This window comes from Podarcis gaigeae (genome assembly GCF_964106915.1).
Source record: "Podarcis gaigeae genome assembly, chromosome: 1".
Lineage (NCBI taxonomy): Eukaryota > Metazoa > Chordata > Lepidosauria > Squamata > Lacertidae > Podarcis > Podarcis gaigeae.
The window spans coordinates 105,532,534-105,600,908 of NC_139678.1; the positions used below are offsets into that span (position 1 = coordinate 105,532,534).

The 68,375-nt window shown below is 42.6% G+C and overlaps 2 long non-coding RNA genes across 3 annotated transcripts; one reads left to right on the plus strand and one right to left on the minus strand.

Moving 5' to 3' along the window:
* Window positions 1–15,289: 15,289 nt before the first annotated feature.
* LOC310833887 lies at window positions 15,290–60,737 on the minus strand. 2 transcript variants are annotated; one of them, XR_014558986.1, is made up of 4 exons: window positions 60,664–60,737; window positions 37,944–38,020; window positions 21,670–21,845; window positions 15,290–16,255 (listed from the first exon to the last, which is right to left on the minus strand). It is a non-coding gene; the product is annotated as an uncharacterized lncRNA (long non-coding RNA). The 2 variants fall into 2 exon arrangements; XR_014558987.1 differs by lacking the exons at window positions 37,944–38,020; window positions 60,664–60,737 and adding an exon at window positions 26,830–26,911.
* On the plus strand, window positions 23,576–32,354 carry LOC310833799. The gene is made up of 4 exons (XR_014558936.1): window positions 23,576–23,660; window positions 29,306–29,448; window positions 30,325–30,386; window positions 32,191–32,354. It is a non-coding gene; the product is annotated as an uncharacterized lncRNA (long non-coding RNA).
* Window positions 60,738–68,375: the final 7,638 nt, after the last annotated feature.

Consider the following 68,375-nt stretch of genomic DNA (forward strand, 5'->3'; position numbering starts at 1 on the left):
AACAGAATTGCTGCTGCAAATACTGGGAAATTAGAAACAAAATTGAATGCTTTTGAATCATTAATATACAAGAGGAAAACATGGAAAGGTTTGTTATCTCACATTTTTCAATCATTATTGACTTCAGATAATTCAACTGGAAATAATTCAGAAACAGCTCGCCAAGGAATATTTAACCAAAGGGATGGCGCTATCTGCACGTAAAAGAAAACAAGTTTACTCTTTAGGGTTTGTAGGGTTGGTTTTAAAACACCGTTTGAGCTCAGCAGAAATAACAAGAATGGAAAAAACCCAGTACATTAAAAACAGCTAGTCAGCAAGATTTTAAAATGCCTGGAATACTTTAAAAGCCTGGGAGAATAAAAAGGGGTTTCTCCTGATGCCTAGATGAAAACAGCATAGGCATCGGGCAGAGGGCTTTCCATAAATGGGCACCATGTCTAAGAGAGAGCGAGAGAGACTTCTCTCTAGTTGTCACTCTCCGTCAGCTGATGAGAAGCTGCTTATTCAAACCCTAGATCTCAAGCCCTTTAGAAATTTAAACAGAATTGACATTCAGCGAAGCTTTTTTAAACCCTGATGTGATATTTTTGATCCAAATAGGCTGTGCCAGTTAAAATCCTGGCACTTCTGTGCCTGCTGAATTCTATGCCTACTGAAGTTTCAAAAGTATTTTCATAGGCAGCCCCACATCCATTTTTCCCCCCTGAGCTGTTTCCTACAGTAATGATAAATGTTGACAGAGTTTCCAGACTAATGCAGATTGATTTGTTTCATCTATGATGGGATTGTCTTAAAATTAAATTATTTTGGAGGAATGTTCTGTACGGTTGGCTTGGTGATTAAACATGCTTTGCTCCTTAATCTGTTGGTCATCTTGCTTAGATATATGAAGAGTGCTAAGAATGAGCTTGGAACTCATTGACTGCAGCAAAAAAATATTCATAGCAAGTAAATGGAGTGAGCATAAACGCCCAGCCTTGAAAGACTGAATTGCTAAAACATGGAGGGTTGCTAAAACGGCTAAGCTAACTGAATATGTACACTTAAAAGATGGTTAAAAAAAGAGGAAAGGATCAGAGGCAATTCAGGGATACAGTTTCCATTTATTGGCGTTGTAATCATAAAGTATAATTTAGATATTATTAAATGTAGGACATTTCACCTCATTTCTAACATAAAATAAAAGATAGTTTCTGCTTTTGCGTGACCAAGGAATGAAACCTGGGACAGGGTCATGAAAATGAACTGACAGAATTAGCAGCCATGCACTAGCTAAATTCTCAGTGGATTGTAACCAACTGGTATACATCCGGTGACAGAAAGCTCTTGGATTCAGTAGAACCTTCTGTCAGCAGGACAGGGTTCAGGGTGATCTTCCATGATCCCCCCTCCACCCTGCAGCCCTCCATTCCACCTCCCATGCTGTTCTGAAAGGTCACCAAAGAATCTGGAGCAGGTTTGAGAGGGGTGGGGCAGGAGATCCCTTCAGCCCCTGATCTACTGACAGATGGCTCCATTGGATCAGAGAGCCTTCCATCGGCAGAGAGGTCCTGATTGGATACAACCCAGTGATCCCCATGAGTTATATTGAATTAGACAAAATAAGTGGGCTCCAGTTTGAGTCATAGCTGATGAGGGCAAAATTAGTTCCAGGCATTGGAGTTCAGCCATAACCCTACATTCATGAGTCCACTCCTTTGCTTTCTTCCATGTAAGTGAACGGCAGCCATTTTGCTATCATGGGAAAAGGTAAAGAACTATATACTTGGAGAACACCATTGCGAGAGCCTAAGCTTGCAAGATCACTGGGGCAGAATGTACAGAGACTGTTCTCCTCAATAGTCTATTAACATATGAGCTTTCTCTGCCTACACTTGTGGGGAGGGGCATTTTGTGACTCATATAAATTAATGAAACACCCATGATATTTCAAGGTGGGCTGGAGAAATGTCCAGTTCTTGATGGTCCCAATTTAAGTTATTAAATTGCTTAATATCTTTTTGCTTCAACTTCTACTTCCCCTTGGTATTCCATTTCCCAGCTTCTCCCCCTGATCACTCTGGATTTCCAGTCACTATTGGGAAAAGAGAATAATATTGGCAATAGATTGCTCCTCCCTCCCCTGGCAATTCCACTACTAAAATTGTCATAACAAAACTTCTGTCTTTTGAAACACTCTCAAGTGTGACAAAAGAGAATGTTGGAATGGCTGTGTGGACACCATACATTTAAAGCACATGATTTACGTCAAATAATCCTGGGAATTGTTGTTTACCCCTCTCAGAGAGCTGCAATTCCTAGCATCCTTAGCATACTATAGTTCCCAGGATTTTTGCGGGGGAAGCCATATGCTTTAAATGTATGGTGTGTATGCAGTCCTAGAGAAACAGATAGGCAAATGTTTATTACTGGATAGGCTACTTGTGTCCATGACAGACATTGGACTGTGGTCTACAGGTGAGAGAGCATTACTATTGAATCTCTCCTCCCCACCCCCACCAGTGGCAAACACAGTGACCTCTTGCTTAGAGGCTGTGTGTTCAAGTCCCATCCAAAGGGAGCTTTCAGGAAAGGCCTTTATCTTAGTAGTAGAGTACATGCTTTACATGCAAAAAGTCCCATGTTCAATCTTTAGCATCCTTGGGAAGCATCCTTGTCTGATTTCTTGGACAGCTTCCAGCCAGTATTGAGCTCGATGGACCAATGGTCTGGTTCAATATAAGGCACCTTCCCCTGTTCCTTCCTATACCTCGCACCCATTCATCCCACCCAGGAGACCATGGAGTGGCTCCAGTTCTGAAGCTCATCTGCCCGCATCAGCAGCAACAGCAAATGACTTGGATGCTGAACTATTGGGCAAGGAAGACCTCATCACCTGCAGTTTGCCGGTTGCTCTTTTGTGTCTGTATTCAGGTGTACCAGCACAGAATTTGACTGCCAACCCGACAGCACAGTGCCATGCAGCACTACTGTATAAGTTTGAATCTAATGATTCACCTAATTCTAGGTAAAGGAATCCAATTAGTCAGTGGAAATGCCCCATTTCTTTGCGGGTTTCGTACTCAATTGTGCTAAGTCTACCACTGGCACACAGCTAGCCCATTTCCCAAGCTCCTTTATTCCCTTAAACATTATTTTCATTTGATTCCCCTTTTGATCCTAAGGAATTTGCTTACTATTACCTGCCAGAGAATATGTCCTTGTGCAAATTCCTCCTGACAGCAATATGCAAACTCTTATTATGCTAAAGAAGAGGTAGTTCCCTATAGCCATATATGTCTTCTGTGCAAATGTGCTTACTGACCTTCAGGATCATCCACATAATAGTGCACAAATTATTTGGGCAGTAGTTTTCTTTGGAATTGGGAGTTTTCGTTTATCTCTCCCCCCTCTCCTTAGCCATGCTGTAGGGGAAAATTTTCTCTGCAGAGATCTCACTCTCTTCTGCTCATGATTAAAGTCAGATGGAAAAAGGGACCTTGCATAACTAGTATAAACAGAATATTATTGAGAAAAATGCAGTTGGGAATGGGTTTGCAGGCAATGTAGCGACAAAAGCCACAATCCTGCAAGTGCAGCTCTCTTGAATCCCCCAGATGACAGATAATCCACCAAGCTATTCTTTTAGTGGGTCCTAAAATAATGTCTAAATTTGCATCTTGACATATATGTTAGCAGAGGCCAATCTGTGTTTTCTTTTGGCGTTCTCAGTTTTGATTATGCATTGATTATGCATCCTACAGCACAGTGCCCCCCACTGCCACTAAAGGCATGGAGTCTTTCTCCCCTCCTCACTCATTGCTCAGCAGTGGTAGTCAAGCAAACCATCCCACCAGCCTTGCAGTCTCAACGTGAGCTGCCCTTGGTAAGAGTGCTGTCCTTGCTTCACCATCATTGGGTTTGCAAGGAAAAAGGCTTGTTTTTATGCATATTTGCCAATCCTAAAGAAGCGTACTCAGTAGCCACTGATGAGGAGATCATGTCGCAAACTGACTAGGTTTTTGACAATATACTGCTTGTATATTGTCCCAGATTATGCTATGAATTTTCATTTGAGAGTACGCTATTCAGAGCCTGAAATGCAATGCTTGTTGGGTAGCCATAATTTCATATAGACAGTCCTCTCTGTAACACATCATTTTTAGTAACTTACAATCACAGTCTCTGGACCAAACTCCTTGTTTGGGGTGAGTATGTTCATTGAAATCAATTGTATTAACTAACTTAAGTTCATTAATTTCAATGGGTATACCCTTAGTTGGATACAACCCTGTATTTGTGTGTGTGTTGTTGTTGTTGTTTTTTAGTCACTGCCAAATTTACCATCCTGAGGTGATAGTTCAACATAATCACTTTGCTAAATCCATCTGCTATACGGTAATTCTCCGCATCAGACAAAAGTACAGCTAGCCACATCATTTAGAAAAAGGCTAAGCTGTTTTACTTGCTAGCAAAGAACTAAAACCACAAGAACCCAGGAGTTGAAATAAGCCTTAAACCAGACCCAGGGCTTTCCTCACATGTTTTGAAATAAGGATGACAGTATGTGGGGTGTGGGGAGAGAGTGATTCCATGACGTGTGACAAATCTGAGTGATGACAGGAAACATGTAAATCACACGTATTATCAGGCCTCATCTGATTGTCTGTACAACATATACAAGTTGAAGGATTAAGTACTGGATGGGCTTTCAGAGCAGGGAAGGTACTGTGTGGGCCTGGTGTGACAACTCTGATTAAGACACTGACAGAGCGCACAAAAAAACCCCATTTGTTGGTGTGACATGTCAGATGGATGAAGCATCAGTCTTTGTCCGTGAGAGTTCAGCTTCCTTTCAAAAGGCCGTGCAGATCTGCTGTGGGGAGAACAGGGAGACAAGTAACGCATTTGCTTAATACAAGCAACATGTAAAGCACCTAACAATGAAAATCAAAGTGATTTCTATAGCATTGGTAAAGCGCAGCGAACAATATGATTTAATGCAAGCAGCACTCCCTTTTGCCTCTTACTTCTCCAAAGCAGCTTGCATTATACAGTTAATTCTCCTTCTGCCTATGACTAAATTGTTTAGCTGGCTTTACCTTTGTTTGATATTGAAAAAATAAAATGATGGAAAATTGGAGCCAACAATGTGTTCTGATTATTCCTATGCTATAGAATATTCTCTCAATGTGACAAACCATGTTTATCTCACTAGGGATAAAGAGGGAGGAATTCCGTCTGATTTATATTCATTTATGTGAGCCACTGTTAAACAGCCACATTATTATCAAGCCAAAGACAATACTATATTTTTATTTCACTTTTTCCATAATTATCGGATTTCCATTTTCAGAATTTTACCTAACCACAAGATTGATGTTGGAAAATAAAAATGATTGGGAGAATTAGTTAAAACTATTTTATCCATCTTCTCTCTTCCATGTATTTTTTTATCCCTTCGTTCCTGAGTGCCTAATCTTCTGCGTTCTTAAGAAAATTCCCTAATAGCTCTAGACTGAATATTTCTATAGAAATATATTGTGAGTAGTGTTGAGACTGTCTTTTTAAAAAATAGCACAAATGAAAGAGACCATTTGCTCTTGATGGAAAATATTAATCACTTTGTGGAGTCTTGCAGTGGCTTTTCAAGATTTTATTTTAAATTTTTCATAATTGGGAGGAAGAAGGACTGAAAATGAGAAAAGAAAAAGAAAGAAATACTGTGTAATTAATAGTCTGGTTATAATGCTTGCACAGCCAACAATGAAATACCTAGGAATGGACAGTTGCATCACTGCATCATCATCATCATCATCATCATCATTTATTACTTAAACTCCACCCATCTGGCCAGGCCTCCCCAGCCACACTGGGGAGCCACCAAAACCACTAAAAACACGATAAAACATCAAACATTTAAAACGTCCCTAAACAGGGCTGCCTTCAGATGTCTTCTAAAAGTCAAATAGTTGTTAATTTCCTTGACATCTGATGGGAGGGCGTTCCACAGGGTGGGTGCCACCACCAAGAAGGCCCTCTGCCTGGTTCCCTGTAACTTTGCTTCTTGCAGTGAGGGAACTGCCAGAAGGCCTTTGGCACTGGACCTCAGTGTCCGGGCTTGACAATGTGGGTGGTATACTGGGCCGAGGCCGTTTAACTGCATCCATCAAACTCTTGTTGTCAAATAGTCGGATGAAATGACTAGTGGCTCATGACAACAGACATCTGTACCCATTTGTGCTATGTGTACTTGAAAAAGTTGCTTCTTCCTTGCTAGCTAAGCAGCCTGGGACTAAGACATGTTGAGGGCACAACACTGGTTTCCCGAGCAGCGTATCTCATGTATCATCTGGTTGAGATTTCTACATTGAAGGGGGTTAGATGATATGATCCTTGTGAACCCTTCTAACTCAACAATTCTATGAGTTCAGGATTGATTACATAAGCTATCCTCTTTACTTATTTGTTTTGTGGGAGCAGCTTCTTGCTGAATAGGTTGCCTCATGGAGCTTCGCACATGGAAAACTAGATTTTGGCTCTCCACGAGATTACAGCATTTGGCAAGGATCTGGGTCCTGTTTCACAACAACCTCCTCACTTCCTTCTGATTGTTATTTCTAGGTATTCTTGCCATCCATGGGAACACAGTGGTCTGTCAGTCTCCCTTCCTCATCGTGGGGTACAACAACAGCATAATGATGTGTATCTGGTTACCTCATATTAATGATGATTAAACTGGTCACTAATTTAGCCTCCTGGTCATTTTAGCCCCACACCCTTCTAATTTTCAGAGTGGGAAGGACAGGCAAAATATAAAAGTAAGAGTGGAATAAAAGTTAGAGTGGGAGGTTTTGAGAGTCAGTTGAGTTGAGTTGAAGTTGAGGTTTGGGAGTTGAAGAAGGAAGAGGGAGGTTTAGGTAGTGGGTTGGTAGAGCTGTATTGTGAGAGAGTGAGAGGAATTGTTAGGTGTTCAAGGGAGTCAGATAGATAGTTGGAATAATCAGTTTGAAGTTGTTAGGAACTAAGATTAAGAAACTGTCAAGAAAAACTAACTGAAACCATAAGCTTGTTCCTGCATTTAAAAATAAACTTGATTATTGTTTATGTTAACAACTGACTGGACTCCGTGTGTCCCCGTGAGATATGGGGTGGTGGCAGCGGAAAAAGCAATCGCAGAGGTGGCACAGGGTCAATAGACCGTCAAACGTCTGGGGGCCCTGTGTGTGATCGCCACAAGGACCCCTGGACAGGTAAGTCCAGTCAAAGGCAACTATGGGGTTGCGGCGCTCATTTCGCTTTCAGGCCAAGGTAGCCGGCATTTGTCCACAGACAGCTTTTCAGGTCATGTGGCCAGCAGGACTAAACTGCTTCTGGCGCAATGAGATACCGTGATGGAAGCCAGAGTGCACAGAAATGCCATTTACCTTCCCACCACAGCAGTACCTATTTATCTACTTGCACTAGCGTGCTTTCGAACTGCTAGGTTGGCAGAAGATGGGACAGAGCAACGGCAGCTCACCCCGTCATGGGGATTTGAACTGCTGATCTTCCGATAGGCAAGCCCAAGAGGCTCAGTGGTTTATAGTGTATCGTGGGCTAAATTGCATACCCCCAAAATGCATGCAAAATCCTGCCAAATTTTCATGAGAATTTTTCAAAAAAGATGCAAACTTCTGTGAAAATATAGAGAACTTAAGATTAAGAAAATGAGAAACAGAGAAAAACAGAAATTGAAAGATTGGCCAATTTCTGCCTGTGGTTAATGAGAAATCAAATCTGTCTTGCAGCCATGCCAGAGCATGAGAGGCAGGGTGGAGCATATGAGCCTAAGGTTCATGCCCTGAATATTAAACCATAGTTTAGCACTGTGTCCAAACCAGGCCACTGAGTACAACGGAATTAACTTCGTCTTTTAAAAGAGACGTGGACTACACCTTCACTATTGATTGCCTTGGTTTTTGTTCCCATGAGCTTCCAATGCATTCGTTTATCTCTCACTACCAGTATTATAAGCAAAGCAAAACTCCATCTGAATGTGTTGGGTTATGCTGAAACCACTGAGCCTGCTAACCCTGTAACAACAGAAATGCCTGCCTGAGATTTCCTGATCTGAGAGGTCTTGCACCATTTTCTATCTCATCTCTGATGAGCACTGCTGAGTGATTGTGCCTTTCCCCAACCCCTTTGTATATTATTTACATGGATTGCATATGCATATATCCATGATGTATAGGAAACAAAAACAGGAATATCCCAATAGAATATCACTCCTCAAATTATATAGGAGGACAGGGAAGGGGGGGCTTAGCAATTGACCAAAGCAATCCTGTCCTTCCCTTTGTTTCTCTGCCATCGAAAACCATCACTTACGACGTCTCGTTGCTTCTTCATGTTGTACATGAAGTGGCCCGACCAGCTTTCCAGCATACATTAGACTATTGTCTTCTGAAATGCTTCGCCGAAGCCAGCTCTGCACATCACCTGGAATGCTTAAGCCGCGCTGGTCTTTGTTTGACATCCAGTTTGTCTGGCATCTGACATTAGCATTGCTAAGTATCAAATTGCTGAGCGCTTACCAATTTGGCTATTGTGCCACCACATCATTCATCCAAATCCACAGCCAAAAGAAGGAAAATAGGGGGGCAGAGGGGAGAGAGAAGAGCACAAAGCAATTTTGTAGTCAAGAAGATGAAAAACGCTATGGAATCCCAGGAAGAGTGTCAGGAGTCAGTGGTGTTAGAGTGCAGTCATCATTAGTAGAAGGTCCCTGCGTTCATCTTAGATAGCAGGCCTGCAGAAAGCTACCTAGTGCTGCTGCAAGTCTGGGTAAGTAATACTGAGCTAGATAGACCATTGGTCAGAAGAAGCTATGGAAGCCCTTTACAGAGGCTGCAATATCCTATCCACCTACCTATGTAGTCTAGAGTTAGGCTGAAAGGTCAGTTAGTGTCATGCTCCAATGGCATGATTGGCCAACCAGCCCTACCTCACATTAAGACAAGGCATACTTAGAATTAGCCAAATTGACAGACATAATAAGACAAAAACCAAAAAGTGAAGTAAAAAAAGAATGGGAGTGCCTAAATAAATACCTCAAAAGTCAAGGTTTGAGGACAGAAATCTGGCTGAGTCTTGAATAACCTTGTGAAGTGAAAGAATAAGAAAGAGGGATTTATATCTAGATGTTAGGCTAGAGAGGATAAGGGAAACAGGAAATCAGGAAGACACAATGATAAAGGAGGTGCTGCGGGATTGGTGGAAGTCAATGTTTTGGTTTTTTTTTTTAGTGTTTATATTATTAACTTGTAAGATATGGATTTGGTTTTTGTTGCTTTTTTAGTTTTTCAAATGTTGGCTTTTGTGTGTTGTGTATTGTTATTTTTCGATATTTTTCGTGTTGTTGTTGTTGTGTGAAAAATACTAATAAAATTTATTTAATTAAAAAAAAAGACAAGGCATCTTTTTGATAGCAGAACAATGTTGCAGTGTGTCTTCTCCCCGTCGGCCATATATGGGCTACATGTGTGCTTCTGGTTCTGAGATTTCCAACACTGTAGCACAGAACACATACTAGGCTAGCGCACCCATGTGGCATGGCCTCACAGACCCTCCAAGTGTCCCTATTCTCCAGGGACACTCCCAGATTTATAGAAGGTCTCCCGGTTTCTGATTTGATCCCGGGATGTACTGCTTTTCCTTAGGACGTTCCTATTTTCATCCGAGAAATATTGGAGGATACAGAGTTATGCAACCCCAGAGCTAAGGAGATAAGTAACTATACAACCTTTAGAAGACATCTGAAGGCAGCCCTGTACGGGGACTTTTTTAATGTTTAATATGTTTTTATATATGTTGGAAGCTGCCCAGAGTGGCTGGGGCAATCCAGTCAGATGGACGGGGTAGTAGTAGTAGTAGTAGTAGTAGTAATACAGTGGTACCTCGGGTTACATACGCTTCAGGTTACACACACTTCAGGTTACACACTCTGCTAACCCAGAAATAGTGCTTCAGGTTAAGAACTTTGCTTCAGGATGAGAACAGAAATTGTGCTCCGGCAGCGTGGCGGCAGGAGGAGGCCCCATTAGCTAAAGGTGCTTCAGGTTAAGAACAGTTTCAGGTTAAGAATGGACCTCCAGAACGAATTAAGTACTTAACCCGAGGTACCACTGTAATAATAGTAGTAGTAGTAGTAGTATTAGAATAGGATGTCCCTATTTTCATTAGGGATATGTTGGAGATTATGGCCTCATGGACACAACTATGTGGGGGAAGCCAAGTCTCAGATGGTGCACTTTGGGTAGCAGTTGGGAAATGCACTGCTGTGTTCCCAAATGCCTACATGATGGACTGGCACATTCATTTCTTCCCCTATATTGTTGCCAGTTTTAGAATACATTTTCAGAGCCCCTGGACAGCTGTTTCCTTCATGCGGCACTGTCAAGTGGTTGGGGGGGGGTGTTGCAGTGGCACACCTCTGTTTTGGCCTTCTGTTAAATAAATTGGCAATTAACAATACAGCAGATCTTGCTGCCCCTCTCTTGGGAGGCTTTTGTAAACATTTAGGGCGCATTGCTTAAAACGGCAGCACCATTTCAAGAGAACTTAAAGAGCATTCAAACGACATGATGTGGTTTTCGTATGAAGAGAAACCAAGTCAGCTCCTCGATGCCAAATGTGAACAGCAGCCGTGAAACCCCTGCAGCCTCAGTACAGTAGTTGAATCAAGGTTTAGGGAAATATGTTTTAGGATTAATTTTGTTTTATTTTTAACCTGACTCTGAAATGCCAGAGCTTCAAGAATATCGATTTTATACTGTATACCATAAAAAGCTATCATTCAAGGCAGAATAAAGAGTAAAATCCATTCTGCGGAAAACTAATGCATACATAGAATCACTTCAACACATATTTTAAAGTACATTATGCAATACATTAAAAATAATGATTTTGAGACAAATTATGCCATAACAGCCTCAAATCAGTTTGCCTACACAGTTAATATGTTGATTAATGTCCTGTTAGAACCAAGACACTCATTTTTATCTCATTATTCAACTCAGTGTTTTCCCAAAGCTATTGAATAAAAATGTAATTATTGCTCTAAATTATGTTATTATTAACTTTCGCATGGTGTTTCTTGATAAACAGCACCACAAATAGTAGAGCCTAGTGGCAGAGAGACAAGAATAAAAACCACATCAATAAACAGAGCCATTTAGAAATATGTATTGGAGGAGGATTCGGGCAAATAAAAAGTAGGCAGGGTTTTCAAGAATATACAAAGACAATATGGGACCAAGTTGCTTAAACACTGGGGTGATGGATCTTACTCTGTTTTCAATTAAAGTGCAATTGCTGTGAAAAAAATATGCAATGTTGTTCCCTTTTAAGCTGCACTCTGGAACTAAGCATTATGGTTGACAGAACGGCGCCCCACACTCCTCTCTCGACTGTGAATTTGGCTTTGCAAAATGCAGGGATGTTGGAACATTTTGTGGAAATTCTTGAGCTCCACTACACTCCTTTGGCTGCTGCTGTAGTGGTCATGCTGAGGATATAGGCAATGCAACCATTATGCTATGAGTCAACTTTGCATTTCTAAATATAAGGGGGGTGGTTGAGGAAGTATAAGGCTGGTGTACATGGTGTTAAGCTACAGGGCACCTGTAATATGTAGCTGTGGCTTGGTTTTTTATGTTATATGGGGAAAGCCATTCATAACCTCATATTTTCAAAAGTGACCTTACCTAAGATCCTTCATGCTAGTGCTCCTTTATGCTTTTCCAATACCAAAAGTCTCAAAAGGCCAGCTGTGGGTGACCTTTACCTAAAACAAACATGAGCCCCAGAAAAGCAGGTGTGGGATCTGGTCTGGGGGCCTGGATACTTCATGGAACTCCCGTCTCCCCCCCCCCAGCCTTGTCAGAGATATTATTATACAATTCCTCGTAACAAAGCATCTATGAAGTCTTCAAAGATAACTGTATCAATATTCCACTTGAGTTTTATTCTAACTAAGCGAGCTCTTTTCAGAGTTATGATTTTGACATTGTTATGCAAAACTCTATTTTCATGCATTCATTCCCACAAGAATGGTGCCTGCTCCTAGTAATGTTATCTAATTCAGGACGAAAGAGTGCTGCTGAATTTGGCACTTGTGGTTTCTTTGGTCCTGTGATTAAGAATGATACATTTTAAAAATGGGCTTTTAAAAAAATGACACTACATTTGCAGCCGACAATTTGAGCTAGCCGAGTTGTTGTCCCCCCGCCCTCACAGGGTATATGCTCTTGATGTTGGTTGGTTTCCACAGTAAAGTCGGAGTTATTGAATTTAACTTGATTTGATCCCACTAATCAGTAACTTAAATTTCAACTGAAAAAATCAATTCAAATGTTTAGTTACCACAACAACATAAGTAGCAATAGACACAGGCCTAGCCTATCATCCGCTCTTAATTCCTCTTGATTTCAGTGGGAGAGTTAAGCATCTGTTTCATTTTCTACCACTGAACAAACTTAAAAACAGTTACCTTTGGCTGAATCATTCCCAGTATGAATTAGCTAAAATAGCTGACAGAAGAAACCTCATAGATATGAGCCGTGGGTATATATAAACTGGGGTAACCATAAACCTTGTGTCATAGCTTCAGTCGCAAGCTAAGGGTGGCAATGGCTCCTGCTTAATAAAGGACAGTCCTCTGTTTGAAAGAGTCCCTTATTTGAAGGGCTATCAGGTCCAAGAAGAGAGAGCAGGAGGGGCTTTGAAGTTGACCATCAACAGTTCTAGGGTTGTCATATTTTGAAGAGCAAAAAAGAGGACACATTTGCCAACTTCTACTTTTAACTATGGATCGCTATCATGACTCTACCCTTGAAAAAGAGGGTGTGTCCTGGAAAAAGAGGACACATGACAACCCTATGGTAGCAGCACCTGGGCAGGCACAAAGGTCACCCTCTCATAGCTTTCCCCACTATGGTGAGATACTTGTATTCTTAATGGTTGGCATCCATCTCTCTCAAGAGACAATGGATTGCACCTCCAGGGGTGAAGTCAAACTGCTGTGTTAGCAGCACCAAAGTGACCTTGCTGGGGCGCAGGTCTGGGCAGTGTGTATGGAGGTCTTTAATATTCCTTAAAGATGTTCCAGTGTCCATTTCATAATTGTTACTGAGTGGTAAACTATTGTTGGCATCCATCTGTCTCTAGAGGTTGAAGTCAAACCACTACCTTAGCAGCACCAAAGTAACCTCCCCGGGTCACAAGCCTGGGGTGTGTGTATGGAGGTCCTAGCTGCCCAGATGACCTCTTGGCATAATTGATATGGTTCAAAGGAAAGCAGAGCAATACATTTGGCACCAGCTTGGCTGCAGGCGTACAGGGCACCATCCAACCATCTTAGGACTCCACTCTGGATTTGTGTAGAGTTTGCTCCTTAGCCTTTTCTCTCTCTCAAAGATGTACTGCCAGGCAGTGGAGACTTAGGGTCAGAGTCTTCCTTCTCTTAGATGGGCTACCTCCCCAGGTTGACTAGTCCCATCCACCCCTCACTTCCCTCTACAACTTGGTCAGAAACTGTCTTCTTGACTGTTGGACCTACTATTGGTCTCATCCGCTCAATCCGTCAGAGCCTTTCTCTGTATACAAGGGAAGTCCCTAACTCTTAGTTACATTATGATAATTAATTTTGCCTTTGAATCTGTATACATAAATTAGGATGTGCAAATTTAATGCAAATCAATATCCTCCGTTGCCCCCTTATTGCAGAAGCCATTCATATAGGCATCACCAAACCACAGTTAACAACAGATCAGCCTCTTTAAAAAAAAAAGAAAAGAATTTTTTATTTTATTTGAAAATGTGTATTTCAGTCTAGATTTTCAAGATAGCTTACAAAAGAGAACCATAAAACAAATATAAAACAGATCAGAAACAACTGAAATAAAAGCAATTATTGCAGCAACAGTAAAAATACAAAAAGCAGTAGATATAAAATCAATTAATAAGTGACTAACACTTATTCCAGACTGAAAGCATTCTTTATCATCAGTTTACTTATGGTACAACACTCCTGAGAGCAAAGTTTCAGCAGCAAGACAGCATTCTGTGTTCATCACACGTTTAAGAGAAATGGGTAAATTGTACACTTCTGATGTGGGAAGGAGATGGTCTTGCTGTTGTTTACCATTGTGTGTCTGCTTGCGTGTGGAGCTGTAAGCAAGAGAAAGCATAACATTTTCTTTCTTTTTTTAAGAACAAGGTGCCTCATCCAAAATATATGCAAACGAGAGTCTATCTTTCATATGAATTTGGCAAGAACTTGCACAGACTTTGCAAACCCAAGAAACCAAAGACCTTGCCAAGAGAATTAAATGCAAAGACAAGTGTTACTTGCTGAAATAAGGTGCCTATATCTAGTCCGTTTGTACTGCCAGGTTTACCAAGGCATAGCAAGATAAATCTATCAAAATAGTTAGAAAAGGAATGTAGTTATTACTTAAACACACGGACAATGCAGTAGGAGGAAAACTCCACTTCTGTTAGTGAGTTTAGTTTCCTTTGGCAACCTCCATATATATTGCCAGGAATTGTCATGTTCTTCAATTCTAGCCCCTCTTTATCCTAGTTAGTATCTCATCTTTTTCATGTTCCAGAAAGCTCAGCTCTTGTTTGTGTCAGTCCCTGGGTCATGCATGCGATGACAGAGACATTCTCTTTTTCTTAGCAAAATTAGAAATGCTTATCCTGAACATTTTCTAGAGTAGAAAAGGGCTTTATAGGAGTCTTTTCACTATTTCAAAAGCTCTTGGGAAGAGCTTTGGGGAAAGACGTCTGCTGCTTTGCTTAGTTTTATATATAAATATATACATATCTATATATAGATGTAGATGTAGATGACATAGATGTAGATGTAGATGTAGATGTAGATAGATAGATATTAAGGCTGCAATCCTATTCACATTTACCTAGGAGTAAGACCTGCTCGGGACACGGGTAACGCTGTGGGTTAAACCACAGAGCCTAGGACTTGCAGATCAGAAGGTCAGCGGTTCGAATCCCCACTACAGGGTGAGCTCCCATTGCTCGGTCCCTGCTCCTGCCAACCTAGCAGTTTGAAAGCACCTCAAAATGCAAGTAAATAAATAGGTACCGCTCTGGCAGGAAAGTAAACAGTGTTTGTATGCGCTGCGCTGGTTCACCAGAAGCTGCTTAGTCATGCTGGCCACGTGACCCGGAAGCTGTACGCCGGCTCCCTTGGCCAATAAAGCGAGATGAGCACCGTAACCCCAAGGTCGGTCATGACTGGACCTAATGGTCAGGGGTCCCTTTACCCTTTACCTTTTAAGACCTGCTGAACTCTGTCGGTCTTACTTTGGGGGAAATTATTAGTGTTACACCAACCCTTTGATAAAAATGCCCCAACTCATTGCAAGTGATCAACATCTTGAAAAACTTGTCTAAAAGCTTGGAGAAGACAATGCTCGTGATGTTGTATTTGGCTACATCTCTTAGCCTTTGCATCCACGATCTTAGTCAGCTCCCCTTGCCCAGCCACACCCAACTCTTTCTACTCCATCATCAGGCAAGGCCTGCTCTGCTCTACTCCCAGCAAACAATTTGGCAAGAGAGGAAAGGGAAAGAGCCAGTGTGGTATAGTGGCTAGAATGCTGGACTGGGACCTGTGAGACCAGGGTTCAAATCCCCATTCAGCCACAAAGCTCACTTGATTACCTTGGACCAGTCACTCATTCTCAGCCTGCCCTGCCCTGTGAGGATAAAATGAGGGGGAGGAGAAGTTTGTACCCCACTTTGAGAGCCTTGGAGGAAAGGGGGGGACATAAACAAATGAACAGATCTATCATAGATCAAGTTGTGAACTGCCATGAGATCTTTAGCTAAAGGATGGTATACAAATTAAATAAATAAATATTAGGGCTAGGAAGGATCTTTGGTGAAGTGGCTTTTGGGAATTCTCCCAGCTGCCTCCTTCTTTCATAGCATCTGTTTAAGGGCAGGTCTTTTAGAAGGGCTGATCAACTCACTCGTTACATGGGATCCAGAGGTCTTCCATTAAGGCATCAGTTCTGATTATGAACACATCTTCTTGGCACACAACACCCCATAGTGTTGCAGTTTGGAATGTTGCCTTGAATGTAGTTGCATGGATTTCTTAGGCATCTATGGACTGGATCCAACGTTAGTCCTACTCAGTCTAGATTTGTTGAAAAGAATAGGCATGCCTAACGTAGAACTTAGGACCATGACTAACCTAGGACAGTGGGTATAACTTTGTTGGATGCAACTCAATTGAATAGTGCCTGCAACAACACGATGACCACCTACCCTCACAGTCTTCAGCTTTTTCCTTGAGTTGGGCAGGTGCTGAAGTGAAACCAATGCAGGGTTTCTCTAAGCAGCCTTGCTATGGGTCAAGCTCAACTCCCATGCCAGCCTTCCCTATGCAAGCCAAGTAGGATACTGTGCTTTATCTGGCCTTTTTAAGAAAAAGGAGTAGGGGCAATACAGGACAGTGATCCCATTATTCTACCCTCTCTGATGGTTATTCCACTGGAGTCTTTGCATTTAGCCTTGCAGGCCTTTCCAGGAAAACAAAAACAAAAAAGTCATAGTAGAGGAATTGTTTCACCTGATCATCTGGATAACCCTAACAATACATGGCACAATTCCACAACCCAGCTACTTTAGGAACCTTTCTAAAGCTGACGCTTAGGTGGGCACACTTTTTTGGTTAACAGTATCTAATGTATATGGATGGATGTGTGCAATGGCAAAACATTTAAAGCCCAAAGCCTGTGATCAAGAGAAGAGGAAGTATATGTGAATGATGAATTAGTGAATATAATTATTGAGATACAATGGGACACGATGTAATTAAATAACATCAGAGAAAGTAGTAGTAACCCAGACACAGATGATAAGCATTGGATACGGAACTACTCTTGTGAATGGAGGCTTGTCTTTTATCTCCATAAAAGTAGGGAAGCAGGTACTGAGCTATGGAAGAGGAGGAGGAGGAGGTTGTGGTGGTGGTGGTGTGAGGGATGCTTAGCTTGATTGAGAAAGGTTAATTACATGTGAAATGAGACTGGGATTCAGGCTGTGTTTGCTCTAGATTTTGTGTAATGTTATATCAACACTGGGATTCTCTGCTCATCTATTAGCAAAACCAACCCGTTTTGTTTGGTTTCATTTCAGTGTTGTTTTAATCCCACTGAACATTTATACTGTTATTTTAATTCTGCTAAACATGTGTGGATAGTAAAATACTTCCGGAATTAAACTACCAATGGGTATGGAAAGTGATCCAGTCCTCATAAAGATTTGATCTGTTAATTAGCCATACCAATTTTATGGATCATTGCCACCCACTTAAAACACATTGTTATATGTTCATAATCTTTGCATAATGAGCTTTTATGGAGTATAGAGGCTAACTTTAGTGCAATGTTCAACAAAGCCTTTTTCCCTCACCTAGTCAATCATAACTACATTCCATAGGGAAAATAAGCAGATAAGGATTATTAAAATATTTTCCCTGCCCTAAATATGGAAGAATTAGACCCTTTGAAAAATTATGGACACCTTTTCCATGTATGGTTTTAAATGCATATGCAGCCCGATCCTATGTTTGCTTACTTGGAAGTAAGTCCCTCTGAGTTCAGTGGGAGCAAGCATTGCATAACGTATTGTTATGCAATTGGGGGTGTCAGATACCTATATTTACTGGATCCAGTTAGTGTTAGAACTTAATCAAGGCTTGGGGTGTTAAACTGGATGCTAGACACTGAAGCCCTGGATTCAGCAAGTGTTAAAATATAAGCCAGGCTAGCTTCCTGGTGAGATAATCTTGCAGTAATGAACCATTATGAAAACAAAGGAAAAGTGATGGGTCATTAAGAAAGTAAGGAGAGGGGCTCTGTGCCAGACAGCAAATGGGCTGGGCCTCTCCTCCAGCTCTTAGATAGTTAGAAGGACAAAAGCAGCATGCCGGGGCAGCATGCAGTGGTATGCAAAGGTCTTTCTTTTCTCCATGCTCATTCTTAAGACCATGGTATTGTCAATGGCCTTCTCCTTTGCAAATCTTCCTATCCCCTACCTGCTAAACCACTTCTCAGTACAACTTGATGATTGTCTATCAGAGTCATAGCAGCTACTAGAGGCAAGAAGGCTTCCTTCAAAATGCAAAAGTATTGTGCAAAGGAGGAAAATTAAAAGGAACACAAACTTTGGCAAAACAAAAGACCCAGCATATAGAAAGGGGTGCTCAAGAATTTGAGGAATGCATTGTTGAAAGCCCTGAGACTAACAACAAACGTCTTAGTCAGCCATAGTCTGGCTTACCATGTTGTGAGAACTAGATCATAATGCATTGTTGTGATCCTCCTAACAACCCTGTAAAGTAGGTATTGTTATCTCTATATTGCAGGGCAGAGGGCCATGGGAGGGGTGGTGGATCCTGAGAGACAATTCAGACCACCTACTAAATTCATAGCAAAAGGAGGTATAAAAGAGGGGGAGACATCCTGATTTGTAGCACAGACTCTTAGACACTATGGTGCACCAGCTCACAACTGAATAGAACAATAAACCACCATGTATTAAATATGGCTCTGCTGTCGCATGGCAAAATTTAATGGGCAAAGTCATTGTAACTGAGAGTGAGTTTATGGGGCCTGGTTGCCATTTCCAGTGGATTTTCTCTATACTGTTCTCATCCAGGCACAGATTTGGGCAGACAAACCATGCGATACGAAGGCGGAGTTTAGGCATCCTCAGAGTACCAAGGGAAGAAGTCACAAGGGAGGAAAAACCACCATGCACCAATGATTGGTTGATCATATCCTAGGGTTGCCATATTTCAAAAAGTAATGGCTGCCTTATCATATCCGAAATACACTATGTCCAACCTTTTTAGAACAGACTCAAGGATTGGTTGGAGTGGAATGAAGTCAACAGTTAAATATGTGCATCCACAATCCATTCCCTCCTGTCCAAGCAGCTATGTTTAGGAGGATCTTCATAGGATTCGGTGAAGCCATTTAGATTCCCTCCCACTGTCATCCCTGAGCAGACTGCTGAATATACTGCAGAATGCCCAATGATTGCCTGCCAGGGGAAGCGTGTAGCTGGGGTTGGTGGCAGGGTGGCATGCAGGACAGATGGATTGCTCTGGATTGCTCTGTTACCCATTCAAGGTGTTGGCTAAACATGTTGTGTAAAAAGGGTTCATCCAAACCTATATTTATTATGCTTTCACTCACAAACGTGCTTCCGTAACTGTGGTTGGTGCTAGCCACATAGTATTATAAGAGAGGAAGTAAAATCCATTGTCTAGTTCCCATAATATAAGAAAGGACAACCTAGATATGGGTCATCTGCAGGTCAGCCTCCACAATTTTGGTCACTATGTACAATAAGCAGAGAGGAGATAGCATCACATCCATTCTGTGCCTGTAGAGGAAATTGCACTAGATGGATGGGGGGGGGGGGGAATTGAACCAGACCTAAATGAAAGGAGAAGGCAGTACCAATATGGCCTAGAGTAAAACGTGTCATCTGATCTCAAATGTGGTTGGCTCATGAGTGTGGACAAACACCACAACACGTGGAAATCCCAGAACCATTCTTTCTATCATCTCATCAACTTAAAACAGGATTGGCTGATAAAACTCCCAGGCTGGCTGGGGAGACTGGAATTTGAGTCCAAGATCTTCTGGAGGGATGCAGTTACACCACTGTTGACTTACAATAACCTTTTGATAAACAGGTAGACTTTGAAGCTAAAGATATAAACCAGAATGTGGATGGTTGGCTTAGAAGGCAATCCACCCACCCACCACTAAAGTCTAGAATAGAACTCTTTTGGGAATTTAGCACAATTCTGTTACGTACATATATCATCCAATCATAGTCCCAGAGTTTCAGTTCTATAGCTTTGTGACATGATACTGTATTAATAGCTACACTAATTAGTGAAAGGTTCACAGCCTCTTTCAGCAAAAGGATTATCAGGCCCTTATTAGAACGATCCAATCCTCTTGGGTCTGCAAAACTGAGCTGGCAATCTCACAAGAATTGATTTCCTTTCTTGAAGCACAGGACTTCCTGCTTCCAGTCAGGCCGGAAATGCCAAAAGAACACCTTTGTATTTTAGAGCTTCTGCTTCTGGGCAATTTCAAGAAGCAAAAAGGCAAGGATGAAGGGGAAAGGGAAGTCAAGTCAAATGAAGAGGTGGACTGGAAGGGAGAGCTACCCAAAAGGGGGCTTGAAGGAAACACAGTTTTATACAGGGAACAACTCCAGTCCTTGTTCACACCCTCTGACTAGTACTAATGTGTGGTACATACAAATTCTAAATTAAATTAAACCAAAAAACTCATTTGCATGCCGATATGAAAACTTTGTTTCTCAATAGAGTTGCTTTTGGGGAAACAAAGTTCAACTCAATTGCTGAGTTAAAAATACTGTATAAGCTATGGGGTGTTCCCTCCACCCCCAGAGAAGTTTTCCAGAATCCCATGAACTGGGACTACGCATTATGTAAATTGAATGGCTGGCAGCAGAGTTGGGGTTTTTTAAAATAATAATCCTAGGTCTATGTAGGAACTTCCAATGGGAAAGCAGTTTAACTCTTCCCTACCAAGCTGTGACTCCGATGGAAATATCCTTTCCCGGTAATGGTCAATGAAAGAAAAAATAATAATCTCCCATTGCTACCACTATGAAGTTTCTCTGCAATTGCTAATCGCAATACAGCAAGTGGCTTATATGGGATCACACCTAGGGAGGGAAGAGTTAAGTCCCCTATGTGTATAGGCTGTGGTCCCAATGAAAAATACACCCTTGAACCTAGAATTAAATTCCCAGACCAGTTGTAATACACTCATAAGCAGATGGGATGCAGATCACATCCAGAGCCTGATGAACGCTGAGCACTCTGCAATTTGCCGCAGGTGGTTCCACTGCAGATTTCAGTGAAAGAAATGTGAAGGGAGCATCCCTAGTCAAACAAAAGGCAATTTGTCAGTTCCTTCCTCTCCCCATGGGCTCCTGTTGTTTTGTGCTCTCCTCAGATATGGCAGTCTGGTTTGTAACTCAAGTATAGACAGCAAAGGGGGGAAGGGGTTCCCAGGAAGGAGGTGCTGAATCTGTAAACTTTTTAAAATACCTGTACTTTAAAGTGCAGTTAGAGAATTCCCAGCCCAGTATAAGCTGAAACATTAATGTGTTTCAGCATCACCACGGCATCACCACGACATTTCTTCTGTTAAAACAAAACAAAAAAATCTTAGGGGTACATTAATTCTACTACACTCCCCGCTCCCTGATTATTACTTAATTAGGCACAAGAAGGTTTTTTTTAAAAAAATATATAAAAAAAATTAAAGCATGAATCACCCAAGTCTGGTGTTATGCACTGACATCGACTAAGTTAACAATTCAAGGGTCAGTATTTGCAAAAGTAAGGACAAAGCTTACAAGCATTTGGATCCATCTAGCAACAATGTGCACCTTGGGATAATGGACTTAAAACAATTGCAATTAACAGGCTAAGACAAAGGATTAAAATTAAAAATGAATAGTGTGGTGCTTGCAGCTTGCTTGTAAAACAGCATTAAGCCAACTTAATCCATTTTAATTCTGGGGTTGGGGGGAACCTACCGGCACAAATGAAATAGATTTGGGAGGAGGGTGTCGAGTTCAGCTCCTGCGAAAGTGCGATACATTCACCTGTGACAATTCTTTCTGGAATGATAAAGTAAGGGAAGTCTCTTAAGAACTCTGAGTGACTCTCTGAGGTCCCCAGAGATCAGGTGTCAAAGTTGTCTATCAGATGCCTGAAAAGAAAAAAAGGAAGCATTACGCACTGCTATTGTGAGACAGTTGTCATTGACTGATCAGGCCTTTTAAGCAAGCTTTCACAGTCAATGAAACCACCTGAATAGATGAAAGCCAGACAGCTTCTGACAAACAAGAGACTGTGGAATATTCATTGTGCATCTGTGAGGGAAAGATTAATGTATTAGAAATTAAAATGGGACCAGAACGTATGATCTTGCTCTAACACTTGGCCAGACCTGTGTCACCCATTGCTAGTGCCTGAAGTCGACAGACAATTCTGCCAGGGTAACTGAGAATCATTAAGCATCCTGCTATTGTGCGTGGTGAATAATAAAACTTTCCCCCTATTCTTTGCCTGGAGCTGACAATGAATAATTCTGGAGCTATTTGCAATGTTAACAGCACCTATCTTGCCCATCCATTCCTTTACGATAAGGATGGAAATATGCATTTCAACAGTCTGTACAGATACTGATTCACAGGCATTTCAAAGGACACCTGTCACTCAAGTGAAGGACCTGTCAGTCTCCAATGTATGATGGTGCCAGGAATATGGCCAAAAAGATTATCTATACTTTATTTCCTTTCCCCCTAACTCAGATTATAACACTGTTACATTTGCCATAGACTGACAAGTGATTTACACTCACAACTGTAATGTGTTTAAAGCTAAAGGGGTGGGGAGGCAAGCTATTCTCTTAGCCTTATTCTTCCAGGGTTTACAACGGTGTCAGATGTACTATCACAAATGTGATCTAGGCCATACAGAATGTCATTATGCCAGATATTAGAATCATTTAATCCACTGGCTAACTTAAAAGGTGACATCCGTAACACTTTTTCCTTTCACACCAGAGTCTCCAAACCTCTGGTTTCAAGAAATAATTCAGAAAGAGCACTTGTGAAGGGGTCCTTTATGAAACTTCAGTAATAATACATCTAGACCAACTGCTAACTATTAAATTGGCCTTCCCCAACCTGACCCCTCCAGATGTTTTTGGACTACAACTGCCATCAGCCCAGCCAGCACATGCTGGCTGCAGCTGAGGAGATTTGTAGCCCCAAATATCTGGAGGTCACATGATTGGTGAAGGTTGTATTTACAGTGGTACCTTGGGTTACAAACACCTCAGGTTACAAACACTGCATGTTACAGACTCCGCTAACCCAGAAGTAGTACCTCAGGTTAAGAACTTTACCTCAGGATGAGAACAGAAATCGTGTGGTGGTGGTGCGGCGGCAGCTGGAGGCCCCATTAGCTAAAGTGGTATCTCAGGTTAAGACCGGACCTTCGGAACGAATTAAGTTCATAACCAGAGGTACCACTGTAGTTTTGGAGAGGGCAGGGGATGCATGAGGAGATGAGACGAATTCCTTCCATCAGATACAAAGAAGTAAACCTGTCATTCTGATGAAAGATAGCTAGCATCCTATATGGGTCGAATATCCCCTTAATTTTGGTATACGTTTGAAGTGAACACATCATTATTGTGTCCTGCCCTCCCCCAATCCTTTGACAAGCCTTAAAGATCTCGAGGGCAACTCCATTTACCGTGCCTCATGTGACCTGATATGCTTTCTATGTGGTCTGACAAAGCTGCCGAGGCAGCCAGGCAGCCAATGGCATTTCATACAGTGAGGCACACCCTCCAGAGCAGGACTCTCATTGGCCAATTTAAAAGGCAGGAACTCCAGCCAGCTACCTAGGTGGCCAGGGAAATTTCCCCAACAGTCACCTGGCCATGTGCATTCTGGCCACCCACTGGTGGTGATTGTGAAGATCTGCAACAACCACACACCCAAAGGAATAGGTAGGCATCCATCATGAAAGCTGGTGACAGGACAGGCATCCATTATGAAAGCTGGTGACAGGATGGACACACATCAACCAGTCAGAATGCATTTTGGGGCAGTTCATTGAACCACTTGGGCTTTCTAATTTTCTTATTCTTTTCAAGGCTCTTCTAAGATCTTTATATACACACTTGACTTTTGTATCATGTATCATTCTTCCATGATGGCAAGATAGTGTCTCTGGGATTCCCTGGTGATGTCTCATCGAGGAACTGACCAGATCCAGACCCACTTAGCTTCAGCAAAGTTGCTGTGTGATGTTCCTTCAAACCAATGCTTTTAGTATGTCACTATCTTCGTGTAATTTTCCTCTTCAGTTGTATTACCCCTGGAATTACAATTACAGTGGTACCTCAGGTTACCTACGCTTCAGGTTACAGACTCCGCTAACCCAGAAATAGTGCTTCAGGTTAAGAGCTTTGCTTCAGGGTGAGAACAGAAATTGCGTGGCGGCAGTGCAGCAGCAGGAGGAGGCCCCATTAGCTAAAGTGGTGCTTCAGGTTAAGAATAGTTTCAGGTTAAGTACGGACCTTCGGAACGAATTAAGTACTTAACCTGAGGTACCACTGTACTGTAATTGCTATTGATACCATTGCTCTCCATTTGCTTGCTGTTGGTGTACTAGATAATGTTAGTATGGAGTGCAACTCTGAGGTATTTCTGCTTCTTGTGCATTGATGGCATGGTTATATATCTGGAAGAAGTGCATAGGCGATAATATTTGTACAGTGGTAACTCGGGTTAAGAACTTAATTCGTTCCAGAGGTCCGTTCTTAACCTGAAACTGTTCTTAACCTGAGGTACCACTTTAGCTAATGGGACCTCCTGCTGCCGCTGCACTGCCGCCACACAATTTCTGTTCTCATCCTGAAACAAAGTTCTTAACCTGAGGTACTATTTCTGGGTTAGCAGAGCGTCTGTAACCTGAGGTACCACTGTACCTTGTTAAATGTGGTGTAGCAATGATTGTGTCAGCACCAAAGCAGTCCCCATAAAATGTTGACTGCACCAGTCAAAAAGGCAAAACAAGCTGGTAAGAGTAGATGATGATGTTGCTGCTGTTTCATTGCTGATCAATTATTACTACCCCTATTGTAAAATCACCAGTGTATGTGGCCCCTGCCCTACAATCCTATGCCTGCTTACTCAGATCTTTAAGATCTTTATTGTTCAATGCAGCTTTAACTGCTAAGCAAAGAAAGTTGTCAGAAAATGGCAAAAGGGCAGAAAAAGCGCCGGAAATTCCCCAGGTGACAACTACAAAGCACAATATCCTGAAAAATAGCAACATAAATTCTGTATCTCAAATTTCATAAATTGTGGGTTAATGAAACGAATCAGAGTGTGATTGCTTAGCAGTAGTTTATATTCAGGACGAGAGCTTTGGTAAGAGAAGAAACAAGATGTAGAGCAATACATAGAAAATGAGTAGGATTCAAATCCCAGCTAAGCTCAAAGTGAAAATGAATTTCTTCCTTTGATACATGTCCCCATTTATGCAGATAACAAAAACTTCAGGTGTGGAGTCTTACATACTCGAACCTGGTTGAAGCTTTTGCCCAGGGATGCCAAAATGTAAAATACTGGGCATCTTATATTTAAAAATGGAGGAGGTAAGAGGTTCAAGCAAGCCTGCCCTGGGCTGTGCGTTTCTATATGTGAAACGTAAAAGAGAGGTGCAGAGGTGCTTTATGATCACCCAGTAATTATGCATCTTCTACACATTGGTACTCTGAAGTCTGAGTCTTGAATCTTGACATTAATGAACGATCTCTGGTTGGCCATAGATTTCTGAACTTATAACTTTGTTCTCTTTATCTCCTTCATATCTATTCCACCCGGAAATACCATTGTTCCTTTTATCTTGGACTTGCTCCTGGACTCAGCCCTGTGGTGGTGGAGAGGAGTGCATTCGCACAGCTAAATCTAGCACATCAGCTACGCCCATTCCTTGAGATGTCTGATTTGACCACAATAGCACACACCCTTGTTACACCCATTTTGGATCACAACAGCATGCTCTATGTGGGGCTACCTTTTAATCCCTGGTGCCAACTCTAGGGGGCTGTAAGTGCCTCGGCATCCATAATAATTTATTTGTGGGAGCCTCTGTCTCCATCTCTTCATGTGAAAAAGAGCTGCCATGTCTGTCTCTGCTTGCTCCTCCACCACCGTCACCTCCTGGTCCGTGAGGGCGGAAGGGAAAGAGCCACTGCCACCAGCCGCCTTGTCCGCCTCTGCCTCACCACCACCTCCTGATATGTGAGGGGGAGGGAGGAAGAAGTGTTGCTGCCACTGCTGTCTGGTGTGTGTGACCTCATACACACCACATGTATTATTATCAGTGGTTTTTTTCTGGGGGAACACAGGGGTCCGCATATCCCTAAACATTTTGTGAATCTTTGTACTTTTGTCCATTTACTGTATTTATTTTCCCCGATTTGAACTATAAAATGGTGGTTTTCTTGAGTCAAAATGAGAGGACTCCCTAATCATTTTAAAGAAAAAAAACCACTTTTTATTTTATTATTATTATTATTATTATTATTATTATTATTATTAATTGGATTTATATATCGCTCTATACCCAGGTGTCTCAGGGCGGTTCACAGAATAAAATCAAGATATAGAACCACAAAATCCATAATAAAAATAAAAACAACCCAATAGCCCGCCAAAAAAAAAATAATTTAAAAGGGCATAGGATGTAAATCAGATCAACCAAAGGCCTGGTTAAAAAGGAACATTTTTGCCTGGCACCTAAAAGTGTATAGTGAAGGTGCCAGGTGAACTTTCCTGGAGAGAGCATTCCACAGACAGGGAGCCACTGCAGAGAAAGCCTGTTCTCGTGTTGCCACCCTCTGGACCTCTCAAGGAGGAGGCACACGAAGGAGGGCCTGTGTGTGTGATGTCACACTTCTGTGTTACATTGTGGGCACCCACAATCTTTGGCATGAGAGGATGCCTATGGAAGCCACCAAGTCAGAGGGAACCAGGTTGTGGAAGGTTGGTTTAGTGGCCTGTCCTATTACTCCAATTTTAAGAAGTACACTTACACCAACACAGTCCTATACATATCTACTTTTTTTAAAAAAAAGTGTATTAAGTTCAACAGGGCTTACTCACTGTTTATAGGATCACAGTCTTAAATATTTAGATGAATAGATATGTGGATTAAAATAACAATGGAGAGAGTTCACTCCAACTGGAAAACATTAATACAGCATCTGAAACTCTGAGTCATCTCATCTCACGGTATGTTCTTCATGCCTGTATCTGCCTAGTGGATACAGAAAGAAAGTCAATATTCACATGCTGAGGCTTCTTATTTGCAGAGTCTGCTTGAAAGTTACAATGGGGAGATTGCGGGAGAAACTGCTAAGGCAAGTAATCTGGAAAATACTTGAGATAAATATGAACTGTTTTGCAGGGAGCATTAGAACCAAGAATTTGAAAAAATAAGTGCAGAAACATCTTTGCATACATTTTTAAGGGGGAGCCATGTAGCCCAGTCTTGTCTACTCAGCAATTAACGCTGCTGTGCAATTGGGTTTATTCCCAAGTGTGCATAGGATAAGTCTTAGGCATGGTGAGAACTAAACCTGGTAAGATTTGCTTTCAAGAAATTCAAATAAAACCAGGCTACAAATTATTAAAGACAAATAAATTTCTAAGAGTTGGCTCAATTGGTACTTAGAGAGCCTAAAGTGTCTTGGGCAACCCAGCCAGATGGGTTGGGTATAAATAATAAAAATTATTTATTTATTTAATCATCATCATCATCGTTATTAAGTGTATGTTCCTATGAGCAAATTGTAATGGGTAAACTAAGAGCTGATGGATATTGGCTGCAGCAACCACTAGGATAATTCCTCTGAAGATTTGGACTGAAGTGTCACTAGTATGCAGGTTACAGTATCTTCCACCTCTTTGCTATCTACTCATCTCACAAAGGATGCCTAACTTCTGAAGAAGGAAGTGTTACCCAGATGGATGAGGGTGAGCAAGCTGGAACTGAAGCCATCACATTGGGACATTTGTTTGTTAAGCTTCTGATTTCTTCAGAACTCTTAATCTGCTAGATGGTAAGCAAATATGAAAAGGTATGGGTGGGTGAAGCTATCTCTGTCGGAATTTTGTACGACGAGGCAACTAACATTCAAATGGGGCTGTTTTCATAGCTGATGTATGTACTACACATTAATTGTGAAAATAATGTTCTTTTTTATAAAAAAAAATGGGGCTGTATTAGGTGCTATTCAGGTATCGGGCTACATATCGTTAAAGCAGAAAGATACATACATGTAACAACTGTCCCTCTAGCTACATTAACACAAAAACCAGCTGTTACCCAGGCTTGTCTGCCATTCTTAAGTGATACACACAAGTTTGGAATTGGACAACTGGAAAACAACAAATTGTTCTTGTATTCACAAAGATAGAGATTAATTTAAGGTCATACTAGTTTTTTGTTTTTAAAAAAAGAATGGCTGGTTCTTGTTTTTGCATAGAAAGGGGAATCATTATTGTATGTTTCTGCTTCTTAAGACACCTCTAGGCAACCTGATATCTGAGCAGCATCTAAAACACACACACCCTTTTGAATGTTTGTTGCCTCCTCCCTCACTTCATCATAAGCCCCTTACAAAATGCAGACAGAGGTGGTCGCACCACCAGCCAAATATATGTATTCTCCTCCCCACCCTTTTTATTTTTCCTTTTGCTTGCCATCTAGCCTGTTGAAGAGCTCTGGAAAGCTTAAAAGCTTGCATATGATTCTGTGACATTTTGGTTGGCCGTATAAAGGGATTGCCCAAATGTGGAATTTTAAACACATTCATCCACTTACACTGTGCTGATTGCCCACCCCTGCTGAAATCTACAAAGTTGGGAGACGTGAATTGACTCCTTGAAAACATCAGGGAATAAGATTGTGATAAAGTGAAAATAAATTTGAGAAACCTATCCATTTTTAAGGAAATCAGCTCTGAGTGCTCACTGGAAGGACAGATCCTGAAGCTGAGGCTCCAATACTTTGGCCACCTCATGAGAAGAGAAGACTCCCTGGAAAAGACCCTGATGTTGGGAAAGATGGAGGGCACAAGGAGAAGGGGACGACAGAGGACGAGATGGTTGTATAGTGTTCTCGAAGCTACCAGCATGAGTTTGACCAAACTGCTGGAGGCAGTGAAAGACAGGAGTGCCTGGCGTGCTCTGGTCCATGGGGTCACGAAGAGTCAGACACGAATAAACGACTAAACAACAACGAAGATTTGAGATATAGTTTATAACAGGGATGTAGAAATCCAGGCACCCACTAGCTACTCGTACCCTAGAAAACGGAATCTGACTTTCTACTACAGGAAGCAGGATTTTTCACCTATATGGCTCCTAAGAAATCTTCTGGCTCCCTACTTTTGCAAAATTGTTTGCACTCCTGTATTTTCCCCTCATTCGTGGAAGTGGAAAGAACGCTAAAATGTGCAAAGCAGCTTTCCCTAAACTCAGACTCTTCCCAGTCTTGCGATGGGCTAATCCCTTTGCCTTCCTGTTACCTCTGTCCAATCACATGCCAAGGTTTGTAACGATATATATGCCGCAGGTTATGAAAACAGCAGGAGTCTTTTCCAGCTGATTTATTCCTCGCAGTGCACGTGGAAATTGATCCTTAAAAAGAGAGAGAAGATGGTACACCTGAAGTTTAATGGAACACTGAAACAAGCCAGCATCCCACTAAATTATCAGGCAAGAGCTAGCTAAAGTCCCCCCCCCCCCCCTCTTCTAGTGGAAAAGAAAAAATGGGTGATGCAATTAGAAATGTGTGGGTCTGGGATTTAAAAATATTTAGCAATTATTTCCATTTAAAATAATTTTGGAAGAAAAATATTTTATACTTTGGGAAATAGTTTTTGACATTTTGGGGAGTGGAGAAAGAACAATGGACCGTTTACAGGTCTACACCATAGATTAATGAATCTAATTGAGTCTGTAGGGAAATGTTTCAGTTTAACTACTGGAACTAATTTATACATTCACTACATCGTAATAAGTCAATTTAAGTTTCTGGAAATAAAACTGGATATCCTGGGTATAGATTTGAACTATAAATTTCTGCAAGAAAGGAATCTGTGTTCATTATACATTGTAAAATTACCATATGGACCTGTCAACACTTCTTAGCACAGCTTTGTAATAATGTCATTTAGTTTAACATTGTAATGTGCCGACTGAATTAATGCGTATGACAAAATGAATGCCTCCCAACCAGTGGTTTTGAGGGAAGTTTGGAACTATGTATTGTGGTTATACAGACAAATCTCTCCTTATTTACAAAATCAACACCTACCCTTTGATTGAGCATGATTTGTGTTATTTTGTTTCTCTCCCTGTACCAGAATGAGACCCTTCCATTTTTGTCTCAAAACCAAAAGCCAAATCTGAATAGTTGCCAGACAACCAAAAACATGCACATAATCAAAGTTCTGAATAAATGAGATGCTATTTTCTCATGGCTAACTCACCATCATAATGCATAGGAAATACCCTATTAACTCAAAATATAACTTTGAATGATTTAGGCTCCAGCAATGGGTGTTTCAACTCTAGCCTTCGCTTGGGAAGATATGCTTCCTTACACGTCAGGCATAGCTAGGACTTCATTGACTGGCTGAAAATGCTGAAAGGTGGGTGCAGGCTGGTTTCTCAGAAATCAAATTAAGGTAATGAAGTTTGAATTTTTGCATCGTATCTCAAGTTCTACAAGGACTAAAGACCTGCTTATCTTCAGGTGGGGGAAAGCTGAGAAGCCAAGGAATGCTGCTCAACCTACTCACCTAAACCACAAACACCCATAAGTGGGGGGGGGGGGTGGTGTCAGAGTTCAGAATACCACAAAATGTATATTTTCTATGGAAGAAGAAACTCGGCGCTTTAAAATCAAACAAACCACAAACACTTGACAGAATGTATCTAGTCAGCAAATAATATTTCACTGACCTGAGCCATGCTGATCAAGGTAAGGTTCAGTTCTTTCCAGCTTGTTCTCATATTCACAGCAATCACTAGAAAGTGAGAAAAACACCCTCTGGGCCTCTAAAAGAAAAACATCACTGAGCATGTGCAGCTCAGGTATCACAACCTTATAAAATTCACTTTGACCCAGATTCGTGGTAGCGATGGTGGACCAGGAAGGATAGGGTCTAACTAGTATTTGCTGGTATAAGCTCTGTATTAGCTTCAGTCAGTTTAATTGCACCACAGAAGTGCCTGCCTCATATATTGTTCAGCCTTGATATAATGGAATGGAAAATGCCCAGCAAATTTTAAAGGAACTATTGGAAAGACTATTCAAGGCAGCAGAGATATAACATGATCAGAGCCCCCCCCAAAAAAAATATGAAGCATGGGAAGCCCCAACAAAAAAAATTATAATTTAGGCAGAATATTTGGACTATTTGATATGTATTTGTATAATTTGGAACATTCAATGTGATTTGATTGGATTGTTAAAATGGGAAACTTAATAAAAATGATTTTTTTTAATATAAAAAAAGGAAAATGCCCAGCATATACAATGGCCAAATGGTGTCACCCGTATTCTGGTTAAACTGGTAATGGTAGATATGCTATTGATAGCCTTGAATTTGGGGTACACCAATTGGCCACAAATACCAAGCGCTATACCAAGCATCTTTCTAGAGTTGGGAGGGCTTAATCTGCCACCATATTGTGGACTCCCAACTTCCATCAGCCCCAGTCAGCAGCAGTGGAACATATGCCCATGCTGCCCAGGGCGGGGGCGCTCTTGAGGGGGGTGGAGGGTGCCCTCCCAGGCGCAGGGTAGCCGCATGCCCTGCAGCCGGGGCAGAGAGAGACACCCTAATAGACAGAGCAAGCCACCGATGGCGGACATTCTGCGCACTGTACGCCCGCTACTCCCAAGCCTCTCCCAGCTGTCAAAACGAAGGGGAAAGGGGGAATGCCGCCAATGTCACCCCCCTCAGCAAGGACACCCAGGGCAATCTGCCCCCACTGCACCCCCCTTCCTCCACCCCTGCCAGTCAGCATGGACAATGGGCATGGCTGATGGTCGTTGTAGTCCAACAATATCAGGAAGGCTCAGCCTCAAAATTTCATTCACACAACCAGAATACCTTCCCCCACTGAACTGACAAGCAGACTGCTAACATGGGGGGGGAGCGCTAAAAAGAGGTTTGTGGTTGGCATAGAAGACCACCGAATGAAAAGCTTGTCTGGGTCTACTTGCACTGTATCTTTCGAGTCTTGGATTACAGCCAAGATGACTAACTGGACCAACATAGCTCAGTTCTCCTCTTGAGGCTGACAAAAAAAACTACTCAAGTCAGCAGACAAATTCCAAATAATTCAACAGGCTTGGGTCCTTTATGAGCATTCTTATTATATGAAAGCACTATTGTGAAATATTTGACATTTCCTTTCATTATTTGCCCTCAACGTTGATTTTAGGCTTCTGGCTGTAACTCGCATTGTGGTCAATTATCTTGCAGGAGGATCCGATATGGGAGGACGGCAAGATTTTATATCTTGTGAAAACAAACCAATGTGCTTTGTGTTGACACAAAACTAAAATAATATTAAGTGTTCATTGTATGAAACTCATTAAATACACAGTTAAGGATTAAACGTCTCATGAAATGCTGTATTTCCATGGAGTGTGTGAAGCTGCACACACACCAAAAAAACCTGTCTGCAGAAGCTTATGGGAAAAAAAGTAATCTAAAATGCTTTTTTCACAAATATTGTGTCTTATTATGCTGTCCTTAAATGGTGTGTTCCAGTGTTGTCCCATTTGCTGCGGGAAATTTGAGGCTTGGAATTTCAGATAGTCATACATGACTCTTCTGTAGCCAGTGGCAATTCCTCCGAAAGAATAAGGGGGAAAGGAAGGAGAGAAGTGGGGGAGGGGAATTGTATCCTAACTTCTGAATATCGAAAGAAAACTTAATATGCTACAACACAGGTATAGAACAAGCCTGCACAACTTTCATTTACACCAATTGCTACCTGTGATTCCTGCATTGCAGCGAGTTGGACTAGATGACCCTATGGCCCCTTTTCCAACTCCACAATCCTAAGTTGAGTGCAGACCATCAGCACCTATATTGCAGCTGCTTAACAACCCTGCATTTCTTTTTCAGTTCTGGGTAGGAATCGAAAACAAGTTTATTATCGTCCGAAAAGGCTACCTTACATGGCTGAGACGAGCTGAATTCAGCTTGGTAGGTAACATCATTTGCGGCTGGTATAGAATAACGTTGATAGTGTCAATGCTGCACAGGGCCCAACCTTGCAAGGTGTTGACCAATTTCTGGGTGGGGGCAAGTGTACTCAAAACTACATTCAATTCCCAGTGAAGCCTGCAGAGTTCGAGAGCACTCATCACTTCCAGATGTTAGGTCGCATAGTGAGTGATCCCGAAAATGCTGACAGCCACATCTACACAATCATAATTGTAGTGCCTTTACAAATTCTTACAGTGCAGTGATTTCACCTTTATGCAAATGATCATATAACGATGCAGTTTGAATGCTCCCAGCACAGCAGCCAGGTGGAGAGATACCTCTTTCTGAATTCGTCTTTGTTACATCAGAAAATTATGGTAATGTGTACTTGCATTCTTAAGGAAATGCTTCCTTTATGGATCTCAGAGCTATTATGGCTAAGGAGCACAGTTCCACAGAGGGCCGGGGGGGGGGGGTATTTAAACTGAGTGTAGATTTTGGAACCCCAAACAAGATTTTCTCCCAAGGAGTCCTATTCACATAGATTTTATTTTTAAAATGTATTTATAATACACTTTCTGATTAAAAGTCATAGTTGTGGCTTAGCAAACATTGAAAACGAGATAAAATTGTTGCTTAAAAAAACCCAACCACACCTAATTATGTAGACAAATGAATCAGAGCATCAAAAAAAGGTAAAAATGTAAACAGGGTCACCTCCAAGATCTCTGGAGTACCTGGGCCTGGTGAAGAAGAAGAGAAGAAGAGTTTGGATTTGATATCCCGCTTTATTACTACCCTAAGGAGTCTCAAAGCGGCTAACATTCTCCTTTCCCTTCCTCCCCCACAACAAACACTCTGTGAGGTGAATGGGGCTGAGAGACTTCAAAGAAGTGTGACTGGCCCAAGGTCACCCAGCAGCTGCATGTGGAGGAGCGGGGAAGCGAACCCGGTTCCCCAGATTACGACTCCACCGCTCTTAATCACTACACCACACTGGTGCCTAAGTGCCAGCGAGGGGGAAAGTTTCCCTTGGAAAGGATTTTTATCACTTTGGTGCAAGTGGAAAGTAGGGAAAGCACTCCAGCACTGGCAGGAGGATATTAGACAAGCATTCATACCGACGCATGGCAAACTCAAGAAACACAGTCTTACTCTGAAGTAAATCTTGTGGAGCTCGATGGCATTTACCCCGTACCAAGGGTGATTAGGATTGTCATCCTAAATCTACATTGCAGTTCTAGACGTATTTACTTAGAAGTAACCAATCAAAGTAAGCCATACAGAGAGAGGGAGGGAGCAGGCGAGCAGGGGAAGGAAGGCTGGGCAGCCAGGTGGAGGACAGACTTGCACACACCACACACTTGCATGCGCCTGCCACAACCGCTATGCTTTCCTTCCTCATCCTGGAGGCAAGCTGGAAACGGAGGGCGGTACTTGGCTGTGGGGAGGCAGCCAGGAGGAGGCAGGAATGCAGGTGGGTGGGGGAAGCCATAATTGAGGGGGCTGTGCTCCCAGATGAAAATTATTGGGGGAGGGGGCCAAGGGATCCCAATCTAGATTTGGCACCTATGCCCTCCAGCACTGAAGTGGTAACACTGATTTCACGCACCTTCACACAGATCTGGGAAATCTGGAATTTCATATGTTGTTGACCAGACAATATTTGCATATTACAAATTTCAGGTGCACTGGATAAAAGAAGCGTGAAAAAACAAAAGCAAAAGGGGGTGGGGGTGGGAATGAAGGAGTCCACATTCCAACCAACGGAGGTGTGTCAATTTTGTTTCTCAATTACATTTGTGCACCCCTACTGAGCAATACCATTTCAGTTGTTACATTTTCCCTAGCCTTTTGCACCTAGAAAAACGATGGGGGAGGGCAGATTTTATTTAGAAATTTACGTGCCGCCATTTGGCAAAAGGCCACAGGGCATTTTACAGTGTAACAACAACATCAGAGCCATACAACCCAATACCTTTACAAACAAACACAACCGCTTCAATACAACTCCTAATGAAAGCAGCAACGTCAAAGTAGACATTGGAATCAGACCTTCATGTGCTGAAGAAAGAAAGAAAACATCTGCTAAATACTCTGCATCATGGAGAGTTATTAGTATATGGATTTAGTTACTGTAGTTAAGTATGTTTTGCTATTCAGGGCATGTCTTACCATCAGGGTTGCTATTAAAAAAGATGCAGAGCCCTCTTGTTACACATCAAGGGGGCACTCATCTGCATACACCACTTGAAGGGAAGCTCAGAGCTGTCGAAAGGCTACTCCTCAATTCCCCAGGTATTTTAAATGACCAAACAACCTGAGCACTGAAACTGATTTCCTAAAAAAAGAAAAAAAGAAAGAAAAGATGTTACTGTTTGCTACTATGTAGTTCTAGATAGGGAGTATTTTTTCTCCCATGAAATCTGAATTCATCGCAATATAATGGGGAGTCAACACAAATCTCTTGATGAGTTGGCCACATTTTGTTGGGCAAAGGAGTCTGTGGACTCAGGAAGTGGCTGTATCAATATCAGATTCCTTTCCTTCCCCATATAAGGGTAGACAATTCTATGGAGCATTGCTTTTCTAGGATGAGCAAGCTTTGGTCGTATTCAAGGGTTGTGCTATTCCAGTGGTCCAGTTTAGCTTGCACATTCCTCCCTCTCCTTAGTGTGACTGTGCGTGTGTGTGCGATAGGCACCCCAAAGGAATTTACAAGAATACAAAATGCGTATGAAATTTAATAAACATTGCAAATATAAAATATTAACACAGCAATCTAACCCCCAGTGGCGTAGCGTGGGGGGTGCAGGGGGGGCCGGCCACACTGGGTGCAACATCTGGGGAGGGCGCGCTCGCACTCGCAGCTCTCTGCCCCTAATCCACGGGTTAGGGGGTGCAAATTACTTGCCTTGCCCCGGGTGCTGACAACCCACGCTACGCCACTGCTAACCCCCACTTATGTCAAGTTGGTGGATTGAATGGAGATCTGCCCAACTCTCCCATCTAAGCCAGCCTGCTAGCAGCTGCCCCCCAAAGAATGCTGCAAGCACCAGCCTGTTGGTGCTAGCTTCTCCCTTCCACCAACTGAAGGAGGCAAGAGGGAGATCTACTAGTAGTATCTCCATGGGTGGAGGCCAGTGGAGTGCCCTAAAATGGGGAAGTTCAAGGAAGGAGCATGGGGCTGAGACAGCTATTATGTGATGACATCGGACTCAACCCAGATCTAATTACTTGTGCAGTCTGGAAGCAGCACAGCAATTGCTCTGCATCAGATCCAGTTGTCCTGTCCTGCTCCTTCCACCATGGCTGCAGTTAAGTGGCATGGCTGTGGATGCAACTCACAAAGCCCTGCTGATGCAACCTCATCTACCCTCCTTGCAAACAAATCAGAATGTATGCTCACTGAATAGCTAATGTAGTCTGACCTCCCTGCACGCAAATCAGGATGAATGCTCAATAAACCAGTTGTCCAAACGTGATCAAAGAGTGTCATTCAAAAGAATGTCATGGAATGCAGCACAAAATATCTACACCTACCCACAAGGATGAACACCAGTAACCACTAGACACCTGGACATCAGTGTTATCCAAATACTTGGGAAAATAAAACACCCCTGCCTGGTACCAGAAAGATGACAAAGTCAGTGCCAGGAGACCTGCCTTGGAGATGGCATTCTACAATCAGGGGGTACCATAGAAAAAGGCTCATTCTCCCATTACCACCCTCCAATTACCTCTTGGACTGGATCTTAGATCTTAGAGTCCAGATAGGTTCATTGGGTAAAGGCAGTCCGTGGGGTGTTGGCATCCCAAGCTGTGAAAGTCTTTATAGGTCAGAACCAGCACCATGAATTGGGCCAGGAAGCAGTGCAGGTGGGCCAGAACTGGAGTTTTATGTTCAGACTTGTGAAATGCATTCAGTAATCTGGCTGCCACATTGTACACTAGCTGCAATTTCCAGTTGGGAACAAACTGCAGATTTTTGTTACATCTGAATATTGAAAACTGTGGTTTGTTCAAACTAGAATAAAAAAATAAACACCACAGATTGATCCTGGTTTTATTGAATCACGGTTTGAGCAAATCATAGTTTCTCATATTTTGACTCTGGGAAACTCTGGATTGTTCCAGGCCCCAAATGGAACTTTTATTACACATTTTGGAATGGTTTCTAATTTGCTGGGAGCCATCATGAACACTGTGATCATGAAAAGAAGACAGGGTATATGTTTTCTTAAATAAGTAAATGTTTTGGAGGAAACATGCAGTGACGAAATGTCAGCATGAGGTAAGCAATAATATATTTTCCTGGGTGGGGAGGAAAGAGAGGACTCAGTATTGGAATGGTGTTTTGGCAGCAGTACCATGTCTCTGCATAATATAGTTACTCCTCCAGGAACCCCAAGCCCATCACTCACTGCAATTTGATGACAGTCTTCCATTTAGGCCTTTTATGAGGAAAATATATTTCATTGCAGTTGGCAAAAGAAATGCTCGCTTCCTAATGCAATATCATTTTCTTCTGGAATGAAGCAAGTCTGTACAGTTTAACTGCTAATGTTTACAATTGGATTTGATACTACAAGATTTCCCTTAGGATGCAGTCTTAAGTAAGGAACAGCCGAATAGCTAAGATTCCGACCTCCGTGAATTAGTGGAATGGGCTAATCCTTGCAAACAGATAAAAATTTAAGATAGGATATTAAGATTTTTATCCAATTGCATAGATCTGTGTAGATCCAGACATATTGTGAGTTTATACAGGCAGCAACTGATAGGAAGAAATTAAATATAAACTCTGTGCCTTCTAATCCAATATCCTTCAGGACATTTTATTTCTAAGCACAGTTCTTTTATTTAACATGGACATATTGGGATTTTTTTTAAATATTATTGTTATTATTATTAGCTGATTTAGCACTAAAGCCCAAATGATAAATCACAAATTAAATGCTAATGTACAGTCATTACCGAAATGTTGAATTCTGTTTTCCATCTACGGTTATAATAGTTAATGTCACCACTTGTACAATCCCGGTGGCACCAGCCTATAAAAAGAAGATGATAAAAGTTTAGAGCAAGAACTATAAATTCATCTCCTTTCCTGAAAATGAAAAGCAATTCAAGTTCAGGTAGAATATTTTATTTCACACAAACAATACTGAAAGAAATGTTAAGGATGGTTCTATAGGAAGTAGAATGTTCTGCTGTTGTCACTCCACAATTCTAGATGGCATGACAAAGGGCTGAAGTCCCATTAGATTATTCCACCCCCAGCGGCGTTTCCAAATGCAAGAGAAATGCACTAGGTGGAAACGGTATTTAATTGCATAGAGTTGTAATAGTGCAGTATCCTTGATTGTTATGCTAGGATTAAAAAAGTTAGGAAGCTGCCTTGCGCACTCTGTGTTAGACCACAGTGGCTTGAAGTTTAAGGACAGGCAAAAGGAAGTACTTCTTCACACATCACATAGATAAACTATGGAATTTATAATCGGAAGATGGAGTCATAACACTGGCCACCAACCAACTCGAATAGCTTTAAAGGGGTGGAGGTAGACAAATTCATTGAGGACAAGGAAAGCCATGGGGACTAGCCACAATGTCTGTGTACTTCCTCCAGTATTGGAAGCTGTATTCCTCCGAATACTAGTTGCTAGGGATGGGGATGCGGGTGGCGCTGTGGTCTAAACCACTGAGCCTTTTGTGCTTGCCTATTGGAAGGTCAGTGGTTTGAATCCCCATGACAGGGTGAGCTCCCATTGCTCTGTCCCAGCTCCTGCCAACCTAGCAGTTTGAAAGCACTCCAGTGCAAGTAGAAAAATAGGTACCGCTGTGGCGGGAAGGTAAACGGCGTTTCTGTGTGCTCTGATTTCCATCACAGTGTCCTGTTGTGCCAGAAGCGGTTTAGTCATGCTGGCCACATGACCCAGAAAGCTGTCTGTGGACAAATGCCAGCTCCCTTGGCCTGAAAGCGAGATGAGTGCCACAACCCCTTAGTCACCTTTGACTGGACTTAACTGTCCAGGGGTTCTTTACCTTTTTTTTACCTAGTTGCTAGGGAGCACAAGTGGGGAGAGTGCTGTTGTGCTTATGTCCTGTTTGTGTGTTTCCCGTAGGCATCTGATTGGCCACTGTGAGAACAGGACACTGGACTAGGTAAGCAGGGCTCTTCTTCCATTTGTATGATCCACCTTCTGCCTATTGATGATCTACCCATCTTCTACGGATCAATGTTTTTAATTGACACTGTCATAATTCTCCAACTACTCATACTGCTCTCTCCAGCAGACCCTCACATCACACTAACTTTTACTGAAATGTGATTTATCCTCATCACCATTGAAAAACTATACTAGCAGAAGATCAGAACTTCATTGGGAACTGAGACAAGTGGGTTACCCTCCTGCTTAAAGGTAAAGGGACCCCTGACCACTAGGTCCAGTCGTGGCCGACTCTGGGGTTGTGGTGCTCATCTCGCTTTACTGGCCAAGGGAGCCGGCATACAGCTTCCGGGTCATGTGGCCGGCATGACTAAGCCGCTTCTGGCAAACCAGAGCAGCGCACGGAAATGCCGTTTACCTTCCTACCAGAGCAGTACGTATTTATCTACTTGCACTCTGACGTGCTTTCGAACTGCTAGGTTGGCAGGAGCAGGGACCGAGCAACGGGAGCCCCTCCTGCTTAGGGTAGAACTAAAATCAAAAGTGAAATTGGGCAAAGCAAGTCTGTTCTTTTCTGACTAAGGAACTGTCTCGGAACTCAAGCACTCTTCTGCAACAAGACATCACCAAATTCCCTATCCTCTACAATCACCATGATATTCACCAGACATTCTTCAATAAGGTGCCTACAGAGTATAGTTTGAGAGGATTTTGGAAAAGCCCGTCCAACCATACAGTGCTTGGTAAGAGCTTTAAAATACTAAACAAGTTACAATGTTCCCCAACCAACAGCGGCGTAGCGTGGGTTGTAAGCACCCGGGGCAAGGCAAGTAATTTGCGCCCCCTAACCCGTGGATTTGCGCCCCCTAACCTGTGGATTTGCGCCCCCTAACCTGTGGATTTGCCCTAACCCCAGATGTTGCGCCCGGTGCGGCCGGCCCCCCCTGCACCCCCCACGCTACACCACTGCCAACCAAACTAAAATATCCTTCCTAAAAGGGCAAGGAACTGCAGGATATCAGCAAACAAAAATATCAATAGACAGGCTGACTGAGCAACTCCCTTCAGTTCCAGACAGAGCCCTGAAGGCCAAATTAGGTGTGACACCATTCACACAGTGAGCAATTCTGTGAATAGCATCTCAACTAATTTGGCCCTGAGAATATAAGCAAAGGGACTTCTTTTGGAATACAAACTCACACCACTCTCTGTGTTCTCTTTGAAAAAGCCTGTTCACATGGGCAGGTATTCTACCAGTCTTTAGTTTATTTTAGGCTTGCCTGTTGCAGATCACTTTCATCTGCTTGGTTCTGTTTCATCCTGGCTCTTGCAGTTTTAATGGGACTGCGATTTTAATTATTTTAAACTGCCATGGGAGGAAGCCTTTTTGTCATGGCCAAAACGGTGGTACAGAACCCCATCACAAGTATAGGGATTTCACTAGCATATCAAGCATATAGTGGCTGCACAAACAGGCATGGTGAGAAAATTCAGTCAGTTTTCTGCTCCCATGTTCCCCAACCAAACTAAAATATCCTTCCTAAAAGGGCAAGGAACTGCAGATATCAACAAAAATGCAAATTAAAAAATGTAAGCAAAAGGACTCCGACATGTAGCTGTGCATAGAAGATGCTGTCTAGATGAGAGCATTGTTTTCAGTGGGGTTCTCTGAGCATTGAGATGAGCATTGACTGAGCACCTAATCCATGAGGTTCCAAAAGTGAAAGGTGATCAGATATGCTCCTGGTCACATCACTTCTTACCTGTATGAGAGGCTGTTAGAAAAATGGTTTGTTTTAACGCTGGCAGCTCCCACAGACCAGGTATTTTAGGGTCAGTTCTGCTTTTAATGATTTGCTTATCATGATAAGAATATCGGCTGATTATTTGTTCTGATTGCTCATTAAGGTGTTTTCTCCTGCCTGAGGAAATGTAGAAAGCTCTCTTATACCAGGGCCAGACTCAGACCACTGGTTGATCAATATCAGATATCTCCAGGATATCAGAAAGTGGACTTTTCTAGCCCTGCCAGTGATTGAACTGGGATATTTTGCATGCAGAGGATGTACTCTACCAATGAGCTACAGTCCTTCTCTAAAAAAACACCTGATCAGGTAAAATTGATGGGTAATGAAAAGCTATAACAACTGAAGTTAGTGCTAATTTGCAAAACAAAATTTAAAAGGTCCCTGAAAGTAATTTCAAAATCCTTTATCCTGCTATCCACTTTGCATTTACCATGGTTACAAATAATATCTAGTTCCAAATATATATGATTAAGATGGTTGTGACATATGACTACAGAATCTTTATATCATATACTTGATATATGTGAAAGAGTTCTCTGGCATGGTACTGGGAGGGGGGGCGGTTGTGGATTTATGTTCCTTTACAAACCCCTCTTACTCTCCTTAGGAAAAAAAAATCTGTTTAAAAAGATTTCTGCATAAATACAATAGCTCCCTCTGCAGGTCTTGAAAAAAAATCAATTTAAACCCCATAAAAACATGTATCCATCACTATGGTACTTTTAATTAAAGTAGACGCTAATAATGTGCTATTCATTCCATGCTAATTGCAATTTATTTTCACACAGATTAATGCAATATATGAATGTGATCATTGCTATGAATTTTATTTTGTGTGCTAGCACTGTATTCAAATCCACTTTCATTTTGAGAATGCTAGATCACCTTAACTACTACTCCACAGACTGTGTTACTTGGGTCAAAATGTGTTGTTCCGATTACAAAATGTATTTTTCTTAACTCTTTGGCTGCCTGACCATCAGCATGAGTTCATCTCTGAAAACAAAAGGCCCATGTTCATTCATTTGTATGTCATATGCAAAACAACCTCTTCACCCCTTTATTAACATGCTCTGATTTTTGCTCTGAACCAAGAGGACTGAGGATAGTATCTCCTACACCCGACATATCATTAAGTTTTGTTTTGAATCATACACTCACCCCTGAAATTATTGGTTTTCCTTGTTCCTGTGCCCGATCGTCCAACTGGGGCTACTTTAGACAATACTAACCCAGCCATTGCATACAGGAAGACATTCTTCCCATCCATTGTGCCACTGTATCTCTGTTATCCTTGGACATCTACCCAGGGACATCACATCCAAATTATGGACTATGCACACAAAATCCGACATGCATAGACCAAAACCACATGCTCCGATAAAATCCGGGAGCTGAGCATTCATTTTTGGCCTGTGGAAATAGGCTTTTACATGCATAGGGCATCATCTGGACATGCCATCGCCACATAGACATGTGAAGATTGTGAAGGTGGGCACAGTGCGCCAGTGTGCCATGCCATGTGATCAACAAAATTGCTGCTATTTGAACTGGGAAAGTGGCAACAGGAAATAATTTCATAGGTAAAGTATTCTGGAAAGTAGAACTAATTCAGTAATGGTTTTTAGGGGGGGTGGAAATAGCCCTCCTTTTAGTGTTCTCATTGATATTAACGCTGTTCTATAGGACCAAGTTGCACAGTAGATTGGCATGGAGTTTCCACCAAAGAAAAGTAATACCACATGGGTAAGTGAAACTGCACAGTATGAGGAGAGAAAGACCAGTGTGCTATGCAAACAGGCTGCACTGAGCATGGCCACTTACGCATTGCACAAACAAATGCCCCCTCCCCGCAAAAAGAAGTACATCACCAAAAAGAGACAGCAAAAGAAGACACAGATTTGCATTAAACTTATATGTGCAGGTATATATGTAGAAATGCAAAATTTGACGTTATCACTTTAAATTGAACAGAAATGTAACACATCTTACCATAGTGGGGAAGTCAATGATCAGGTGACCGTTGTGCCTTTTCAGTTTGCTGCCTAAGTATTTAGTGTTGAGGTAGGCCACCTCAAAGGGATGCGGGTGGCGCTGTGGGTTAAACCACAGAGCCTAGGACTTGCCGATCAGAAGGTAGGCGGTTCGAATCACCACGACGGGGTAAGCTCCTGTTGCTCGGTCCCTGCTCCTGCCAACCTAGCAGTTCGAAAGCACATCAAAGTGCAAGTAGATAAATAGGTACCACTCTGGCGGGAAGGTAAATGGCGTTTTCGTGCTGTTCTGGTTCACCAGAAGCGGCTTAGTCATGCTGGCCACATAACCCGGAAGCTGTACGCCGGCTCCCTCAGCCAATAAAGCGAGATGAGCGCCGCAACCCCAGAGTCGGTCGCGACTGGACCTAATGGTCAGGGGTCCCTTTACCTTTACCTATAGGCCACCTCAAGGAGCACCCCACTCTTCCTTTTTATGGTTCCCAGTCTGAACAGCCCCTCACACAGAAGACTCCTTCATTCAGAGGATTCGCCTCTGTAAAATAGGAGAGGAGGTGGTCCCTCTTAGCCATACTTGGCAGCAACCATCTGCCAGCACATATAGATTGCCGCAAAGGTTTTACAATGTGTTGCATTAACTAACGTTTGAAAGGGCACCCAACCGTGCTTCTGTGTATCTGGAGAGGGATGGTGGAAAAAAGAGGGATGCAGATTATTATGAGGCGTTTTAAGTGTTCAGCCCAAGTTACACATTGCTATCTAGGGAAGAACCTTTTTAATTTTACATTTATGTTGTATATTGATTTCCTTTGAAAGTGTTGACAAGGGCTATTACTAGTACCTGTCTAGTTAATACTTAATGGCGGTTATGCTCCTATGTCAAATGGGAACAATCTCACCTCGCACACAACTGAACACATTTCTGCACACATATTACTTGTGCAGGGGTTGTTGTTTTTTTTTAATCTATATGTTCAAACCCAGTTACCATCTATGTCCATCTATGAAAAATGAAAATCTGCAGGCAAAATCATTTCTCCATGTTTATGGCAGATTGCACTTCACTATTATTAACTGAGATTTTTCTGGTGGTCTCTCAACATGTTGATGCTGTTTTGTGAGGCTGTTTGCGGAACAGCTCGTGCTGATACTAACATATCTCTGTGGATTTGGAACAAACAAAAAAGCAAAATGTTGGGTCTAAGCCGAGATCACTCATTTGGTTTCAGTTGGGTTTTTTTCTTCCCCAATCAAAAAGCACCATTATTTTTTATAATGACTTTTGGCACATCTCTTGTTTTCTTGCAGTGGGAGGGCAGGCATTCATTTCTCACTTCCAATAGGCCAGAAGCCATCCAAGCAAGCCCCAAATGGACAAACGCCCAATGATGGATGTGTTCTTCCCCTGAAGTAGCCCATGTGATTGTGGGCATGGCTAAGGACATGACTTCTGATTGGCTGGTGAAGAGCGCTTCCCAAGGATGTAAACAGACAGGCTACTGGTTCCTATCAAGCTCAGTCAAACCAGTTCTCCCCTCAGCATGGCCCTTAGGGACTGCACAGCTCATGCCTGATTTTATTCCCTCCTCCCTTTTAATTAAGAAGTATGTAGCCATTTTTGTGCCTGTGAGTGCTCCTGTAGGGAGAGCAAAAGCATGCCAAGATAAACGGAATGTGTTGTAGGTATTAGGAAGACGAATTAATTCTGGATGAGCCAACCTCAACTTTCAAATTTCCTAACCTCCATCTGGTTAGCTATGCAGCTTTAATATTCTTTTAACAGATGCTTAATTTCCTTACCACCACCTCAAATGTATTTTACACATGTGATTGCATGCTGCCTCCTGAATCATTCCTCAAAGGGCCTAACTAGTACATATGGGGCTGTGTACACACAGAGCACGTTCAGAGCACATGTAAAACGCCATTTCCTCCAAATAATCCTGGGAACTGGTTTATTTAGGGTGCTGGGAATTCAACCTCTGTGAGGGGTAAACTGCAGTTCCCAAGGTTCTTTGGGGGCAAATAATGTGCTTTATATTTAATTGTATGGTGTGTAGGCAGCAGGGTCCCAGACGCCAACGAGCTTAGACAGCTGCCCTTGCTGTTTGCAGGCACCAACAGTCCCTCCTTCTCTGTCTTCTTGTCAAACCAGAGAAGCCCTGGGAGAGTAAGCAGCCCCACCTAACACTCCCCCTTGGCCTCCCCTTATGTTCTTAGGGTTCTCTGAGCTGTGTGACTGAGCAAGCAAGCAGCAAACTGTTTAGGAAATATCTGTTTGTGTTTTCAGATATACATTGAGAGCTCTGTGGTAGAAAAATTGTCTGCAAAGGTGCACAAGGGACAAGAAATCTGGGCACCAAATATGATTCTGAAGAATCATAACTTTACTTAATTGAAAGAGGACCACCAGAAACTCATGGACGCTTAGGTAAAGGGGTACTTTGGTACATGACTGCTCAGACTTGACTTAAATAGTGATTGTTTTTATCTAAATTGGACCAATGTACTACAGTGGATAACTAGTTCCTTGGGGAAGGCAGTAAATTCTTGTTATTTATGTTTTGCTGTTTTATTTGGGGAAACTCTTTCTATATATATACAGTGGTACCTCAGGCTACAGACGCTTCAGGTTACAGACTCCGCTAACCCAGAAATAGTACCTCGGGTTAAGAACTTAGCTTCAGGCTGAGAACAGAAATCACACTCCGGCGGCACAGCAGCAGCTGGAGGCCCCATTAACTAAAGTGGTGCTTCAGGTTAAGAACAGTTTCAGGTTAAGAACAGACCTCCAGAACGAATTAAGTTCTTAACCCGAGGTACCACAATATATACCTATATATATCTATATCTATATCATCTATATCTATATCTATATCTATATAGAGATATTTAGATAGATATATGGTGTCTGTGCGCGCACACACACACACATATATATATACATACAGAGAGAGAGAGAGGAGGGATAGAAGGATTAACTATAATCCATGATGGATTACATATAGATTAACCAAAATAAATTATTACCAAATAGCAACAATGTATAAAGCCAATGAAAATAGAATATTCACAACTGAGAGAGGCATAGCCTCTCCTTTGACACTCCTATTTATTTATCTGCATTATAATAGTGGAACACCAAGATTCTGCTTCATAGGATAGCCTGTCAGTAGTTACTAACCGTCATGGCAATGTTCTGTCTCCACTGTTAGAGGCAGCATTCTCCTGAATATCAGTTGTTGGAAACTGCTGGGGGAGAAAGTGCTGTTGCAACTCAGGCCCTTGTGGGATTCCCAGAGACACCTGGTCGGCCACAATGCGAGCAAAATGCTGGGCAAGATCCAGCAGGTATTTAATACGTGCTTATGTTCTTGACACCAAGAGCTCATATAGGTCAAGGTGCAATGTAGGTGCAAGGTGTAATCCCATATTCTGGCACAGCTTTCTGTTGAACTGGAGAACAGGTTCCTGCATATTCAACCATGTATTCAAATAGGGTTCGCGATGCTCCAGGACACCTATGGTAGCATGATGTGTGAAAATACCTTAAGCTCTCCATTGCAAACCTCCACAGAATATCTGAGGAATAAGGGCCCTTGCCAAGCACTACAATATTTCATGTGCTCCTTCTTCATAAAATGATGACAGTATGAGTAGTTGGGTCTAGCAGAGTTATTCCTGCAGTTCACTTGGTGCAGAAACAGCTTTAAAATCGGAAGGTCTTTGACAGCTTAACTTTCCTCCCTCCTCGTCTCCTCCCACCTCCCTTATTATCAGCTGCCACACAAAGAATGAGAGAAGAATGTGATAATGTGTTCCATTATCCTTTCTGTCCAGCTTTTTAGTGGCTGGCAGTATTTGCTCCAGTCTTGCCTCCGAGCCGTATATTTCAATGTCAAGGGGGCTTATGCAATATTTAAGCTTGCATTACACTAAATTAATCTTAACATGAAAAATCTTTTGATTGCATAGGATGTTTTTGTCACTGACTGATTGACTAATTCATTTTATTCATACAGAAAGAGTAAGTCCTGACTTCTGTATATAAGCAGCAAGGACTGGGAATTCCTGTCTGTCTCACACTAGTCAAAATCAAATTACTGATGCTTTGCAAAAATAATCATCATCATCACTATTTGTTCTATTTTTAAAACATCTTAGGACTTCTTGGAGGGACGTGGGTGGCGCTGTGGTCTAAACCACTGAACCTCGGGCTTGCCGATCAGAAGGTTGGTGGTTTGAATCCATGCGATGGAGTGAGCTCCCGTTGCTCGGGCCCAGCTCCTGTCAACCTAGCAGTTTGAAAGCAAGCCAAAAAGTGCAAGTAGATAAATAGGTACCACTCTGGCGGGAAGGTAAACGGCGTTTCCATGCGCTGCTCTGATTTCGGTATTCTGTTGTGCCAGAAGCGGCTTAGTCATGCTGGCCACATGACCCGGAAAAACTGTCTGTCGACGAACGGCAGCTCCCTCGGCCTATAAAGTGAGATGAGCACCGCAACCTCAAAGTCGTCTGTGACCAGACCTAATGGTCAGGGGTATATGGAAAGATGTTCCTTCAAAAATGTGACTGTGTCGCCAGGGATATCAATATGATAGGAGTAGTAATTTCCTGATCAGGAACAGAACAGGTAATCCTGAACAATGACAGAATTGTTTGTTAGGAATGTGAGTGAACTGTATAAAATACTAGTTACAGCAACAATCTGAATCTATTGTGTATTTCACATAGCTCATTGCCTCTACAAGCCTATGTAAATAGACCTTCGATTTATTTGAAATTCTGATTATCTACTTTTATGTCCCCAAGGCATTTGGATAATGATTGGAACTGCAAATCTCAGAAGATCATATTTTGATGTAAAACGGGCAATGGCAGAGAAGACAACCGAAGTTTAAATATTATTACCCGGGATTCAGTTTGCTCCAGAGCAGTTTATATTAAATGGGAGTGATTTCTTGCTGTTTCAAATGTTGCATTTTATTTTTTTATTTTTTTACTGAAGCAACTTCTGCATCCAACAAAGCATGAAACAAACTAACACGTAGATCATAATATGTAGCAATAACACAACAGCAAGTGATATGCATGATTTGAGAAGCTGCAGTGGGTGGCAGTATCCCCACACACACCGTCATACAGAAAACATGTGTGATTGTTCCGTGTATCAGTCTACATTTGAATCAGATTTTGTCCTTCAGGTAAATTTCTCCTGTGTACAAAATCTGCGACATATTTTGGAAGGTTGTTTACCTGTGATGCAGTTGGACACTTCCTAAAAATACCATAAACATTCTGCATAATGTTGTGGTTCGAGGACCCGATCCCCGCGTAGTGGAATGAAAACACAAGGACACATGATATAAGGTTAATGGGCAAGAAAAGGCCACAACTTTATTGATTACAGCAAGTGAAAAGGTATTGGCTTAGGCATTGGATTACGTCAGCTGACTCCACCCCCTCAGAGAAGGGTGAGTCTAAAACAGGGGGGTTTATTCACCAGTAGGTGGAGCCTGTTGATGCTAATCCAACTATAAGCTCTCCCCTGATGTCACCGAGGGTCATGCCATGGCCTCCCGCCACGCAGACATCGGACAGAATACACGACCGCCGGATTCCTTTAACGGAATACCCAAAATTGAAGGCGCAGGCGATGGCCACACCTAGCCCTTCGACACACCACATTATTCCAATGCCTAACCGCCACCCGAGCCCAAAAGGCTCGCCGCCAATACCCTCACAGCTGTAACCAATCCCTGATGCTGATGATGATGCTATTTAACCAAATGTCATTCCCTTGGTCTGAAAGATGAACCCCATCATTCCGGCACAAGGCCTGATCGCCAATCCGGATATGGTCGTGAGAAATGACTCGGCCATTCATAAAGAGCACCCAACGGGCTATTGCGCGATTTAAGAGTTTCCTGGATTTTTCAATGGCCATACAGTTCTGCGCACCGCGCCAAACAATTCTTTTCAGGAAGGAGGACCAGAACACCGTTGTTCCAGGACACAAGGCAGCAATCTCATCCAAATCTCTTTTTATGTTCCACGACAAGTCCGCACGTCTTCTGTTAACAAGGTCATTTCCCCCTAATTGAAGGAAAAGGATGTCGGGAGGGCCAAACATGGCGACTTTCTCCCTCAGCAATGGCACAAGCTCTTCCCAACGCATGCCTCGTCTCGAAAACCAGGAAACTCGCACTCCAGGTGGCAACCCAAGATTAGGGGTGAGGCCGCAGCTAGCCGACACAGGCCCAATGAACTATACTGTGGCCGCAAATCCAAACACTTTTTCTGAGAACGGCTGAGAATAAAGGAAAGAGAAAGACGGGTAAGTAGAGGTAATGCAGCGGAGCGCATACTAGCGAACGTAACCTTTATAAGCATTGGATTTCCACCAGCCCATTTCTTTAATCCTATCCGCCGGCAGACCCAAGCGCGCCGCTGTTGTGGTGGCGCCAATCCTGAATGAGTGTGCAGCATAATCCTGGGAAGATAAACCACAGGCATCAATAGCTTTGCGGAGTACCCTTGTGAATTGGTGTCTCAACAAAGGTGACCCATCCTCGTGAACCAGGAGCGGGCCAGGACCGGGCAGTCTGAGGTAAAAGTACCATCTAGTGTCCTTGACCGGGCATGGGCCCCGCTGTGCTGAAGCTGTAAGTTTTATGAAGGAACCCCTACCTGCCTGATCCGTTTTGGATTGACGTATCCACACCGTCGTGCTAGCTTCGGACAACTGCACGTCCTCCGTGAGGAGGCCGCGCGTTGACCCAGTTGTGTTAACCTCGGCTACTACTTCACCGACTCTCTAGGTGCCAAAAAAGGCGGTCGCATATGCAGCGGGAAGAAAGGCGGGCCTCAAACTTGGTCCAGCAGATTGACCTAAGCTTTGTGCATATCTGAGAGAGCAGCCCGTAAGAAATTGGCTTAGCATATGCTGCGGAAAAGAGGCGGGCCTCAAACTTGGTCCAACAGATCGACTTAAGCTTTATGCGTATTTGAGAGAGCAGCCTGTAAGAAATTGGCTTATGGCCCTCAGCTCTAGGGGGTTGCAGCTTACCCCAACCATCAATAGCTCAGCGGATCAGGAAGTCACTGCACGGGTCAGAGGAAAACATGGCTTTACAAAAGAAGCTGATGGCGGCTACGTGTATCTTTAAAGTTTTGCGGGCCCGGCCTAAAGGAGGCTATAACGTATGCCGCAGAGAACACCCGGGCCTCAAACTTGGACCAGCAAATTGACCTAAGTTTCATACGGATTTGGGACAGCAGCTCATAAGAAATAGGCTTGCGGCCTTTGTTATTTGGAGGCCACAGTCAACTCCAACCTTCAATTGCCCTGTGGACCATGAAGTCACAGCATGAATCGGTGGAAAAACATGGGTCTACTAAAGAATGTGATAGCGGCTATGTGTATCCTCAAAGTTTCCGAGGCTCAACCTAGGCCATGAAGGTGCGTATTGCAGAACGTTTTCTGTGGAGGGTGTAACATTAGTGGAAAGGGAGGATACTTTGGACCTGAACCCCATGAAATCACACCAGACCTTCTTATATGATCTAAGCGTAGAGGATGCGACAGATGCTAATACTCCCTTAATCACTTCACGTCTCCAAGGTTCCACAGGTGCTCCGGAATGGGTTCTGGCAGTGGCTGAGCCCTAGGAGCTAATGCTCGGAAGCGAGGCACTGGAGGACGAATGATCGGAGTAGGCGTGACACCCTCTCGGAACGTGATGACTGCTTAGCCAGTATGTTGACCACCGCCTGGTTATCAGTTCTGAAGCACACCCGGCGATTCTGGAACTCCTCAGTCCAAATGTGAACAGCCACAACTAAGGGGAAAAAACTCCAGAAAAGTGAGATCCTGTGTGATAGCCTCGCCTTGCTACTCTGGTGGCCATTGTTGAGCACACCAGCATCCCCTAAAGAATAAACTGAAGCCCAAGGACCCAGTGACATCAGTGAACCTGGAAATCTGAGGACAGGTTGAGGATTTCCTGCCATAAGGAGGCTCCATTGTAGCGTTCCAGAAACATGATCCAGATCTCAAGGTCTGTCTTAACCGATTTTGGAAGTCTTACCCTGTGGTGCGGTTTGTTTGTTTGTTTGTTTGTTTGTTTGTTTGTTATTTTATTTTTTAAGGTTAGGTATGCACACAGGCCCCAAGACTCATTTTGTATCATGACTTTTAAACTTCTGATTTGTTTCTGAGTCACTTGGTGCTCTCTGTGCTGAATCTGAAGGGGGATGGCACACTGACTAACTGAATGTGGATGTTCATTATGCACTGTATCATAGTATAGTACAGTGATTATAAAAATATCTGCTTGAGTTTTCATCATGTGTAAAACTCATAAGGAATAAACAAATAGTTCTATATTGTGATCAAGTAACTCCTAGAACAAAATTGTAAGTTTTAGCTTCAGAAAACCAGTTGCTTCTAGCCAACATCCAACGTAGCTAAAATGTTAGCACTTTTGATTGTTAGTTGATAACAAGATTGTTAGTATGACAAGAGATTGGTGGGATGCTCTCCTACAGATTTCCAAAACTGTTGTACTACAGACACAGCCAGGACATTCCAGACACAGCCAGGACATTCCAGAACAATTCTATCTGATACTGTAAATGTCAGGTTTCAGTTTCACTCTAGCTAGAAAGAACTGCTACATATGCAACATGTTTTAGAAGATTGCCAAAGGTGAGCTCTTGGCCAAAGTGTTATCCACTTCAGTGAAGTGTTATTTCTCACAAAACTAGCAATTTGTTTACTAACTATACATGTTCCCTAATATGGTTAAAGCATTGAAATTATGCGATTCCGTCTGTTGGGCTTAAAGGCTTACTAGATTCTAGGACTAAGGACTAAATCATTATTGTACTTCTTTGCAATTTTGCCCACAGCTGCCCTGCTCATTGGGACAACAGAAAATGGATCTGGAACACTTCAAAGCAGTACTATTGCTCCCATGTGTCTTCCTGTTTGGGCTGTCATTTTGTTAAAGCTGTGGTCTTGCTCTTGTAGTTGATCTGGGAGAAAAAGGCAGGTTCCCCAGGAAAAAATAATTCCTGTATGAGGTGTTATGGAATGATACATTTGGTTGCCTAATAATCTCAAAAGGGGGGTGGGTCTGGGAAGGGGTGCCTCTCTCCTGGAGACCAAGCAGGGGCTAATTGGCGGCCCTGTTGGGTTCATCCCAATTAGCTGTATGCCATAGTGTGACTCCAGAGGCGGAGCTAGCTGCTCTGGCACCCAGAGTGACACACATGGTGTGCACCTAGGGGTGGGGCTAGCTACCTGTGGGGCGAGGTGAGCATCATTTCCCTTACTGACTTCTGATTAGGAGAGTCCTTCGCGGTTAAGGAGCCAACTACTGGGATTCTGAAACCCTCTGAGAAACCCTTCCAAAGATAGGATGCTGCACTTCCGTCCAGATGGATAGACAAGAGGTTGAGGAGAGGAGAAAGCTGAATTGGAGAAAATGCTAGACCCAGAAGGACTTTATCGATGGTTCCCTGCTGCGGGGGCTCGTCTGGAACTAGAATGGTGGAAGCCCGACCTCCCCGAAAGGGCCGCTTCCCTTTGTAACACGCTGTGGCTGGGTGAGCCCCTGCATATCTCTCACACTCGTGCGGGTACTTACAAGACTGCCTTTGGCATTGCCCTTTATTGAATTACCAGCACACCTTAGGTTTTAAATCCTTTCTAAGGTCCAGCTTTCCGAGGCTGGAAGGCTGGTGCCACAGCAATTTAGGCTGCTAAACACGCCCCCTCACCTGGTTGGGTGCCTGCCCGTGGGCATGGGCGCCAGCCAGGTGAGTGGGAGGCAGGGGGCTAACGCCCCCTGCTTGAGGCGGAGTCCGGTTCCCGACCACAACCATTCCCCTCTCTTGCAGGAGGAGAGTCTTTTCTGAAGTTTGAGGAGCCGGCTCCCATTTGTCTGGATGCAATTGGATACCAGTTTGAATTGGGGCGATGGACAGAACCTTTCAAAACCCCATTGATTTTAAACATTGATTGCAAAACTGCACTTTCTTTGTTTGTTTGTTTGTTTCTTAGAATTCCAGAGCAAAAGTGGGTGTGGTCCTGCTAGTATGTAATGTTTGAACCAGCCCTCATTCTTTGGCTATATCTCTGATTGAAAATTGAAATGTTTCGATTTATTAGTCCCTTCAAAGCCAATGAGCTGCAATTACTAGTCATTGATCCTAGCAGTAGGCAGCTAGTTGCTGAAGGCTTTTTCAGTAGAAAGAATTAAATAAGCAACCAAGCTAATACTTCTGGATAAGGATATGCATACCAAAATGCATTAAAGGACATACATTGGTACCTCAGGTTACAAACACCTCAGGTTACAAACACTTTGGGTTACAGACTCTGCTAACCTGGAAATAGTACCTCGGGTTAAGAACTTTACCTCAGGATGAGAACAGAAATCACATGGCGGCAGTGGGAGGCCCCATTAGCTAAAGTGGTACCTCAGGTTAAGAACGGTTTCAGGTTAAGAACGGACCTCCGGAACGAATTAAGTTTGTAACCCGAGGTACCACTGTATAGCATCAGTTTAGAGAGGCTTAGGTGAGTAGTGAGATATGCATAGAAATGTCCATCTTCCCAGATGCACATCTGTAGCCATTTCAGGGGTGTGGGTGGGTAGGTGGGTGTAAGTGTAAGGCTATATCCCTTGCTGGATCCAGGAAGTGCTGCTGTTTAACAAAATGGTTGATTGTTCTGCACTTGGGAACAGAAGATACAAAATCCTACCCAGACATTTTTGACAGAAAAGAAATCAAAGTACTTTGCATAAACCAGGACTTTTACCTGAGACTAGTGAAATTTGTTTTCCAAGCTTTCTGATTTTAAACATATATTTCATGATTTGGCTGTACACTGCCAACTATAACATATTTTAATTCCATTCCCCTGTTGCTGCTGTTGGCTTTTTTGGTGTGCTTGAATATGACTTGCTCTGCACTGAATAATGAAAATTCTTTTTCCCCACCCCCACCCATGTTCCTTGATGCCTCACCTTCCCAGGAAAGGGGGGGGGAGTATCCCACCTTATTACTAAATACAGGTCTCCTGCATGGACTAATTTGCTTCACCAAAACAGTGACCATTGTCAAATGCTTTGCATCACCATGGAAACAGTTGCCTTGGCCATACAAAGATCTGAGTACGCTACAAGACTCAGAGTTTCGGAGGAGTTTGACCCCCTTGTTTAAATCACAGTGGAAAGGTTTTAAGGGTAGATCTCTTATAGTCTTCTTCTTCTTCTTTTAGCAGTCTGAGCATTGCAGCACATTTGTCTTGATATAAAAGAGAACAGAAAAGGGCTTTACATCCCTCCTCTTCTCACTGCCTTCTCATGCCATCACTCCAAGCACACAGAATCACGAATGCTTGTGCTGCTTCTGCTGCTGCCGTCGCCACCTGACTCAATCAAGTGTAGTGCATTGGATACCCACAGGCTACAAGTGCTGGGGGGGGGGGAGGGAGGAAGAACTGACTTGTATTTTAATTAATAGTGTGATACAGTATCTCAGCAGCAGCAGCAGCTGGGCTCTTGGCAAGCTGATTTGCTGCATTCCTTACTTGAAGTATACAGTTTTCAAACAATGTGTGGCCAATTCTGTCTCAAAATTTCTCTTGAAAATTTGTAGCACGAACTTTAAAAAAATTGTAGGGTGCGGTCCTTCTCTTCCCACCCCCCACTCCCTTCCCCAAGAAAACAAGGAAAACAAGTGGTTAAATAAGCTTCCACAATGAATTAGTTGCTTATAAAGGGAGAGTCTGGGCTCTTGGTAAAGAAAGAAAGGAACAGACTGTTGATCAAAGTGAATGTTAAAACCAGTGCTTTTTTTCTTTAAAAATGTTTAGGGGTACTCTCAAGAAAATCATCATTTTATAGTTCAAATCGGGGGGAAATAAATACAGTAAATGGACAAAAATACAAAGATTCACAAAATGTTTAGGGGTATGCGTACCCCTGCGCACCCCCCCCCAAAAGGACTAGTTAAAACCCTAACATTTATGGAATTGTAATGAAGAATCAAATGACCAGGTAATCAGAAAGACCCCTGAGAGTCTCAGAATAAACCCCTATGAGTTAGAATGCTGATCTAGATGGACAAATAGTTTGACTTGCAGTAAGGCAGTTTTCTATTTTCCGGCCTTCCAAACATCAGATACCAAAACCTTCCACCCACTTACTCTTAAGTAAACTCTTGGAAATCAAAGCAATGTACTGAAGGAGTAAACTATGCAGTTTCAGGTTCATGCAGTGAAATTGGTCCCTCTGATATCCATGGGTCTAAAGTGGGAATGGATGACTTGTGTCCCTCCAGTGGTTGCTCCCATCATCCCTGACCACTGGTCAAGTTAGTGAAGGCTGATGGAAGTGGTAGGGCAGCAGAATCTTGAAGGCCACAGCTTAGCTATCCTGGATAGCTTTCCTGTTATATTGTGAGACGATACAGGAACATAGGACTCTGCCTTATACCAAATCAGACCATCAGACTATCTTGCTCAGTGTCCCTGCACTGGCAGCAGATCTCCAGGGTTTCAGGAAGGCATCTTTTCCAGCCCTAACTAGAGATGCCAGGGATTGAACCTGGGACCTTCTGCATGAAAAGCAGGTGGTCTACCGCCAAGCTATGGCCCTTCCCTGGCATATGGATCTAATTTTATCTTTTAGACTATTATGGTTGGCGCATATAGCCCCCTCCCCATCCTTCCTCCGACTTTAAAAGTCACAGGGGAGAAAGACAGAAATCCAAGCGAAACTGTTTTGCTTTCCTAATTGAGTATCCTTAAGTCACATAGTCTTATAATATGCACACATTTTGTAAAAACAAAACAGCCCCTCACATAACAAATTAACAATGATTATTTATGCCCTCAGAAACCATGTTACCCAGCAGTGTTGTCAAAAGGTCAACCATTGCCTCAAACGGTGTAGAGCGCACAATGACCTAAAAGTACCATTGATAATGACCCTGTGGTTATGAGTCTTGAAGACTTAATCATTTGACATACAAGCAGCCCTAAGGCAGGCATAGCTGGCATTTTGGTTACCGAAACATGCACAGACAATATGCATTTTAAACCATTCTTGTTGTTTCTTTTGAAAGAAAGTGTGCCTGAGATAGCCAGTGGCCTACACAATGTCCTTTATTGTAACTGACTTCTCACTGCTGAAGCTCAGCGAGTTTAAAGAACAGGGCTGCCTACCATGCTAAGAATAGGGCTTCGTGTTTATTTAGGCTTTTGGTGCTCGCTCAAAGCACTTTCCATATACTATCTTGGCAATCTTCACAGTGACCCTATAAGTTGGGCCCAACTTGTCAGTCCCATGTTACAGATGATAAGGTTGGGACAGGCTGAGAGGCTGTAACTTGCCACAGGCCACCTACAGAGCTCATAGCTTAAGTGAAATTTGGGCAGCCACTTCTAATTTTCAACAGCAACAACAAAAAGAATAGGAAATGCTTCATATGCTAGATTTTAGGTATAGCTGCAGATTGAGAAATAGTTACTATTGTCTAAATAAAAATACATATCCCCAGAGCTATTTTTCTAGAACAAGAGGTGCTGGAACTCACCATGAACACCTCCCTTGTTCTCTTATAGTGGCAACGGTGCCCACCTGGGAGGTGCCAGAACTGAGTTCAGGCTGAAAAAATGCCCTGCACATCCGCCTTGATCTGATTGACTTTTCAGTCTGCTGTCCAAATGCTGACTGTTGATGGACAACTTCAAGACTCCTGCTCTTCCCCATAAGCTTGGGCTGACAATGGAGGACCCTCCTTTTCCAAGGAGGACACAAGACCACCTGAGGTGATATGTGAACCAAAGACCTCCGGCTCATTGCATATGCCCTGCACTACCAAACCGCAACGCTCCGTTTCTTAGCTGCACGCAGTACTACAGATTGCTCCATAGGGAAACGTATGTGAAAAATGCCACACACATGTAATGCAACATCAATGGAGATTTCTGGGGCTTTGGGGAGGGTGGGGACTAACTCATATCAAAAGCTTGAGGGGAATGGGTTGCTAGTGCAAGTTTTTGCATAATGCCAGTTATTAGTGCAGACATATCTGAATTATCCCTTAGTGTGTTTAGAAATCCTCTTAGAGGTTGAGTGATACACCTGCTGCCATGGTCCTGTGTTGCCAGATACAGCAGAGCTCAGTGGAAGGAGAAGCCTGCCAACCAGCCAAGTCTCGGGGGGGGGGTACTTGTCTGGAGTCAGAGTACATAAACAAGGTCCAGTCCAGTCCTAAGGTCAGGAGTATCCCAGTTCACATAGTCAGACAATCCGGGGGGTCAAGAAAACCATGGGTCCAAGGCTATAAGAAGCAAGAAGCAGAACAGTCTGGTCAGGAATGATAAATGTTGTTTCCAGAAACTGACAGAGGCTGGAAACCCTGCTTAAGAAAGCTGAAACCACCTGGTTCTCATCAGGAGCAAGAAGGCCGATCAGCAGTAGCTGGAGTCACTTCGCCTTCTGCGCCTTCAGGCTGCTGCTCAGCAGGTGAAGCCGACTCCTGACCTGCTTACAAACATCTCCACAACAAGCTGCCTCCAAAACAGGCACTGCAGCAATTGCATGTAAATGGTGTGTCTAGTTTTTACAGTCTAAGCCTTCCCACTGTGCACCAGTAAAATCTGGACGCATTGCAAATGGTATGGTTTTGGATTCAGGGTGAAATAAATGTAATCAGTTTACCTTGCCTCCAACTGATCCCAGTGTAAGTCACACTCACATTTCAACATATTACTTTGGTCTTGAGAATTGACCTTAGAAACCCCATTTGCCCTTTACACCTGCTGATCTATTTGGAAGCAACAGGGCCATGCTCTTCACATAGTGTGTGCACATTGTTTGGGTTATATCACCTTCATGTGTATGTGTATAGACACACAGTGGTTGTGCTCCTATCCCTTGAAAAAGAATCTGGTATGCGCTAGATGATTGTAATTACTGCAAAGGTTGATGGTGAGCATGCAATTTGCATCAACAGCTACTTGGCTTGTAGTTCTTAAGCACTGACAACTTTGTACAGTATACTGTCAGAATGTAATGCAATAAGCCATTATCATATTTTGATGGAAATATGACAGCTAAGTTGGTCTCTTACATTTCATGATTTAAAAAAAAAAAAAAGGTTTTGCTGATTTAGCCTTACTACATCACACTACACACACACATACACAAACAAACAAACAACTGTGCTTTTAAGAAAAATGATTGCTTCTGTTATGGATTTCACGCAGCTAGGAAAACAAACCCGTCTACTTGCCATATGTTCCATTTTAATAAACTATACATTCATTTCGTTCAGCAACTTCAGCCTCTGGCTATCCATTGCCCTGTATATTAGTTTTAAATACACATTGCTTGCAATAACACATATCTGCCTCAAGTTAAGAAACGGTTAGATTTGCTTTATATTTGTGGTCCCATTGAAAACATTTATTCAATCCAAGGGAAAAATAAATGTGCTCCCTCAGCTCTGTCAAGTATAAACTGTTATTGATCCTCTAAATGAAATTTGTCCATGCTGATCGATCAAACACATTATTCCTCACGCACCCCCCCCCCCCCCGTCCATTACCAGCAATTGGAAACTCTCAAGCATCAATAGTTGTTTGATGGCACGGGCCTATAAATTGAGCCTATAAGCTTCCAATATCTGAGTTACTCTGCTTTGTTCTTCCCACGCCAAACAGTTCAACCTCTGAATATTTTCCCTTCTGAAAAGAAGGCTAAACAAAATTCAATTTAATAAAAACATGGATGATATTTTTGTGTCATATAAAACTCAAACAGCAGAGCAATGGCCATGGGTCTGGAAAGAAGTTGTTGAGAGAGACCATGGCATTGTTCATATAAAAAGTGTTGCAGACAATCTACTCTTTTTGTGATATTTTTCTTTATCTTAGTCAACCTCCTAGAAAAGTGCCAAAGAATTCCTCCCAAATGCTCTCCACCATTTTTTGTAGTAGCCACCATTTTCCTCTCACAGTGCCCCATAACAACTCTGTGTCTGAAGCATTGTGGAGGATACAAAATGGTGACCAAGCTGCCAACACACTTGCTGCTACTGCCACTTGCAATAGCATTAAGGGGGGGGGGGATATTATGCTACTGCAACTACTAATGGTGAGGAATCTTTGAGAAACTGTTGGAGAAATGTAGTGAAAGCACTCCCAAATTTCTCTGCTCATAAACAGAGTGGAGAATTTTAAGGGACCATTTGTGTAAAACTCTAGTTAAGACTTGATAGACTTTAGGACTCTTCAGCTCTGATGTGACACTAAAATGAAATACTCCATATAGATTCAGTGAGTGGAAAGGTATAGGCCAGATTGCTTAGCATCACTCTGCAAATGGATGCTGAGACATGCTTTTACATCTTTGAGATCACAGTTCATTACAACTGTGCCATTTTAACAGGGGACTGAGTAATATTAGTTATGAAAAATGGCTATGGGTTTGTGTTGAAATGGAAGAGCATCACCCCCATGTAGCATTTTGTAAATGAAGTCAGGAAGCTATGCTCAGGAAACCTCAGCTGACTGGGCAAACCTTCTGGTATGTTCATTTGTTGTTGCTCTTAATTAAAATTAAGGAAATCAAAAATAGATTAGAAGGGTTGTTGCCAGATTTGCTCGTCAGGCTGCAAGGATAAGGGAAAGTTATCAAAATCAATATGCTATTGATTGTGCATGTGAACATGCTGTCTGATACCTTTTATTTTCCTTGCGTACGCTAAAATATATGATGTTTGTGGTCTGTATTATTTTTGATGCTGTGGTCTAACTTTGACATACTAATGGAGCTAAGAGCTGTTGGTCCTTCCACGTAGACTTCAGCTTGCCAAATGAATGCCAGGTTCATTCTTTTAAAATTATTGATTAATTAATTGCCCTGTGCTGACCATGCTGCTATTTGTCACAGGGGAGAAACATAAAGTAAGAATATTTGTGGGAAGATCCAGTTGCAGATCTCTTGGCATAACACGCCCCTTAGGAACGCCCACAAATCCTTGGGTCAGAGCCTCTGCCTGTAAAACAAAGCGAATGCCATCATAGAGTTCGACTATTGTTGCTTTATTTAAGAACTTCATTTCAGGTAGATGGATAAAACAAAACAAACAAAACAAAACAAGGGACTCTTGTCTCAACAGCTAGCTATCATGAAGAACTTCTCCTCTTTTGCTGTCAATAGCTCATATGTTGGTCTTCCGTCTTGCTGATAGGTAATAATTTTCAAAGCAAGCTTAGGGAGCCGTGACTCTTGATTAAAACTAATAAGGGAGGGAGACACGGGTTTTTAAAAATCTCTCAAGAAATTATTACTGACAACTCACCCTTGAATTCCTATACAGAAGAAGAGCAGTGAGAATTTAAATACTCAGACTGGAGAAACTAATTAATCCAGTCTCCCTCCTTAGCCTTCATATAGGAAGCAGGACTATCTACATCATTCAAGATTGCCACTTGCTACTAATGCTGTATATTAGCAGAAATCCGTGTGATACGTTTACAACACACTCATTGAAATCACAGTCTCAACCCCACATATCGGGTACACTCCAGCCAAGCCTAAGTACTTTTTAGGCTTACAATCTTATCAACGGTGTCTGGTCCATTAGGAAAAATCCAGCACTGCTCCACCAAGCCCAGACCTCACTTCATACTTACAGTTAGTCCAGGGAATGGCGCGGCTGGTCATCTTCCTTCTCCTCAATCTCAGTTTTGCCCTTGTAGAACTCAACAGGAAGCAGAATGAAAACAAAACTAGAATTAATTTCCCTGTCATTGACTTTGGCTCCCCCTACTGTTGGCCTCCCTGCCTTCCACCCTACCAGTCCTAATCTGCAGCAGTCACCTACGCAGAACCCTACGCACGCTGACTTGAGAGCAAACCTCTTTGAACACAGTAGGACTTCCTTTCAGAGGAACATGCGTAGGGTTACACTGGCCATTCATTACAGTGTAACTATTTCTGTGCATGCTCAATTTTTTTTTTCCTTTGAAAACAATGGGGTTTAAAATTTTGGTTGGATTAGACACAGGTTTGATAGTTTTCACTGAAATGTACATCAGTCTGGAAAAGGGCCATACCGAAAAGCATACTTTCACATATTGCTAAAGACCAGACCAGATGTGGCATAGCAGATGCATACAGTAAATATAATATAATATAATATAATATAATATAATATAATATAATATAATATAATATAATATAATATAATATAATATAAGGTAAAGGTAAAGGTACCCCTGCCCGTACGGGCCAGTCTTGACAGACTCTGGGGTTGTGCGCCCATCTCACTTAAGAGGCCAGGGGCCAGCGCTGTCCGGAGACACTTCCGGGTCACGTGGCCAGCGTGACATCGCTGCTCTGGCGAGCCAGAGCCGCACACGGAAACGCCGTTTACCTTCCCGCTGGTAAGCGGTCCCTATTTATCTACTTGCACCCGGAGGTGCTTTCGAACTGCTAGGTTGGCAGGCGCTGGGACCGAGCAGCGGGAGCGCACCCCGCCACAGGGATTCGAACCGCCGACCTTTTGATCGGCAAGTCCTAGGCGCTGAGGCTTTAACCCACAGCGCCACCTGCGTCCCATATAATAATATAATATAATATAATATAATATAATATAATATAATATAATATAATATAATATAATATAATATAATAACACAACACAACAAACACAATACATTACATTATAACAAACCTTTTAAGCCTCAGAGAGCTATAAATATGATCAGAGCAACACCACAGGGGAGAAATAAGAGGCTGGCATCCTTTTCCCCCAGGGGTTATTCTTAACAAAATCGCACACTAAACTATTGGGAAGAAAAAACTTATGGAAAAAAGTGACCTTGTATATTTACCCCTGAAGACAGAAAAATAGTGGGAGTGGGGTTGGTTTTGATTGGAGAAATTGCCCCAAAAGCAAAGGTTTACGCATCCTTTCCCCCGTGCCACTGCTCTTCAGAATTCCTCACAAGTTCAGTCAAAGTTAAAAGGACATGCCTTGTGCTTCATGACTAGTTTGGCCCTGGATAGGCCTCTAGCCCAGTGGTCCTCTGGATGTTGTTGGACTCCAACTCCCATCAGCCCCAGGCAGCATGGCCAATGCTTAGGGGTGATGGGAGATATAGTCCAGTGACATCTGGAGCGCCATCGCTGCTCTAGAACAAACATGGCAGTAAGCCTTCTTGCCCTCAAGATCTGCATAAATAGATACTGCTTCATTAGTAGTGGTTGATGTGGATAGTTCACCCCAGAAAACAGAATCCAGAAAAATCACCCGCAGCCCCATGGCCATCCCACAGGGATACTTGTTTTAATATGATGTCAGTCCATGCCAAAAAACATCCAGATGGAGCTGACATGTGGAAGTATGCTTATTACAGGAAGTAACAGTCATTTAGGTTGCCAATATTTTTTTATCACATGAAATAAAGTAAACTGTTATAAGGCAGGATCAAATTCCGATGAAATTCAGAAATAATTAATTACAAGCTACAGTTAGATCTGATTGTGACATCCTAATTAATTAATAGCAAAGTCATGAAGCATCTTCAAGAGGCTCGCCTGAGAGGTTTAACGCTGATGGAACAGCTCCAGTTCTGAGACTAATCAACAAATCTGGGAAAAAAGGGGGGGAAAGATTATATAGCTCAAAATCTGAGGTCACCCAACCAGCTCAGTCAACTAGCACCGCTATAAAGAGTATTAATAGTATATCTAAGGCAAGAGCAGTGTGTCCTGTTTCACTGCTTGAAGCGAAACAGGAAGTGCCTCTCTGCCACTTCCACCATCTGTATCGCCTAAAATTGACCGAAATTGTCACTGATTCTGCTGGTGCTTCTCCCGTGGTGGCAGAGGTGGTGGAGCAGTCAGAGGGCATCCACAGGGGTGCTGCTTCTACCCCCTGAAGTGGTGGCCTCTGCTCCCCAATGGCTGCACCAGCCCTCTCCAAGTTTCCAACATCAGTGTTGCATCCCAGGAGCCAATTCTTGCATTACTAATATCAACAAGTTTACTTATATGTCGCTCCCCTGAATGGCTCATAACAACAATAAATATATCATCCATATATGGGAAAACAAAGAAACAGATAATATCAAGCATATTTTGCTATGTAATATTTATATCCACATTAGCAAGCTAACAAAAACATTCACTTTATAAATAAGGAGAAATAAGAACAGGATGTTTTAATGCCATCATCACAGAGGTGTCTATGGAGGGGATATATTCATTGAAAATGTTAACTTTTTTTCTTAAAAAAAGGGAACTGTGGCACTGGGGAGTGGGCAGGCTGGCGAGGCCCCCTAGATTTAGAGGCCCTAGGCTTCAGCCTACTTAGCCTATACATAAATCGAGCACTGCTACCCGCCTCAACATGAGGTTGGTTTATATAGGTAAAGGTAAAGGGACCCCTAACTGTTAGGTCCAGTCGTAACCGACTCTGGGGTTGCGGCACTCATCTCGCTTTACTAGCCAAGGAAGCTGGCGTACAGCTTCTGGGTCATGTGGCCAGCATGACTAAGCCGCTTCTGGTGCACCAGAGCAGTGCACGGAAACGTGGTTTACCTTCCCGCCAGAGCAGTACCTATTTATCGACTTGCACTTTGACGTGCTTTTGAACTGCTAGGTTGGCAGAAGCAGGGACCGAGCAACGGGAGCTCATCCGCTCGTGGGGATTTGAACTGCCGACCTTCTGATCGGCAAGTCCTAGGCTCTGTGATTTAACCCACAGCACCACCCGCATCCCTCCTTGGTTTATATACCGGGTTTAAATGTGATAATTCTTTGAAGTATCAAGGGATAGGGAGCCACATATCCCTTCGTCTCCCATGAAGTTTATCACGAGTAATATCACCTTCTCTGCCTTTCATTGTGTGGGACAAAGTCTGACCCATTCAATGTACATTCTTTGGCCTATTAAACTGGCGCTCTTTTCCTCACATGCTTTCTTTTGTTCCAGATTGCTGGCTAACAGCTGCTTTAAAAGAAGAAGTACTTGGGAGAAACATGTTTGCCCGGTGCTGACATTAATGCTTTTGCACTCCTGCATCTCAACAGTCTTCCGGCACTCTTGCGCAGTAGAAAACCAGCAGTCCACCAAATGCCAAACAATGCTTGCTTGCACACAAGACTTCTAAGGGCTTTTATTCTCTCCCTCCCTCTCTCTCACTTTGGGCTTCTAGATAAATAGACTTAATAAGAACAATATATTTTTGAAGACAAAAAAGGGGATAGTGCAAACATTCTCTTTCAATAAAATGGAAATTCAGTGGTATCACATCAGGGCCGTCTGATAGTTTGGTAACCAAATGACTAGATTATGAAATCCTGATATTATTAATTATTGTTTTTTATTCAATGGCAAACAAGATTTTTTTAAAAAACATCCTCTTGTATATTTGTACAAAGTTACACACACATATATAGATTTAAAAATGAGTTGGTTGGTTGGTTGTTGATGTTTTTTGCTGTCTTGAATAAAAAAGAAACACCATTTAAATTACAGTTCAGGTTTTGATGAGATCACAGAGAGTATTGGTGACGTGAGAGCTATATGCCTGCATCCCCACCAATAGGGGTACATTGTTTTTTGTAAATAAAATAACTCCCAGTGATAGAGGATGAAGAAGGCATGCAACTTCAATTTTTTTTCCCAAATCAGCTTTCAGTTTTAGACCCCAGGCAGACAGTTTGGACCAAAGGAGGCTGTTTACCGAAGTTCTGAATGACTATGTGCATTGTAGTGTAGAGAGATTCTAGGACTGGGAAAACCCAGGTTCAAATCACCACCTAAAGCTTTCTAGGTGACCTGAGCCAAATGTTCTCATAGAGATTTAGCCTAACCTCCCTCATAGTACTTGTGAGAATAAATCGGGAGGGACAGAAGAATCCCATGAACTTCTTGGAGGAAAGGCAAGATACAAATGAAATGAAATAAATGCAGAACATTTCAGAAGTGGGGAGCTTTGTCCTGCATATTAGATTCTGGGAGGAGTATGTTTTATATTCAAAGCTCCTGGCTTTGAATTCCCTGAAGTCAAGTTTTATTGATTTTGATGGAGTTTAAAGTTCTTTCCCTACACTCCTGTTCTGTCATTAATGGGCAGAAGTGAGCCCATGTGGAACGTAAGTAGAGATTGTATTCATTTATTCATTTATATAGTGCTTACATGCCAATGGCTTCTCAGAGGTTTACAAGTATATAGAGATAGATAGCAATAGTGGTAATGAAATTATGAAAAGGCACTCTATGTGTGTGAAAGGTGATTTTCTTTGAACTAACCACAGGTGCCCAGCAATAGGGAGAGGGCAGCTAGGGGGATAACTATTTGCCTGCCCATCAACCTATATCAATGATGGGTGGCATCTGTGAATCTCGCTCTCCTGTTACCAAAGCCTGCTGGGAGGTTTTTGACATTATGACCTTCACCAATAGTTATGGTTCTTCTCACTGCGAGCAGCTAAATAAATAAACTATAAGCAGATTGAACATGCATTCACTATAAGCACAGATCTCACATTACTATTTGGGGACTACCAATATTCAGAGCTGTAACAGCATTGAGAAGCAGCTTGCTCAACCACCCCATAAACTTTTATTGCTTTCAAAGTTCAAGTAACAACATTTCAATTTTTCTAAGAAAAACCTGTCTCTCCCCACCAGATATAATACCATCTGAATATTCCGCATATAATCTCAGTTCATTGCTCAATGTCTATTTAAACCCTTTATGAAACCATAATTATATAAACAGAGAACCTCCCACACTCTTGACTAGTGGAAAAATACACATTAACTCCTGGCATGCGGTGGGTGGATGCTATTAAAAAAAGAAGAAGAAAGGAAAGGGAAAGAGGAAGCTTCAAATCAGGATCATGTCACATTTAACACCCATTTCCCACCTGCAAAAGGAAGATAGACAGCAAGTGCTCCTCTTTTTATTAACATGGAATAAGTTAATGCTGTGCAGGCCAATGGATTGACAGTTTGGATTGGTAGCTTGCACTACAGTGATGCAAAGCAAAGGGTGGGTGTGTGAAAGGGAAGTTAAATGCTGAACACATACAAGTTCATGACAGAACAAGTTTGCTTGTTCCCTCTTTCATAAACCCCACTCCCTCTCTAGCTCACACCTCAATCACTCCATTCATCTGGTTCAATCTCTCAGTCACCCATGTTTCATTCTTTGTCTTTCTTTCATTCTCTCTCTGTCTCTCCTTCCATGTGCATAGACACATGCACCCCACACAAAAAGGACAGTGGCCAGTGTGGTGTGTGTGTGTGTGTGTGTGTGTGTGTGTGTGTGTGTGTGTGTGATTTGTCAGATGAGCCAGAGTGTCACTGAGTGATGTGGCTCCTGCGTATGAATCTTAAAATGTGGGACTCACTTAGATATGATGGTCGCAGGTTCTATGAGTATAACATTGAGGTTGAAACTGCCCAAATCAGTGAATCAAATGCCAGATCAGAACAGTTTTATTTCAGGAATCCTTTAAGATAATAAGACTAGCCTAGCTGGATTATGTTTATGTTTATGATTAATTGAATTTATATACCGCCCTATACCCGGAGGTCTCAGGACGGTTCACAGAAAAGATCACAATATATAAAGTCAGAGTAAGAACAATAACCCAATAACCACCACCCAAAAAAACACATTTTAAAAGGTCATAGACCTGGTTAAAAAGGAACGTTTTTGCCTGGTGCCTAAAGGTGTATAATGAAGGCACCAGGCAAACTTCCCTGGGGAGAGCATTCCACAGACGAGGAGCCACTGCAGAGAAGGCCCGTTCTTCTGCTGCCACCCTCCAGACCTCATGAGCAGGAGGCACACAAAGAAGGGCCTCAGAAGATGATCTCAGGGTCCAGGGAGGTTCATATGGAGAGAGGCGGCCCTTGAGGTATTGCGGTCCTGAGCCATTGGCCAATGGCCCATCTAATCCAGCATCCTGTTCTCACAGTGGCCGACCAGATGCCTGTGGGAAACCCACAAGCAAGACAAGAGCTCTTTCCCCTCCTATGGTTTCCAGCAACAGGTAGTCAGGACCATGTCTGCCCCTGACCGTAGAGGTAGAGCATAGCGACCATGCCTAGTAGCCACTGGTAGCTTTATCCTCCATGAATTGGTCTAATCCTCTTCTAAAGCCATCCAAGATGGCGGCCATCACTGATACCATCGCTTCACACCACAAATGGTGCTCTAATTATCTCCTTTCTTCCTTTTAAAAGAGGGTTTTTTTCCCCATTTCCAAGTGTAACAAAAATGAAAACATTGTTATCTGGCATTGACAATAAAAAAAATTCCATCCGTAGTAACTTAAATGTATATAGATTGATATGAGCAGTCTGTATGCCCTGGACGAGATTGATGATTATAAGCCGCACGTCAAAAGGGCAGTGAAATCTTTGGACCACTGAGTAGTTAATGTTCTACTTTCCGGTGTTTTAATCTATGCTTTAAATTTTGTACAGAGTAAGTTTTATACTGCTTGAAGGTGTGCGGTGGAAAACAGGGTATAAATTTCTTAAATGAATAAACAAGAGGTGCTGGGTAAAGAATTTTGAGCCCTTCCTCTAACTGTGGTCTACATTTCTACAGCTTCACTCTTTCTTTCTCAGCCAAGCCTTGGATATTGCCTGTATAAAAACCACTTGGACAAAGGAGCTGTGGGTAGCTGTTTCAGTGCCCCTCACCCATGGAGAGGGGTTGAAGGAAGGTTCTGTGCCCTTCACTTGCGCCCATTTGCTGTTATAATCACACACTTCCTATATGGTTGGGGCACTTGTATAAGCACAGGAAGCATCTTACTTACTTACTTATGTATGTAAGAAGGGTGTTGTAAAAACGACATAGAATCAAGCATCCATCAACTAAAGAAACAATAGAGCAGTTGGTTAAAAGGGGCCAAATCCCATCCACAGTCTTAACTTGAATGTGTGTAATCCCCTCTTTTTCCCCTTGGCATGGTGCTCCAAGGGTTCTCTCAACACCCTCCCCCCTGGGGCAATTTCAGGGGTGCAGCAGAAATCTTTGTTCAGGGACTCATTAGTTAAACTCAGCCCATAATTTTCCAGGGTATTAAAGGTAAAGGGACCCCTGACCATTAAGTTCAGTCATGGCCGACTCTGAGGTTGCGGCGCTCATCTTGCTTTATTGGCCGAGGGAGCCGGCGTACAGCTTCCAGGTCATGTGGCCAGCATGACTAAGCTGCTTCTGGCGAACCAGAGCAGCGCACGGAAAGGCCGTTTACCTTCCCGCTGGAGTGGTACCTATTTATCTACTTGCACTTTGACGTGCTTTCGAACTGCTAGGTTGGCAGGAGCAGGGACTGAGCAACAGGAGCTCACCCTGTTGCAGGGATT